Source organism: Carassius auratus, chromosome 19, assembly GCF_003368295.1.
Source record: "Carassius auratus strain Wakin chromosome 19, ASM336829v1, whole genome shotgun sequence".
NCBI lineage: Eukaryota > Metazoa > Chordata > Actinopteri > Cypriniformes > Cyprinidae > Carassius > Carassius auratus.
Window position 1 is genome coordinate 17,234,518 of NC_039261.1, and position 59,585 is coordinate 17,294,102.

At 37.8% G+C, this 59,585-nt stretch overlaps 2 protein-coding genes across 3 annotated transcripts; one reads left to right on the forward strand and one right to left on the reverse strand.

The window, feature by feature from the left end:
- Positions 1-21,241: 21,241 nt before the first annotated feature.
- LOC113119655 (CMP-N-acetylneuraminate-beta-galactosamide-alpha-2,3-sialyltransferase 1) lies at positions 21,242-34,685 on the forward strand. 2 transcript variants are annotated; one of them, XM_026289270.1, is made up of 7 exons: positions 21,242-21,367; positions 28,761-29,079; positions 29,668-29,855; positions 30,079-30,258; positions 32,467-32,512; positions 32,695-32,814; positions 33,633-34,657. In XM_026289270.1, exons 2-7 carry the CDS (start codon positions 28,807-28,809, stop codon positions 33,798-33,800), a joined length of 975 nt encoding a protein of 324 aa, XP_026145055.1. In that variant the 5' UTR covers positions 21,242-21,367; positions 28,761-28,806; the 3' UTR covers positions 33,801-34,657. The 2 variants fall into 2 exon arrangements, with proteins under 2 accessions (XP_026145055.1, XP_026145056.1); XM_026289271.1 differs by lacking the exon at positions 21,242-21,367 and adding an exon at positions 22,432-23,350 and having other exon boundaries at positions 33,633-34,685.
- A 4,115-nt stretch (positions 34,686-38,800) lies between these two features.
- Positions 38,801-55,479, reverse strand: LOC113119640 (F-box/LRR-repeat protein 20). Its single transcript, XM_026289251.1, has 15 exons — positions 55,116-55,479; positions 51,260-51,321; positions 50,983-51,037; positions 50,667-50,741; positions 50,139-50,233; positions 47,930-47,998; positions 47,762-47,857; positions 47,553-47,679; positions 45,277-45,351; positions 45,047-45,177; positions 44,906-44,966; positions 44,755-44,799; positions 40,904-40,960; positions 40,415-40,627; positions 38,801-39,478 (listed from the first exon to the last, which is right to left on the reverse strand). Exons 1-15 carry the CDS (start codon positions 55,155-55,157, stop codon positions 39,371-39,373), a joined length of 1,311 nt encoding a protein of 436 aa, XP_026145036.1. The 5' UTR covers positions 55,158-55,479; the 3' UTR covers positions 38,801-39,370.
- Between the last annotated feature and the right edge of the window lie 4,106 nt (positions 55,480-59,585).

Consider the following 59,585-nt stretch of genomic DNA (forward strand, 5'->3'; position numbering starts at 1 on the left):
TTTTGTGATTTACTGTTTTCGACATGAAATCAATCCTTCAGAATATTCTGTAAAAAATATAACCTTTATATATTTTATATTTTACTGCGTAAGGCCATGTCAAAGATTGAAATCATAGTGAAAAATGGTGATAATGGTGGAAATCAAACTTTGATGCTTGTTATCTCTTTTAGATTTTGAGACTTTAGCCCGGATTTCAGCCTTTCTGAGCATTCATTATTTGCACCTGAATAAATAAACTTAAAAGCTACTTGTTTTCTTTCTTTAGGCTACATAAAAGGAAACAAACTTCTGAGACACAAAAATTCATGCATATTTCATTCAAGATAAACTGAAACCTGAGATCCTGTACAAACTTCCTTGTTTTATAATGACTGGGTTCACAAAAGTTTTTGTGATTCTTTTGAAAAGAGTATAATTTATTTCTATTTTAAGACCAAAACAATGTTTTTATTGTTGTTGTTTTGGGTTTTGTCCTTTTGTATGTAAACCAGTCTCCTGTTCTGCCATTTTACAGCTTCCTTAAACAGGGATTGGACAAAATTATGTGAGGGAAATAGGTAACATTTCTTTATTAAGGTGTTTTACCACCATTTGCCTTTAATACAACTTCCAAGCTTCTTAGAATAGAGTCATACAACTTTGGAATCCAGTAGAATGTTTATTAAAAATATGTTTTAGTCATTTCTTTTTTGTTTGCTTTGTCATTTTTTGTGAGCTGTAAATTTAGGTCTATATCTATAAATTTATTTCAGTTTTAGCTTTAGGTATTTTAGAACATCAATATAAACACTTTAGATTAAGAATGTTTTTCATATAACATATTTTTATACAATTCATTTATTGTTTAACATGTATAATTAAAAGTCATTCATTTCTAGCTCAGCAGGTTAAATTTGACTGATAATGGAAGTAGTTCACCAGTTCTACTTTCAGACAGTTTGATTCAATAAACCGGTTGAAGAAAACGGTTCACTGGTTCTTTCTGGACATGGACAGTATACCATACACACAGTTTCAATGGATGGACTGACAGCTCTTGGACTAAATCTAAAATATCTTAAACTGTGCTCCGAAGATAAACGGAGGTCTCACAGGTTTGGAACAACATGAGAGTTATTAAAGACATAATTTTGATTTTTGAACTACAAAAGGGATAGGTGACTTCTCTTTTCATGTCATTTTACCCTGTGGTTGGTTGAGGCTGTCAACGAAAACACGGTTTCTCTGTCCCTGTTCCGGCGCGCTGTGAGAGGGAGGATCCACACCCCTCCAGAGAGAGATAGGGATCCCCACCCGTCCCACTCCAACCGTTTGGAGCCTGGTTGAGGAAGGTCACTCCTGTGTGGGTGGCGCCCTGATGACGGGGATCGCACTTGGGGTGGGGGGAGATGAGTCAGCTGCCTCCTCCCTGATTATCATTGGCACCCCCGCCCCAAATCGCCACTGTTTAAAAGCCCAACGCGCCTCTCCTCAGGAACTGGTGCTGCATGTCTGTCTTTCCTCCTGTTCGGCGTTTCATTCTTTGTGAGTCTATTCCGGTTACCGTGTTCACTGTGGATTCATTCGTCATCACCTGGACCTTTCATCATCCTTCACCAGCGCACTCAAACTCACCATTTCACCTGTCCTGTGCTGTCATTTAGGTCCCTGTACCACCCACCATCAGCTGAAGCCTTTCTCATTCATTTCTGTCCATGAACCATTACTTGCCTTTTGTCTTCCTGTCTTCAAATCGCAGACAATGAGGGTACCTGAGATTACACTGGCCTGTTACTTAGTTGTGTCACAGCGTCTGGTCTGTGTTTCCCTGGGTCTCCACTAGTGTCTCACTTCCCCCATATTCACCTCACCGCAGGCACTACAATTCCCACAAGGCCTTGTCCCTTCATCACAGTAATTGCACACCTGTTAATTGCACACTCAGGTGTCTTCACTTCATGGTCATTATCCTGCCTATTTATACCGGTCTGTTTTCTGTCTCGTGTTTATGGAGTCCTTACTTTCCTTCACCTAGTTTCCTCGTGTTCCCTTGTGGTTCTTGTTTCCTGTTGTTTTTGTTTTTGGATGGATGCTTCTGGTTATGCACATTTTGCCTGTTTTTGGATTTTGATTTTGGATTACCCAATAAATCTCACACTGCTCTTGGATCTCTTATCTCCTGTGTTCCCGATCCTTACAGAAGGACTCCATCTGCAAATACTGTGATGAAGGGACCAGGCTTTGTGGGATATTGTAGTGCCTGCGGTGAGGTGCCTATGGGGAAGTGAGAACACTAGTGGAGACCCAGGGAAACACAGACCAGATAATGTGACAAGTGCTGTGGCATTTTTCTTAAATGATTATGCAACTTTCTATGTTCCCATAGCTTTTGTCTGTTTGCTATCTTATTCTATTACAGAACAAACACAGTGTGCCATCTTCAGTCAAAGCAAATAAGGACAAGGTGAACAACACAAGCTTTCACATTAAATCAATCAGTCATACAACAAATGTTAGTTTGTTTTGATATGCATGGTTTACTAATATTACTTGATTGAAATCTTGATACTGTAGATTCAAACTGTATGGCATTGCCTTGCTGTCGTTATTAAGGGCGTGTCAGGTGTTACAGGGATCTGAATGTGCCAGAAGAGAAGTCCCAGTGTAGCGAGGCATCAACAGAGTGAGAAATCATGGTCCCAATGGTTCTCAATTCCAGTCCTCGGCCACCTGCTCTGCACATTTTGTTTGTTTCTTATCGCTTCAGATGTTTGTTGTATTCAAACCTAAATGCCCTGCAAAATGGACATCACAGGATATTCTGCCATGATTCCAGTTCAAAGCAAAAGTATGTTCCATTCGAAGTGTATTGAAGTGTGCGAGATGTGAATTAAAATTGTATTTATTTACAAATGTATATGATATCACACTTGTCCATGCGTGCAGACGCTATGCAGCACAAATACATGAATGAGCATTCCGAAGTGAAGTAAACTTCAACAGATTTCCCCAGCTCAGGAAGTAGGGAGCAATGAACACTGTGTAGGGACCATGTCAATGGGAACACAGTTCATGCACGGTGCTCACTTCTAATGAGCTGATTATCTGAATTAGGTGTGTTAACGAAGAGAGACATGCAAAATATGCAGAGCTGGGGGTGCGAGGACTGGAAATTGAATTTGTAAGGGACCCACATACCTGGAACTGATCTTCTTGCATGGAAGTCTGAGGCTTAGATCTGAAGTGGATAGCCAAACTCAATGACCTGGGGTATATTCTTGATTGGGGCATCGGTAAAGGTCAGCTTGCAACTTTTGCCTCCTGGATTAGCACTGAATTTATCAGGAAGATCCAGTCGACGGGTGCGGAGGCAACATGCGTAAATCCAGAAGCATCTGAATGATCTCCTCTGTTAGCGAGGTTAAATGCGCCAACTGGTGTTGAAGAATGGTGAGCTGGTTAGCTTGAGCAGATGACTCTGTGGACAGCTGAACCCAGGCTAATGGATTGTGTGGTGGTGAAGTCTTCTGTAATGCGGGGTCAGCAGAGTGAGGATCCATTTGCAGCTTTATTGAAAAACGTGGTCGCACAGGCAGGGCCAATCACCAGCAAACACAACAACAGAGAGAAAGCCAATTGTAATCCAAAAACAGGCATAAGGTCAGGGCAGGCAGCAAATGAAGAGTTTGGTTGCAAAACGCGATAAACGCCATTTTTTGACATTTGGATTTTATTATTGGAAATCACTGTTCAGATGTACCTTAATCGCTGACATTAATAAGATTTAAAAATTTACATTTTAAGCCTACTACAAAAAGTTAGGTTTTTTTTCACAAAACGCGATATCTGCCAGCCCAGTTTCTTTACAAAGTGCGATATAACGTTTAGGATCTAGAACATTCAGGATGCTGCGCGAGCTCAGGATGTCACGGGAGGAGAGAGTCACCGCCGGTGAAGTGCTCAGAGTTTGCTCAGTGATTTAATGATAATATCAAAACAAAAAAAAACATATATTTTTAAAAAGAGGATTCAATAGGCTAATTAAAAAAAAAACATTTTATTACCATTTTATTGTTTATACTGTAGGCGAGCTGTCAGTCACGTAGGCTACATCTCTGATCAACAGCTGTCTGTCAGTCAGAGAATCAAAGCTTCAGAGTCAATCAGAATCAGAATGAGCTTTATTGCCAGGTATGTTTACACATACGAGGAGTTTGTTTTCGTGACAGAAGCTCCACAGTACAACAGAATGACAGCGACAGAACATAAAACGCATAATAAAAGAATAAAAAATACAAATAAGTAGATAACGTGATGGATTTCGATGACTGATTGGAGCCGGTCATTTCAGCTGCTGTTGGGCGAAAGAGGAAGGCATCAATAGAAAATCATCAAAGGAAGAAGACCAAACAGGCAAGGCATTCAGGGGAGGAAAACATCCAAAGATTAATTGCGGTCATCGTGCGACTGCGAGTAATGTTGGTCTGTGTCATGCCGACAAACTGTCAGATGAAGATGTAGCCTTCAACTTCAAAAACATGTATAAAAACGCTACAAAAGTGGATCAGGATAAAATACTCCTGCGTCTGTCAACAATAAACAAATGCAGCAGGGAACGAGTCTCCACTGATGTCAAGAAGAAAGCCAGGGAGGTTACAGTGAAATACTGCCTTTTGTCCTGTGCTCCTCCCCATCACAAGATACCTGTCTGCAAGGCTACATTTCTAAGTGTCCTTGGTAAGTTTATTTTTTAAATAATTTCTTACATGTAGCTGAGTAGCCTATCTGAAGATTTATTTATGCGGTTGCACCTATTATTTATAGCCTAAAACCTCACGTTAATTCTTGTTGTTGTTGATTTATTATAAGAGATCATAGAGGGCACAGGTTGTTATGGAGAAAAATAAACGGTTCTGTTTTTTAACCACAACCAATAAACTCTATAAGCTATTATTATTATTATTATTATTACAGTGAAATAATTAATTCAATATGACGGGGCGAGGCGAGCTTGTGTCGCAGACTCGGTGCAACAGAGACAAGAACTGTGACACCGCGGCTCCGCCTGCTCTGATCATACAGGTTTGGTTTTCAGCAGCGGTGTGGAAGGAGCCTCCACTCTTTCTGTTACAAGGTACAAGTCGTTTATCTAACTAACTTAATCTTACTTATCTAAATTGTAACTAATCACAAATAGTCCGAAGCTGTTTAAGGATGGTTGAAATGATAAACATCCTGCAGTTTGTTTGCTCTGACAGCTCAGCTAGCCAGGCAGCGCAACAGTGCTTTTTTGTTTTTTTATGCCCACTGTCCCTATGTGAAGCACAAGCATACAAAAGTCTGTACGTTGTTATCCGACCTTTTCATTCAGGGACTGCCCTGGATTACTGGCACACGCCATAGTCACATTATGTTTATTATGGCATTATGTTTTTGAATATTATGAATATTTACGATTAATTGATTTATTATTATTAATTTTCCCACTGATGATCCAAAAGATTTCTTCAATTGCCCATCCTTAACCCAGGTGCTATAAACATAGTCTTAAGATGGCCTGTTCAATCTTGGGTAGAAGCCAGAGGTGTAGCCTTTTTCTAATTAATTTATGATTTTCAGGTTCCAGAAAAAAACACAGACAATCTTATTAATACCTTTTCTGTACTCCACAGGTGTTAGTAAAGACAGAGTGTCCAGAGTGGTGAAATACTTCAGTCAACATGGTGAAGCCAGATCAGAGTGCAGGGGTGGAACCAGAAATGTTGATGAGAAGATGGAGAACAGGCAGGCAGTAGTTCAGCATGTGTCCTCATTCATGTGCAAGGCCAACCACTACGCTCGTCGTGGTGCACCTGGACGGAAGTACCTCCCAAGTGACATGTCAGTAACCAAAATGCACCAGCTGTTCCAGGAGCAGAACCACAGGGACATCAGCTACTCCGTGTATTACAATGTTTTCTGCACCTCATTCAACTTGGGATTTGGGCATCCAGCAAAGGACTGCTGTGCCACCTGTATGAGCTTGAGGCTCCGTATGAAAGATCCTCACCTTACTGAGGAAGAGAGGAAGGCAGAGATCATGTCTGTCATGCTCCACCGATGCAGAGCCCCGGTGTTCTACACATTGCTAAATGCAGTGGAGGACACAGTTACTGTCTGCTTTGACATGATGCAGAACCTCTCTCTGCCCAAGTCTCCCACTGGCCAGACCTACTACAGCTTTACATGTATGTGTTTGGTGTTGTGGTCCACCATGGAGAGAGGAGTCTGCAGGCACTGAGTGACTGTCCTCTCTACATGTGGCTTGAAAATCAAAATAGAAAAGACAGCAACATGACCGCCTCTGCCCTGGACCACTGCCTGTGAACCAGTCTAGCCAAAGATGTCCAACAGGCTGGCCATTTTTGGCTCTTTAGTGATTCCTGCTTTGGACAGAACAAGAACAGTACAAAGGTGGGAATGCTGTCCAGCCTACAAAGCACTTTAAAGATGTGAAAATGGAGTGCTTCTTCCCTGTCCGTGGCCATAGTTTTCTCCTTGTTGACAGAGTTTTTGGAAGAATTGAGCAGGATATTCGTAAGCAGGACACCATCCTCCTGCCAGACAAATACACCAACATCCTGAAGAAGCATGGCTCTGTGTATGTGTACGGGAAGGACTGGGAGAGCTTTGACCACAAAGCTGCAGCCGAGGCTCTCATACAGTCCGTGCACGCGGTCTTACAAGATCAGTGAAGCCCGGGTGCTGGAGATCGATGGCAAAGGGTTGGGGGTGAGAGCCATCTTCAGCGGTCCCACCTACCAGCACACTCTCCTGAAGAGAGGCAACAACTGTGGCCAGTATAAAGCAGATCCCCTGCCCATGATGACCACAGTGAAGGCTGTGAAGAAGGACATCATCAGCCTGCTTAAAGCCATTGGGTCCCCTTGCAAATGTCGCGGCCTTCTACAATCATGCTTTGGCTGTGACCAGTTATGTCCACAGGGGGGAAGAGTAGACTAAAAGGCACACACTGGCATCTGAAGCCCATGTGACACTCAAGAAATTACACACACACACACACACACAAACAAAACATTGATTCACTAGCTTTTCTTAATGGTATTACAGTAGTAGAATATAGCTTAAGGTGGATATATAGTGTTTTGCAAAACAAAACAAAAAAATTTTATGTTGTGTATGTTCTGGCCAAAACTAACTCTTAATAATTATTAATCTTATTATTATTAATCAATCTTTGTATATACTATTCCATATTTATGATGTAATGTTTTTTTAACCAATTTAATGTACAAAAAATTGTGAATGAACTTGACTGTTGATGTCTTAAATAATAATGTCAAATAACCAACGTTTCTCAAAATGGATATATCTTATGTTGTAACGAAACTCTTCAAATATTCAATAAACTGTTCACGAGTACAGGGTCAGGCAGCAAAATCACAAGGAGAAAAGTCCAAAGATTGGGAGTGGGAGGAACCGTGGGAGTCTCGTTTGTGACACCTAGAATGACAGCAAATATTTGATTGTCTATCATGAATAAGATTCCAGACAAAAACAAAAGGCCTTCAGGAAAATGTAAAATATTATTATTAAAAACAAGGAACTGAACTCTAGCACAATGATGTACTTTATGTGCTCCCATGGATGGAGATGGTGTCATTTCCAATTCCTAGATAATTTATAATAACTGTTAAATATTTAAATTTGATGTCTAAAATTTATCAAGATTATTGTCATTTTAGAATTTCCATAAGAATTAGACTCAGTTATTAGTGTATGTTTACATGTTCATGCATTACAAATCATCTTGCACTGTTTCCCAGCCAGCTGCTTGACTTACGATGTTTCTCTTTGCACATACAGTATTATGTGAAGCATTCACATTTTTTTTATAGTTTATGTAAAGGCAAAACTTTATGTATTTATAGTCAATATCTGTCAGTTGGTCCTGTGAGGCTCGACATTTCATTCCACTGTATGTCTACACATGTAGTGGAATTACAATAAAGCTAACTATAAAGCTAACTATTTGCCCCGCAAATTTTGAGCTTCTTGCACAACCACATCCCGCTCTTGATACTTGAGGAAGTGAATGATAACGGGTCGGGCTTTGCCGCCAGGCCCCGGCTTCAGGGCTAGGGTGCAGTGGGCGCGGTCGAGTTCAGGGGTAGAGTTCAATATTTGATCGCCGAGAATCTCCACCAAAACTTGAGGAAAAAAAGCCGTAGGATGAGCACCTTCAATGTTCTCTGGAAGGCCGACTATCCTTGTTGTTTCTTCTAGAACAGCCTTCCAGGTCAACCAGCTTTAGTATGTAGCTTAGTATTTGTTTCAGATAATGCGGCCAGCTCTGCTTTCCATGGCCTTCTTGACTCGTGGAATTTGCAAATGTCTCCGAAGATGAGAGACGCTGTTGGTGGTCGAGTAAGGTGTCCTGGAATTTATCGACCCATTCTTCAAGTTTGGAGAACATGGTGTTGATTTCCACCTGGAACTTAGTCATAAGAGAAACCTCGTGTTTAGCTAACATTTGTGCTAGTGCAGGTAGCACGGTGTTCGGAGGGACGTTCTCTCCTTTCTGGTCCCCTTTTTTTTTGATCTACTGGTCACTCTTTCAAAGCAGCGATGCACTGTCAAATATATTTCAATGTTGGGAACTGGTTTTACACTTTAGTTGGACTGTAAAAAAAAGTTATACACGTAGAGCTTGGGAGCGAAGCAGAAACGCGACTCACTCTGTTATTTCCTTCTCCCCGCTTACAACTTTTTGAGAGAAATAGTGACTAAGGTAATTTACAGGAAAAAAAGTAATTCCATTCAAAAAGTGAAACTTGAATATTATATGAATTCATTACACACAGACTGATATACAGTATAAAGTGGCCTAGCAAATCCTCACAACAAATGCAAATAACGAAATGCGCTGCAAATCCTCACAACACATGCAAATTAAGAAACGCTATAAATCCCCACCAAACATGCAATTTAAGAAACTCTGCAAATCCTCACAACACATGCAAATTAAGAAACGCTGCAAATCCTCACAACACATGCAAATTAAGAAACGCTGCAAATCCTCACAACACATGCAAATTAAGAAACGCTGCAAATCCTCACAACACATGCAAATTAACAAATGTGCTGCAAATAGCACTGACCACAATGTAAATGTTTCAAGGATGATGTTTTAAGTTTTATGTTTTAATGTTTTAAGATGGCTAACTTTAATATCCTCAGCTAAATATAAATTCATGGTTAAAGAAAATAAATTTGCAATGCTTCATTAACTGTTTCTTAAAGGGGGGGTGAAATGCTCCCGCTCCCGTATAGCAGAGCACTGAGAGCACAACAGGCATTCACTGATCAGAGCGAGAGCGTCGCGAAATGTCACAAAAGGAGTGTGTTTTTGGTTGCCAGGGCAAGACAACCCTGCACAGATTACCAAAAGCATTAAGGGACCAGTGGATGGAGTTTATTTTTACAGAGCATCAACGGAGTTGTGCAAGTGTTTTTGTTTGTTCCCTGCATTTCGAAGATGCTTGTTTTACAAACAAGGCCAAGTTTGACGCCGGATTTGCACATTGTTTATTTCTTAAGGATGATGCAATCCCAACGAAAAAGGGTCATGATCGTGTGTTGGAACCGCAGGCGGTGAGTAAAACTGCTTAAAATATCTCTGCCTCCTTGTTAGTGCGTCCGCCTCCCATGCCGGAGACCCAGGTTCGAGCCCCGCTCGGAGCGAGTCGTTGCTGCTGCTGCTCTCGTTCAGTTTCAGCCTCGGGATCTGATTCTGGATCATAAATAAACGGCTGAATCTGACTGTAAGCCATGGTTTGTTTCGGTTGATGGTTTTTCCCTCACGGTAATGTCACAGTTTCCACACGCTCTCAACGCAAAAGCCTACCGGCGCTCGTGATTCTTTAGCTCCGCCCACACGTCCACGTCTCCAGCTGGTCGTGTTTTTCTGGGAAAAATCGGTACAGACTATCTTTCTCTTATGAATATAATAAAACTAAAGACTTTTTGGAGTTATGAAGGATGCAGTACTACTCTATAGGTACTCAAGATTAACAGGATATTGAGTGAAAACGAGCATTTCACCCCCATTTTAATTTGGATGTGTTGTGGGGATTTGCAACACTTGTGTTGTAAAACTGATGAAGATGTTTTCTTCATTTGCTGGTGTGTTTTTTTTTCACTTTGCATGTGTTTTCTTAAGTTGCAACGTGTTGAGCTCTCTTGGCCACAGTAGATATATTTCAAATGTTTATTTCTTTTAATTTTGATTATTATAACTGACAACTAAGGAAAATCCCAAATTCAGTATCTCAGAAAATTTTAATATTGTGAAAAGGTTCAACATTGAAAATACCTGGTGCCACACATTAATCAGCTTATTAACTCAAAACATCTGCAAAGCAATTTAATGGTCTCTCAGTATAGTTCTGTGGGCTACACATGGGAACACAAGGGAAGACTGCTGACTTGACAGTTGTCCTAAAGATGACCACTGACAACTTTCACAAGGAGGGCAAGACATAAAAAGGTCATTACAAAAGTGGCTGGCTGTTCACAGAGCTCTGTGTCCAAGCACATTAATAGAGAGGCAAAGAGAAGGAGAAGATGTGGTAGAAATAAAGTGTACAAGCAATAGGGAAAACCGCACCCTGGAGAGCATAGTGAAACAAAACCCATTCAAAAATGTGGGGGAGATTCACAAACAGTGGACTGCAGCTGGAGTCAGTGCTTAAAGAACCACTACGCATAGACGTATGCAAGACTTGGGTTTCAGCTGTTGCATTCCTTGTGTCAAGCCACTCTTGAACAACAGAAAACTTCAGAAGCATCTCACTTCAAAAATGACTGGACTGCTGCTAAGTGGTCCAAAGCTATGTACTCTGATGAAAGTAAATTTTGCATTTCCTCAGTGGTTCAGACATATCAGGGTTCCAGAGTCTGGAGGAAAAGAGGAGAGGCACACAATCCACGTTGCTTAAGGTCCCGTGTAAAGTTTCCACAGTGGTTTGCGGTGCCATGTCATCTGCTGGTGTTGGTCAACTGTGTTTTCTGAAGTCCAAGGTCAAAACAGCCATACACCAGAAAGTTTTAGAGCACTTCATGCTTCCTGCTGCTAACAAACTTCATGGAGATGCAGATTTCATTTTTCAACAGGACTTGGCACCTGCACACAGTGCCAAAATTTCCAGTACCTGGTTTAAGGACCATGGTATCCCTGTTCTTAATTGGCCAGCAAACTTGCCTGACCTTAACCACATAGAAAATCTATGGGGTATTGTAAAGAGGAAGATGCGATATGCCAGACCCAAGAATTCAGAAGAGCTGAAGGCCACTATCAGAGCAACCTGTGCTCTCATAACACCTGAGCAGTGCCACAGACTGATCTCCTCCAAGCCACACCGCATTGCTGCATTAAAGGGTTAGTTCACCCAGTTAGCAAAATTATGTAATCAATAACTTACCCTCATGTTGTTTCAAACCCGTAAAACCTCTGTTTATCTTTGGAACACAGTTTAAGATATTTTAGATTTAGTGAATGAGTCAATGTTTTGTTCGTTATCTGGCTCGACTCGGTGTTCATCTTCAGTTCTCTCTTCACAGCAGTTCAGTCAGTGTACTGTTGGAGTAAATGAATTACTCGGGGATATTGCTTTGTTTTAACTCAGAAGGAGTGTCAGCCACATTAAAAAAGTTGTGGATTAAAGCGTATTAGAGATGCGAACCGTTTAAAACGATTCAGTTCGATTTGGTGAACTGAATGATTCGTTCGCGAACCGGAGGTCTTACGGGTTTGAAACAACATGAGGGTAAGTTATTAATTACATAAATTTGCTATCTGGGTGAACTAACCCTTTAAAAGGAACCCAACTAAGTACTGAGTGCTGTACATGCTCATACTTTTCATGTTCATACTTTTTAGTTGGCCAAGATTTCTTGACATTAATTTCTTTGTATTTTCTGAGATACTGAATTTGGGAGTTTCCTTAGTTGTCAGTTATAATCATCAAAATTAAAAGAAATAAACATTTGAAATACATCAGTCTGTGTGTAATGAATGCATATAATATGCAAGTTTAACTTTTTTAATGGAATAAATGAAATAAATCAACTTTTTATAGTCTTTGGTTCAGCTCTTATTCTCCAAAATGGGTCTATGGTGATTCGGAGAGACACAGAGGAGACAAATTGTTGAATAAAGTAGTTATTTTTGTTTTCTTTTGTTTTGGAACGACTTGGAGGTGGGGGTAAGTGATTCGTGTCAAATTTTTCATTTTGGGGTGGAGAATCCTTTCAATCAACTCTGGGGATTTAGTGTTAAGAAAAAAGGATCAGATTATGTGATTATTTGATGACATGCATGTATAACATTCAGTTGTTTTATTTTTGTTTTTAGTCATATGTTGATTTAAGTGGGTATATTTTCCCAGGATTTTCTTTGTAAAGTATGTTAACAAGTTAGTATGCAGTTGAAAGAGAAAGATCTGAAGTCTTGTGATTATGTCTGTTGTTAATTCAGATGAAGTGGATGAGAACAAGTGATAAGTTCAATGCGTTATGCAGGTTGTTGTTTTTTTTCCTTGTTCCTGTTGATGGGTACTTCTTTAATTGTGGATGAGTGAACAGTGAGCCAACAGTGTCTAGTTGATGTTGCAATGCATCTTTCTCTGGAGCAAGTTTCACATCTTTAGTAGTTTTATTAAAAACTGCTGTCTCAAATCCTCCTTACGAACTTGCACATGAACTATACCGTCACACCATTGCTCCCATACATCCTGATCAGTTGAGTCAGAATCTCATTCTAGAGTGATGCAACGGGTTACACTGGTATTGCTAGTTCTTATTCAAAACAATGGAAAACACACTGAGCAATATTGCTAAAATATCATCAGAGAAATTTGTCCCAGGTCAGTATGCCGTAACATTCTAAGGAACTAACCAAAATGGCTGCAGAAGATTAAAAAAATTGAGTCACTTATTATTATTATTTAATTTTTTTATGATTTGGAGACTCTGTGTTTCCATTGTGTTAAAGAAGCTGATTGAACATTCTTAAGAAAAACAAGTATTTTTTGATTCACAGTCACAAGGTCATGTAGAACAGAATGTTTGTTTAGGGATGAACTATCTTTTTTTATAACAAGTACTCTGGTTGAGAAGAAAAAAATAGAAACATTTCAAGTATGCAGAAGTCCCAAGAGCAATTGAACTGTACATTCATACTGTAGGAAATGTTAAATGCTGACAGCTATAGGCCTTTTTTACATAAACAAGCTGCAATGCATTGAACTTTTCCTGTCTATGCTGAGCACCATTTTTATTATCCAGAGCAACACTTATGAAACTGAAAAAAAAAAAAAGTAGTTTATTAAGTGCTCTAAAACTTTACCATTTAACACAGACTCAGGCCAGACAATATCATGTTAAACTTCACAAAAAAATACTTTAAATAAGCAAGTAAGAAAACGTCTCAGTCACTGCCACTGATCACAGTCAGTCACTCTTGATGTCACGTCGGTGACCGATGAATTGCCATGGGCAATGGGCAATTCCATTCCAAAGTGCCATGGGTGCTGCCCCTTCCAGTGCCATGAGCAAGCTGCCTGCACACCTATTTGGTGCAAGCCGAGGATCAGAATAAGTAGTTCCACTCACCATTGTCAAAGCACTATGACACCGAGTGAGACTGGAGAACACTGGGAAAACGTACCCATTCCACTGGGAACAGGGATGCTGCAGAAGCCCCATCCTTCCTAAAAGCGTTTTCGGAACCAAATACACATATAGCATCTGTTTACATGTGTATGGAGAAATTGGAGGTGATTGTAACCCTCTTGGAAGGCCGAAGTCTGCTGGAGAAACACAGGCTCTAATGGTTTTACCGTGGACTACACACATATGAGTAGCACTTACTGTAGGTCGCAATATGGGACCCAGCCTTTAAAGGTTCTCAAGGATTCAGCGTGAAGGCATAGAGCAGGACGTTCCACTGCGTCCGACTGCCAAAGGTGATGGAGGATCTCAACTGGGTCTACAGTACAGACACTCTGGAGCAGTTTTAGCAAGCTGACACTAACCGGGTGCCACTACCTGATTGAGGTGAGAAAACAGGAGGATACCGGCTCTACAGGAAAGCTATAGAATCTAGCAAACGTGTTGGGGGTTGCCCAGCCCACAGCTCTACAAATATCTGTCAGCAAGGCGCCACAAGCCAGGAGTAATATAATATTACAGATAATATTATATACATCAGTAGTTGTCAGTGACAAACAATGTTGATCTGCCATGGTACAAGTCCTCGTGGAGATGGATAGAATGCCATCTTCACCTGTTCCATTGTTGTCTCCTATATTAAATAATAATTTGTTATTTATTTGCTACCTTTACAGCTATATTTCTCCTTCTTTGGCTTTTGTCGTTTTACTGCAGGATACACCAGCAACATGCCCGTGGAGACTGCAGACTATGGGTTTGCATTTGTACTGCACATCGACGTGGACAATGACATAGAAAGTATAAATGAAAACTGACGCATAGCCTACGGCGTAGGTCTGATGCAGAAGTATAAATCAGCCTTTATAAGGATGATTCATTGTCTTTACAAAGATGCACATGTTTTTCGCAGCACAACAGGGGGTAGTGCAACCTGAAGTGCGCAAACCACTCGACACAGTAACGACCACCGCTGAAGCGCCCATACCACCAACACCAAAAGCTTCCAAAAGTGTGTTGAACTCATAGCTCACTAAAAAAACACTTGGATGGAGCAAAACAGTGTTGTCGCTCAGCTCTAAAGCAAAAAGCTGGTATGCATTCCACCTGCTGCCTTAATATACTCATGCTGTGATCAGTGGGAGCTGGATGCAATGATTGCATGCCAATGGGGAAGTTGTGGCCTAATGGTTAGAGGGTTGGACTCCCAATCGAAGGGTTGTGGGTTCTAGTCTCGGGCCGGACGGAATCGTGGGTGGGGGGAGTGCATGTACAGTTCTCTCTCCACCTTCAATACCACAACTTAGGTGCCCTTGAGCAAGGCATCGAACCCCCAACTGCTCCCCGGGCGCCGCAGCATAAATGGCTGCCCACTGCTCCGGGTGTGTGCTCACAGTGTGTGTGTGTGTGCTCACTGCTCTGCGTGTGTGCATTTTGGATGGGTTAAATGCAGAGCACAAATTCTGAGTATGGGTCACCATACTTGGCTGAATGTCACTTCACTTTCACTTTCAATGTGCATTGGCGCATTTAGTTTACACTTGAAGTAGATTGGTCAATCGAAACGATGTCCCAATTCGTCGGCCACTGACGTGACATCGAGAGTGACCAACAAAATAGGGAACAGTGTACTCTGTCTGTATTTTCTTTTTTCAAAAGCATCGCATGGTTCTCTTGACCTATTTCTTCTGTGAAGGATCATATATACTGCATTAAATAAACATCTAAGCCCTTGTGTACATTAAAATAGAATGCATGTCATGTTCTTTTGTTATTGGTTGTAAAATTACTGGAAAGAATAGGTCATTGCTTGTTTTGTAAGGAGAACAATGTGCTCTTCAGGGCAAGTGGGATATTGTCCCATTTAATATCCCATGTAAATATGTGCATTTGTGGCTGAGCCACGTAAATGCATTGACATGCAGAACATGTGAATTGTATGTCAATGTCTTTCGAAAAAGATAGGTTTTTGTTCATTGCGTTCAGAATAAGTGTCAGTAAAGAGAGTCATATGACTTAAGCTTGACTACATTCTTTTGTAAAATTAATTTAACATTACAACCCATTTGATATTGTAAACTTCTGAGGCGTCACTGAAAATCACCGTAAACCTTTGGCAGTCCATAAATGCAACAGTAAGGTAAAATACAGTTCTGTTGTTAAATTTTTAAATGTTGTAGAAATAAGTCTCTAATTGTCATCAATGCTGTGTTTATTTAAATGTCTAAAATAATCTCAAAAAAATAAATGTATTCCTGTGATGCAAAGCATATTTTTCAGTATCATTACTCCAGTGTTCAGAGTCACGTGATCCTTCAGGAATCATTCTGATATGCTGATTTGCTGCTTTTATATTATTACTTAATTTTCTGTCCATTTGTTTTATTGCCTTTTTCAGGAGAAGCAAAGCACTACATGGATCATGCAAAGCTTTGCAAGCATTCAAACAATGCCTTTATCCATCATATTGTTTGTTCAGTGAACTTCTTAACTACAATAATTTATTTACTTAATCCTAAGAAAATAATTTTCCTAATTTCCCAAGAAAAGGAAATAAATTCTACATTATTACCAATGCTAGCCCTAAGTTGTTGCACAGTGGCCACCAGGGGGCCCCATGCCACAGGTTCAAGACAGTGATGCTTGGTAATGGCTTTCATGTTAATACAAATATTTACACTAAGTTAATATTAAGAAGTTAGTTTGAAATAGTTCAATACATTTAATATGTCTTTGCTGAATATTTCACAATATTACAAGTAACAAGCTCGACTGATTCATAATTTGAAAAAAAAGAAACAAAATTGTACTTTAAAGTGCTGTACACAAATGGCATTTTGTTTCCCAGCAATGCTAAATTGTATACACAGGATAGTATTATATCATAGACTGGATATCATGAGCCTTGTTAGAATACTTCAAAGAGCTAGAGCTGAAGACTGGTGACATGACCAGTCAGATTGAGTTATCTGTTGTGCCCTGGCCGAACGTAAGACGAAGAGCATGTGCATTGTATGCGAGACATTTAAGACATTTTATTGGAGTTTGTTGTTTGTTTCTCAGTTTCCTTTTAAGAAAGAGTTAAAAGACATTCTGGCTTTTGTAAGGAAAACATGCAAGATCCTTTTTTTTTTTTTTGCTATTTTCATTAAATGCACATGCATGTCAATGTCAATATATTTTATGGGCTAGCCAATATTCAAATCAAATGTGCAAACTTAAAAATGTGTCTGTATTAGTTACATTTCATTAAACATTGTATGTAAAAGACTTTGAATATCAAACTGTTGTTATGAGCCTTATATTTATAATTTTGCTCTCTCTCTAGTGAAATAGTCATCTCATCCTACTCAGGAGAGAAATGTGCAGAGGTCAAGCAAAAAGAGACAAGACTGTTTTAAACAAATACATGCTTTTGATATGAGAGGGCAACAGGGGACATACTTTTTCACTGGAGGAAGCTTTATTATTTATTATGAATGATTTAATAATGTAATGATTTAATTATTTGTTCTTACACAAACGCCTTTTGGCTTCACAAGACATTCATTGATGGACTGGTGTGGTGTGGAATATCGGGATGTTATTATCAGCTGTTTGGACTCTTATTCTGATGGCACCCATTCACTACAGAGGATTCACTGGTGAGCAATTTCTCAAAATCTGTTCTAATGAAGAAACAAAAGCTTATCTGCATCTTGGATGGCTTGAGGGTGAGTATATGTTTAGCAAATGTTTATTTTTGGGGTGAACTCCTTTAAAGAAGCCCTTTTTTTGAGGAGAACAAGAAATATACAAGAAAAAAATATGATGTACTTCAAGGATAGAAAAGGACACATACAAGGCAATATATTTTATGAGCTATAACCAATATTAAAAATGAATGTGTGATCTGCAAAACGTGCTTGCATTACGTCAAAGTCCTTGAATTATATCAAAGTCTCTTTAAGACAAGTCATGTCACTCTGTGGCCATCTTTGAAACGCCTCTCAGGCATCCAAGTACAGCTCCCATCTCTTTGAATGGGGAAACATAAAATTCTCCAAAACTGTTCTCTAATCTGACAATAACTGTGTCATAAATTGCACATACAGCATTATAAAAAGGTTTTTCTCAGGCTGGATCAGCCAGCGCGTATAGCAGTCCTGAGAGCATGTGTCAGAGCGCTGACTTTACCGATTAGTCATTGGCTATTTCATTCAGGAGGCAGGTTAGCGATTGAGCGGCCATATTGAGCCTTACATTTTTCCCCATTCAAAAGTGACGCATCTTGGGTATGTCTTAAACTATATTTAATTTGATTTGCTGCACTGGACATTGTATGAAGGGCTTTGCTATTTGAGAGATTTAAAGGTAAATACCGATCCCCACATTTCTTACCTTAATGATCGTCTGCCTCCCTAAAAATGCCATATGATGACACTGTTCAGCTCAATTTGATTGAGGCAATTTTTGATGATTGAAAAATCATTCCTTCATCACTCATCATGTCTTAACAATGAACTCCACCAAGAAACAGAATGTTTCACAATCAAGCAACAGCTAAGATAAGAACAATCCTGTTATTGTTTAAGGACTTCGTTTTCAGAGATATATTTCATCTATACTCACTCTCTCCGCCCTGTTACACGTAAACATCATTGGATATTTACTGAGTGTATCACAACCACACTTAGAGGGGTCAAATGATGTCAGAAATGACAGAATCATAATGTCACTCAGAGGTTGGCAGGTCTGTGAACTAAATCTGGTGATTTTAGCAGTCTTTGTTGCATTATATGCCAATGGTGATTATTCAAAAAACAGTAAAAGACCCTTTCCACATTTTATTCTTCTTCACCAAAGATGGTATATCTCTAATTCAAAAAGTATTAAAGATATCTTAATGAGATTTGAGATATTGGGTCTTCTCAAACTTAGCTTTTGGCATGTTAACTTTTAAGACACAGTTGTCAACTAAGCAAGGACTGTTAGACTAATAAATCTACCTCAAAACCATCCTGTTGAAGGTTTGGCATGGTGATATAACAAACCTTTATAGAAACTTAGACCAGCATAAAAAATAAAAAATTGTGTGGACAAGTTGTGTTCGAAAAATAACCTGTTTCATATACTTCAACAGTGTTGATTGACATGAAATAATAAACCGCTACAGAATGCTCCTTGAGACTATGATTGGGTTTAATCTTTCCATCTCTTCAACTGAATTTTTTCTGCCACTTGACTGGATCCTCTACATCTGGATAATTTTTTTTTTATTATTATTTTAGGAATGTTAAATTTCGACAGTAATTGTATCTGCCAAATCACCTTTAAATCTACTGATTATGTAAAAAAAATTACTAAAAGAGGAACAAATTTAGAGGAACTGGAACTTTCTGAACATGAATTATTTGAACATGAATAATAAATATTTGTTAAAGCTGTTCGTTGCCTTGCTTTTTTTAACATTAAGGAAACAATCACCACTGGGAAACAAAATGACAAGATTTCATTTAAGATAGACTGAAACCTGAGATAGTGGATTAACTTCCTTGTTTTATAATGACAGGCTTTTGCGAAGAGTGCTATAATTTACTTCTATTTTTAAAACAAAAACAATGTTGTTTTGTTGTTTTCATACAAAGATACATTTGCAATTCAAAACAACTTAAATATATATATTTTTTTTTAATGATCTCCATATTCCCCCATGAAATGCATGACTTTTCTCTAAGCCCGATTTTCACGGCTTGTGTCAACGGCGCGTTACGGCTCCGATGAGGTTTTGTTGCATCCTCCACGCGGTGCCAACTCACACCAGAAGCAGATCAGAAGCGCAGCGGTAGGATTCGCGAGACCACGTCATTTGCCTGTCCAACACTAGTGTATAGTCCAACATTGTTTTGCTTGATTTTTGTGTGTTCTAAAATGGTTGGCTGAATGTTAATAAGCTTTCCTGTTTAATTATGTTTATTCCACTCCTACAACTCCTGCAATTAAACTCCACATCATGTCCTTTTTGTAATTGTCCTTATAAAAAGGATCTGGTGCCATATAATATTGTGAGGTTTTCAACTTTGAGGATTAACCTCTCGTCATCTATTAATGTGAAGTATTGGGAGTCCGCACAGGGTGTTTTGAAATGTACATGATTTTTGGATTTCTATTTTGTATTTGTTTCGCGGTTTGGACGCGGCATGCGTCAAAAATAGACTAGACGCCAATCTTTAGCGAAGCGGCGCGGAGACGCGCTTCTGGGACGCTTTTGAAAAGTGCGGAGGCGCGTCCGGTGTAAACACGAGCATTGACTAGAGTGACCGCGATCAGCTCCGGTAGCCGCGTCGGAGCCGCCACGCGCCGTAGACGTGTGCAGTGGAAATGCTGGGGGTAATGCTGATCATTGTAGATGTGGAATATTGTCCCATTGTCAGCGTTAACCAAGTTCATCTCGCTGCTCAGCTCTCTAGGTGTTATGGTCATGACATCATCTTTGCATTTGAACAAGTCTGTGATTAAAGTTTTAGCAATTTCAGCTCTTTAGTGGATTTTGGCTTTGTGAGGTTCTTTGAGGTTGGTTTTTGTGGAAACAGCCTCATCAAGGGGAATATTGAGGTATGGAATGTTCATAATAGAATATTCATTATTATTATTATTAAAACACCAAACATTTGGTCTGTTAAATTTACTCTAACCACCACATCACAATGCAGAGCAAATTTCTAAATAGCTGAGGTAATACATATTTCCCCCTATTTATGCAGTACATTGTATTCTTATTTTATTTTTTTTCTTTTAGAATTTTCCATCAATGCAAATGATGCGTCCATTGCATCTGGAATGTTTTCACGCTGAAACACTCCAACTGGTGATTAGAGTTGCCAAGTCCGCGGTTTTCCAGCTGAATTTAGCCACTTCTACATCCAACTTCTGCACACACGGGCAAGTGTGAGATCATATACTTCGGTAAATAAATAGCCTACTTTTTTTTAAAATTCACGTCTCGCACACTTCGATGCACTTTGAAAGAAACACATACGTTCGCTTCGAACTGGAAACATGGCGGAAGCCTTGATGTTCATTTCGCAGGGCACTTGGCTACTGTCGAATAAAACATAAGAGAGACCTAAAACATGTGCGGTCAGAACAGGGGATAACGAGGACTGGAACTGAGAACCGCTTCACCGTGTGTGTGTGTGTGTGTGTGTGAGCGTGCGTATATGGTGAAGCGGTTCTCAATTCCAGTCATCGTTATTAGTGGGCTGAATTACGCAAATTGTCATTTATAATGCATTATGTGCCCTAATGAAACCACGAGATCTAGACTACCAGAATCGGCCACCTCCCATTAAAACAGATGGTCGCATAATTCGATAGCGAAAAGTGCTTCATAAACACCTATCCCAAACCTGAACTAAGAGTAGTAGGATACAGTGTTGCTAGCGTAAACTGATAGGCAGCATTGTGCGTCAGAACACCTGGCGTTATCAGAGGGAGGCAGTCACATACAAACCCCTCCTTACTGCTAAAGCATAAATAAAGGTCAGGTAACGGTAGTCATACACATATTCAGCAGTCTTCCGCATTGATCGGTCTAATAAACCAAGCTTCGACGCAGCGGCAATATGTCGAGGATTCTGTGAAATACATCTGACGTTACAAGGATCTTTCCAAAGTAAGTCAGTATGAGCTACAGAGGAATTTAATTAGGAAATTGTTTGTGCGTGTTGTTTCAAAGAGTCTCATTGGACTAGGGTGACAATATGAGCCATTTTTACGGGACGCGCCCTTTGGCAGCTGCAGGACTTTATTGCCTATATTTTATATATTGCCTAAAATATCCAGTTTTTGGCTGTTTGCAGTTTTGGAGATCGATCTTATGACATTCACGAGAGCTATAGAAGGAAGAAGGCTTTCGAATTGCTCTCGCGCTACTTTGGTAATGATCTGTAGCTCTCAACTTCTCACGCGTAACTTTGGTCGAATATTCTTCATATTATACATACAGTCGTATCTAGTCATAGCGGGGGGCGTGGCGAGGGCGGAGTCGGCGTGAGGGAAAACACTGCGAACATCGTGTGTATTTGAATGACAAAAATGCACATATTGAGCACTCATTCCCAGAGACACGTAGTACAATTGTAGTCTCTTTTAACTTTAATATTCATATACACTAGTCCATATCGATATTTGATTCATTTTACAGCCCTAAAATAGATGTATTCATTCAAAAATAGCCCAATTCCGTGACGTTCTGCTTTATACAGCAAGTTCTATTTTTGACTAGATTCCGCGATTCAATCGTTTTGCTAACACATACAGGGTGGATTTATAAATGAAAGTGTAAAAGTTCTGACACAAAACTAAGTTGTTACGTGTCCACACGCTTTTTTAAGTGGGTTTAAGTAAGTTTTGCTTCAGGTAGAATGATAAGCCTGTTTATGCATGCCACTTTCTGAAACAACACTACACATTTTTGATAACGTTAATAATGAACACGATGTTAATAGCCTGCCTGTGATGAAATGCCGACTGCACACATCTTTGGATTCCACAACTTCCCTTGATCATCCTCAAAACTTGCTTGTAGCCATTTTGTCATCCTTTCCGGCTCTGTATGTTTATTAGGAAGGATGTAGAACTTCAATTCATAATTTGTTAATTTATTGGCGGTAGGCTACAGAAAATGACACCGCAACTCTTCGGCATGATTGTCCCGTGTAATTGGCGCCAACGCAATGTTTTCCCCCACGGGCTAAATTCACATCACGTGACGGGGTGTTCCCAGACCAACCGTATCTATCGCTCTTTGTCAGACACGTGGTTTTGTTGTGTGTGACGTCACCGCGGCGCCATTTTTGAGGTATGGCTATTGACTGAAACAACCACGATTACAAGAATATAAGTAAATAATAGAATAAATAACTAAAATAAGTACAGATAACTATCTAGATAATAAGTAAATATAACTCGCAAACCTGTAGAAGCAAAGGAAGATTGAGAAAAGGCCGTACCGAGATAAATTCAATAAAGATGCCAGAGACCATTATATGGAGAAATTGTCATCCATTCATAACATCACAGGCGTAACTATCGGTAAGCAGGGTAAGCGGTTGCTTACGGGCCCGGACCAATCAGGGGCCCGCCCACGTTACTGGAAGATTTTGATTGACAGCCTGGTCCCCCTATCGCATTTGACTACTTTTAGTTTGATCGCATTTAAATTTTTTGCGAATTGATTTGAATAAATGATGACAAAAGCATATTTGACTGAAAATTAAATAAATTTTTGAAACGAACAATGATAAATTTGGTGTAATTTGTTTCTAATTGGAACTGGGGAATCCCCAGGTGAACATGGCATTGCGTGTAAAACAGTAAAAAAAACGTTGAACTTGAGACAGACATGGAGTCGTCAAATTATAAACACAAAAGTGGTTTGCACTGCTTTCATGATTTTTCTGACCATCCCAGTGACAGTGGCCTCTGCAGAGCGTTCTTTTCCAAAACTAAAACTGATAAAAAGCTATCTCAGGAGCTCAATGGGACAGAGTCGTCTCTCTGGACTTGCCATATAATACTGTCAACTGAGAATGCCCGTGCGCGCAATCTGGACCTTAAGGATATGATCGACAACTTCGCACAGAGGACAATTTAAGTGAGCATCTTTTTTATGTATTTGGACCTATGCCTATGTGTATATAGCAGTGACCGTAACGGTAACAATGTGTTATTATGGTGCGCCGACACCAGCTGTTTTTTTTTTTTTTTTTTTGGTGCGCGTAGCGTCATCATGTGTTGTAGTAGGGGGGCCCGCCTTGCTGCTTAAGGGCCCGGTGTTGGCTCGTTACGCCACTGCATAACATAGATCCATATGAGCTGACTGCATTATGTTGGAGTGCTGACCCCGCATTTCTACCTTCATCCTCATACTTAGACATTGTAAATTATCTTGTTTATGGTAATAGTGTTGTCAAAAGACCCGGTACTTCGGTACCAAGTCGGTACTAAAAAAATTTAAATGTGACTGTACCAGGTTTCTTTAAGTACCGGTAGTTCCGAGGTCCCGTTCAAACCCGGTTCAGCGCTATGATTTCCGCGAAGCAGAAAACGAGGACGGAATCTTAAAATCCAGTCATGAAAATGAAACTTACATTTTAATATGGAGTCATGGAATTTGTCAAAGTAAGCATAAATTAATCAAATCAAATCTCCATATGGACCAGTATCTGTAATATTAAGCCTCAAAAGTTGTTTGAAATATGAATCCGTGTTCTGCGCGTCTCTAGGTGAATGAATAGCAGAGACGTGCGGGTTTGTTTACTACATAGACTGAAGCGCATGACGCTTGCATTAATTTCAGCATCTGAGCTTCGTGACCCGTTCTGTCATGAGACTAGATATGCAGCCTATCACACAACAAGAACGTACCATTTTACCACATTTAAGACCAACACAATCCTCCCAATTGAACACACTAGCATTGATACCTTACAAATGGCGGCTATACCCATAATGCATTTCGTGTTCCACGAGTATGACATCACCTGACAAGGAGCGATTGGTCAAACTACTTTGGTTGTTTTAGGCAATATAAAAATCCTGGCCAGGAGGGGTCCCGTATGAACGGCACATATGGTTATATCTTTACAAACCCATTTGACTTACTTTCTTCTACACAAATGATGATTTTTTGAAGATTGCTGATAACAAAATAGTTTAAGGTCACGGTCCGTTTACGTTTTGATCATTTCATTTCCTATTTGGAATGGAATTACGAGGAACTAAAACATGGCTCGGGTATTAGTTTTTCCGTTTAGTTTCACATACACGAGATTTAGTTGTGAGGTTTAATTCGCACAAGTGGGTGGTGCTAAAACGCCCCTTTCATCTGATTGGTCAACTCACTCGGACTTCAGTACAAGCTTTTATTTTTGAAAAACAGAAGGAATGCATTCACTCTTGGTTCGATTCATTTGATCTTTTTTTTCATGGGAAATGTGCCCCGTTCCTCATTAAAAAGTGTCCTTTTCAAGTACCCTGAGATAATTGCTGGTTCATGGTTTGGTTTAAAAGGGTCTATGTATCAATTCTCGAAACCACGATCAGCAGTGCAGCGATTGGCTGGCGGCAAGACATCAATAGCACCAGGGTTGAGACTTAGGTCTCTGCAGAGCAAAAGTGGGCGTTTATCACTATTTGGGTGTTTTCAAACTGCTGGGTGTTTCTGAATCATGCAATCTAAACGATCGCCGTTACCCAACCCCACCCCTAAACCTAACGTCACTATTACATCAACAAATCAGGTATCATGGTGTAAAAACACCTTGATCTAGTAACTCCCATTGCTTTCCTGCGGAGACCTATACTTGCCAGGGTTCGTTTTAATCGTTAATGTGAAGCTCTAATGTTAGGCTTAATCCAGATACATTTGAAAACGGCTTTTTCATTTTAAAATGCTCTCCATCCACACTAGCATTAAAAGTGCCTTATCCACAAAAACGCCAGAAAATGTAAAATTCGGTTTCTGTGCATACGTAAATTCTCAAAAGTTAACCGCATATGATACACACAGAACAGAACAGACATGAGACAGCCTCATGGTTTTTTTCTGACAGGAAATTTGATTTACGAAAATAACTCCCCATTCACACACGCGTCTAGGGGCCAATACCATGAAGCTAGATTAGCTGGTTAGCCAGGTAAATTTCAGTTAGTTTGCATATATCCTGGGTTTTACTGTAGGTACCACGTAAGTGGTTTTTAGCATCATCCATTGCTATAATAACTCACACTCCACAGCTAACCTGCTCCAGGCAGGTTATGTTCTGGGTTAGAGATCTTAAACTGAAGGTGGATCAGTTGTGAGAGAAGTGACACATATCTGACAAAAAGTCACTCCAGTTTATCTTGCTCCAAATTAAAGGTCACTAATGCAAAAAAAAAAAAAAGCAAGTCTGGCATTTTATAATTTATATAATTGTTGTGATTAATATTATTATTTATCTTTTACACACAAGCAATTTTAGTTTAACAGTTATTATAAATCATTTATTTTAAATAAATATTAATGTATACAGCTGTAGTATCAAAAGACTGTACTATTTAAAAAAAAAAAAAACTGACCTTACATAATTGAGTCTCTATCACTATATATTTTCAAATGAATAACCTAACTTAAGTTTCACTTGACATTGCACTGATAGAGCAAGATAATTTTTATTTAAGACATTTAAATTTCTCATATTCTTCAATCTCTTGACCTTTTGACAAAACCTTTAACCTTTAGTTCTGAATCTCGTGAGAAGTGAATCAAACTTGCTTTGTGTGCAAGGCTCGTGATTGGCTGTTAACCAGTGATGTCACACATTCATGCCTTTCAAGCTTGCACACTCCACATACTCCGGATCAAGGCCTGAGTTGACAAAGTTGATGATCAGCATCATGGTACCAACAAAGTCGGATTGGTTTTGTCAACTCGAAACTAATCCTCTTACTCTGAATTTGTTCAGCTACCATCATGGTACAGGCTCCAGGTCACACACTCATGATTGTATGTCTGATCTATAATGCAATTGTCCTCATGTTTTGTCGCAAATAGCGAATGCGAGTAAATCTTTGCAGGACTGTGATACTTTATGAGGAGTGTATAAAAACACCTCTATAGCAATAGTGTGAAAGTGCATGGAACATAACTTGCACAATACCAGTATAAACATGGATATCTATTGGTAAAATATCTGTCACATGACTGAATTTGTGTCATCGTTTTCAAAAGCCTCCGTTTTCACAGTCGACACTACAACGCGAAGACAGCATTTTCAAACTTATCCGCTTTGGAGAGTGTTTTCCAAAAGCTATGTTTTCGATTAATTAAAACGATGTCTCAGTGTGGACGGAAGGCCAAAACGGAGAGAAAAATATACGTTTTCAAACTCCGCTCCTGAAGGGCCGATATCCCGCAAAGTTCAGCTTCCCTGATTAAACACACCTGAACCAGCTATCAGCAAGGTCTTCAGGATCCCTGTAAATGTCCAGGCAAATGTGTTGGAGCTGAACTCGGAACATGCACCTATAGGTTCAGGACTGGGTGTTAAATGTATAAACAGATTTGCACAGTTTGATGTTGCAGGTGTTGCATTGATGTGCATGTCAGTTTTACAATTTGATTCCGAATCTCAGATAACATTGAGAAGGCGATTACAAGTTACTGTACAAAATTGTAATATTACAATGAATCATGTTTTACTCTAGTAGGGCTTCTGCATCATTAATGTTAAAAATGGAAATCTGCAGTAAAAACAATGCTTGGCCCCAAACTCCCTGCTTGCATACAGACAACTGTTTTTTGCACTTGCCTAAAATATTCTGGACCAGCATGTTATTCCTGCTGATTTATACTGGATTTTTCAACAGTGTGGAAAGTTTGTCAACAAATTGAGATAGGCTTGCTTGAGAGAGCCCGAATAATGAGTTTTAAGTAGTTTTACAGCTTGAAATTGAATCTGGTCTATTCCTGTCAGTACAAATGAAATTAATTCATTTATTTGTCATTTAAACTGATGTAAACGGATAATAAAAGATTGAAATTATTTCTTATCCTGTTGCCCCCTCCAGTGGACAGCGTTAAGAATGACTGCCTTTAACGCCAAGTCAGTAGGATTTTTGGGGGAAACCAAAAAAGTCCCTCCCACCAGTTAAGATAACAAGAGTCAGATCATTCTGAAGGTCTGAGTCCATTACTCTCATGATAATAATTAATAGTAATGTTTCTTTGATGCTTCATTATTCTTTTTGTATAAAACATCAACCAATTTAGTATTTGCACTTTTATACAGAAAGACGGAACTTACACTGCTTTTATCAATAAGGCATACCATTCAATGATGTACAGTAGCCTAGAAATGTGTTCGACTTGAAGCGGCACTGCGCAGACCAATTGGTGAATGACATCAAAGTACCGCAAGCTTGAACACACCTGATCTGTAGACTTACTGTGTTGCTTACATTAAAGGGGCCGCTTGCAATTGTCAGCAGCAAAAAATATGTGCCCAGCAACATATTTCTGCTTCAAATCTTATGCACAGTTAACAGTGAGTGGGGGTTTCGGACGATAGCTCAAATGGCAAAGTTCAGCACAGCACTTGATCGTACCGACTCTTATTCTGACAGAATTAAAAGCTCGTACTGAAGGCAGGGCGATTCGATTTGACCAGTCAGATGCAAGGGATGTTCCAGGACCACAAAAATAATCATAAGGGTCTTTTCTTTTTTGGGCAAGGGGGGGGGGATTATACATCTTAAAGCTGACAACATTTGGCAAAGATATAATTATTTGAAAATCTGAGGGGGAGAATGTTTTGAAGTTCTTAGCCATGCATATTACTAAACAAAAAGACATTTACAAAATATCTTCATCTAACATGATCTTTATTTAATATAGCCTACTAATGATTTAAAAAAAGGAAAAATCAATTTTGACCCAAACAATGCCTTGTTGGCTAAATATATCAACTTATGGCTGGTTTTTGCTTCAGGGTCACATATCATCTTAAAACAAAATCCATTTTAAAACTCCATTTAGCTGTTGTGCCATTTTTCAGTTTCAAAATTGTATTCAGTTCAAATAAATGGATGGACTATACCTTTACACTTAATACTGTATGCTTAAGATTGTGTCTCTGCTCAAAAAACAAAAACAATAGAAACCATGACTTCCACTATGAATACAAATACAAACATTGAAAAACTATCAACCATTAACCACTGGTTTCCTGTAGTGTATTTTGGGACCTATTCTATTAGGATTTTAACAACACCAAAAAAAAGAAATTAAAACCAATAAGACTAGTAAAACTCCCATTATAACCAGTAAAACCATTACAAGTTCTGTGATGGTTTCTATTTGTATTTTTTTTTTTCAGCAGGGTATGCTGTATTGCGAAGTCACAATATTATAATATATTTGATAGTGCAGTGATGCACATTGCATTCATAGCGGTCACTATATGATGTCACTACAGCATCTCCATATAAACCACTCTCTCTCACTCTCTTTCCCTCTATAGATCCATTTATATTACAACAAAAACCTCCAACAACACTGAAGTAAAGATGGTGGTTTTACATCTGAGACATCAGCGCTACATTACTGCACTCCTGAGCTCCACTACCATCTTGTTACTTCTGTACTTTCAAAACTCTCTGTTGGTTTTCACCTACAGTTCTCACAGTTTCATCTCCAAGAAAGTTCAGTGTGATTGCAGTATTTGTGTGACAGACCGAGAAAATAGTAACTGGTTCAGTGAGCGATACGACCCCAACATTTCAGTTCTGCTCAACAGCACCAACAGTGTGTTACATGCAAACATCTCCAGGTGGTGGATGGTAAGAAAGAAAACTGCAAAATAATTATATTGCCCTTACTTACCTTATTTTACTTAGTTTTGTTGCTTTAATGTGCTCTCCAAGGCTGTATTTATTTGATCCAAAATATAGTACAAAAAATCTTCATCTTCGATAAACAGAAAATTCAGGAGACATTTATTATGCTACAAATGATTTCTATTTAAAATAAATGTTTTACTGTCACTTTTGATCAATTTAATGCTTCATCACTGAATTTTCTTTTTTTTAAATCCCACTGACCCCTAATTTTTATTTTTTTTATACTTGAATACCAATTGTACCTATTCACAGACATTTGAATATGTTACCATTTCTTATGTAAATATGACTGGTATTTATGGGTAGATGATAACCAAGAAACGATTCTAATTTGATGTTCAATCCCAACATAGAAAGATGTGGCTAGAGTAAACAAGCATGTGTTATTTGACTTTTCACTAAAAACCTCATTACGGAGATAAAAACATAATGACAACTTATCACTGTAAATGTCTTGAAATGGTACACTTCTATTAATATTATATTATACTTAATCCTGATGCTAACTGATTTAATAATGTCATACAGGAGCTACAATCAAATCCCGGCAACTACACAGAGGTGGTGGATCAGTTGTTTTCTCTCTTCCCTGATAAAGAGCACTACTCAGATACCGGTCCAGACCGCTGCAGAACCTGTGCTGTGGTGGGAAACTCTGGGAACCTGCTGGGATCAAAGTATGGGCCTCTCATAGATTTCCATGACTTTGTCATAAGGTAAGTTAATGAGGTAATATTTAACTTTTTTCGGTTGCTTTTAAGATTGCTGTTCACTCTTCAACTTCAAGTTAACGAGTTTAGAGAATAATGAAGCATTAGAATGCCTATGTTAGATCAGTTGATTCCATATTGTGGATAAGATATTAAACCATTTTTCAAAAGATGCCTTAAAGGCTTTTCATTGAAATTTCATGCATACCTCAAACTGTTTTTCTCTTAGGATGAATAAAGGCCCGACAGAAGGTTATGAGAAGGATGTAGGGTCAAAGACGACTCACCGGATTGTGTATCCCGAGAGTGCCATGGACTTAGACAACTCCACTCATCTAGTGCTTCTTCCCATTAAGATTCTGGACATTCAGTGGCTCATCAGTGCCTTCACCACTAGACACATCACACAGTGAGAATTAACCATGCATTTATAAATGCGAGACTGTAAACTAGCTGAGAGAATGATAAATTATTCGATTTATTTATTATTTATAGTAATGTTTCCTCAAAATATGCCAAAAGTACATATTTAATATGTAGGTTAATGCTAAAAATAGTTTAGTAGTTAAATAAAAACATGCAAAACACTAAGAATACAAAGAACTGAAGTAAAACAACAAGCGACAAGAAACTGAGAACTGGATGCTTTCGGGTCACTGATTGTTGAACCATTTGTTTCGATATCAGTGATTTGGAAAGTGTATCAAAGTGCCAAAGTCATGTGATTCCAGTAAATGAGGCTTTGTAACCTCATAGCTGTGTCAGTGATTTCAACGGCTTGCCACTTGGGGCCGAAAATCTCTGTAAACCCCATGGACTAATGTCTGTATGGGTTTACCTGATCGCTGATCAGTTTTATGATTTTTTTTTTTTTTTACATATTCAACTACAACTACCCATTGGTAAAGGGTGCGGAACTGCCAGAATGTCAATACTGAAGCACTCCCTTGACTCCATTGTTAAATGTTGTTTTATAAACATCAAATAAGGACAAACTAAGAAATAGTTGTTTTATAAGTGGTATGTGGTCCTGTTTGTTTGACTCACATATGCGTAAACACAACTTTGCCTTTAAGTAGGCAAATGAAAGTACAGAAGTTACATAAAATCAATAATGTGTAATTGCTCCTAATTGTTGTACGACGTCAAAGATTTTGATGAAGATTATTGCAGCACAGCAATGACAAAGGACACATGGTATCTTGGGGTTCAACGGAGTCAGAATCAATCTAGAACATAAGCTCAAAACTTTTATACGGTTACATTTACTTCCCTTAATGTAAATGAAGTTGCTCCTGTAATAACATCTGTGGTCTGTTTGTCAAAGGGTTAGTTCAACCAAATATGAAAATTAGGCTGTGTTTTACAAACCCCAGAGATGTATATGATTTTCTTCTTTCAGGCGAATCCAGTTAAGAGTTTTATATAATTTTATATATATATATATATATATATATAATTATAATAATAATAAATAAATGAATCTTTAAAGCTCTATCACTGCAGTCAGCAGGTGTTGCATTGCTTCAGTCCAGAAGACGTGAATTAAAAAGCGCTCTTCCATTAAAATCTCCGGGGTGTGATCAAAGACCTCCTGTAGCTAATTGATGTGTTTTTGAAAAAAAATTATATCCATATTCAAAACGTAATCGCTTGAATTTAGCTTGCGTTCACTGTAAACTAGGCAGTACCAGTTACACTGGTGAGTCTCGTAAAAAACAGCATTTGTAAATCAGATCAAAAGAAGAAAAGTTTCCTTACTTGGCAAAGGAAAACCTCCTCTTGGCTTATAATGAAATCCTCTGACATTCTTCTTTACAAATCTCCGTTTTATACTTCTATTTAGTGACCGCTGTTTTGTTTTGATCTCTCCGCAGTATTTCCGCGTGCATCAATTCTGAGCGGTTCATGCGCGATGCTGACCTCATATGAAATTTTCCTGGAACTGCTTCGTTTACAACTATGAGCGCAAACTAGATTAAATGATTATTACGTTTTCAATATGGATATTTTTTCTTTAAAAAAAAAAATGCATCGACTCACTAAAGGAGGCCTTTGTTCACCCTCCGGAGCTGTGTGAGATGGTCTAAAATTGTTATCTTTTTTATTTTATTTTTTTATATATAGATGGGCGATTTTTATTTCATGTCTTTTGGACTGATGCACTTCAACACCCACTGAGTGGCATTAAACAGCTTGAAAGGTCAAAGATTATTTTTAATGTATCTCCAACTGGATTCGTCTGAAAAAAGAAAGTCATATACATCTAGTATACTTCAGGGGTGAGTAAAGCAGAGCCCTTAATTAAATTTTTGGGTGACCTAACCCTTTAATGAAGTTCTGCCACCTCCCTGTTGGGAAATGAGCATGATCAAACATCTGAGTGGAATCTGGGTCGGGGACATGTGCCTAATTTGCAAATTATTCTGAATAAAAGTGTTTGGTATATGTACTTGGGTTAAATATTTAGCTTTGTGAGTCCTATATGGCACATAATAGTTATATTAAACAGAGAATTGTGTTGCTAGAAGAGCATTTTTTGCTCTAAAAACATACCACAATAAGAACTAAATGCACAACTTTTGTTTGTTGATAACTTTTACATATTATGTTACAGAACATACACAGACGTGCCAGCCACAATCAATGCAAATAAGGACAAGGTGAATAAACCATAACTTCCTCCTTATGAAATCAATCAAATAACAAATGTTGATTTTTGTTTTCATTTGCATGGTTTACGGTTTACTAATAATTATCTGATTGAAATCTTGATACTGAAGACTCAAGACATGATAATAGAAATGTGTTAATGTCCGGTTTTATTTCTGTCATTTGTCTTCAGGTGATGATCCTCCACCCAGAATTCATAAGATATGTTTATGATAACTGGACAAGAGGGCAGGGCCTATATCCATCCACTGGTTTCTTAACACTGATATTCGCTCTTCACATCTGTGACGAGGTAAAACTCTTGTACTGAGTCTCAAACTGTGTAGCCTCTGGTACTACTGTCACTGAGGCCGCAGCACATGTTCAGATCAGGGTTGCCAGTTTCCAGGATGTTCACTAATAAAAATTGTTTCCCCGGGTTAAAAAATAAGTTTATTGGCAGGGTTGCCTGGTAAAATTCGCATTTTAGGGGCAAAATATCAGGTTATTGATATTGTTGCTTCGACCCACAGACATGAAAAGTAACCACAGACTTGGCAACACTGGTTGGCCTTTACTACACAGAGCCGTAATTCACTGACAATCTACACAAAATAGATTTTAAAATCACAGGCGATTCTTTGTCGATTTTGAAAGCGATTTTGTGTTCGTTGTCGGTAGACTACGGTTTAGTAAATGTCACTCCACCTGAACCAGTTGTTGCCAAGTCTGCGGTTGTTTTTCATGTCCGTGGGTCGACGCAACAATACCAATAATGTGATATTTAGCCCCTAAATTGCTAATTTTACCAAGGCAACCCTTCCAAAAAAAAATTATTTTATCGGGGAACCTCCTGGAAACTCGCTTGGGCTAGTTTTGGACTAGTTTTGATAAGCAACTGTTTCAAAATTTGTTGTGAAAACCTGGCAACCCTGATCTGAACGCATGTGCTGGAGATGTACTTCTAATTACAGGAGCGCCTTTACTGATGAGATGCGCATGAAAATCATATTTGATGTTTTTGCCCAGCCCTAATTAGGCTTATATCATTATTCAGAGAAGGAGAGAAAAATAATCTTTTCTTTCCAATTTCACAAACTATTAATGCATTGATAACTCTATCTCTTACAGGTGAGTGTGTTTGGGTTTGGAGCTACGAGTGATGGAATCTGGCATCATTATTTTGAAGAAACATTGACTTCATACGAGAGCGGCGTTCATGCTGGAATATTTGAAAATGAAACAATCTATCGGCTCCAACAGGAAAACAAGATTTTGATGTACAAAGGTTGGACATGAAACGGAAAGGCAGAATCACCCCCTTAGTACAGCACAATACTGCACTGCAAAATGTAATATTGAATTTCGCAGATGTGTAGCAAAGCCTTTCAGCTGAGATTCCTACTGAGAGATCAACATTTCATTTCAGCTTCTCTCGAGGCACCAAATCAAAAGATGCCAGAGACTGCTTCATTATTTCTTTTGTTGAGCCAGTCAGGAAGTTCAAACACCATGGGAGTTAGTTTACATCTTTTCTGGGTTATCAATGCATGACACTTGAGAGTAAATGGTATTTAACCCAGATATTGGACTAATAATTAGTATTATAATTTTAAGTGTGTTTGTGTTTTAGCTATATGTTGTGTTTATGGTTATGATAACATGCTATTCACTTAATTATTACATAATAAATTATTTATTGATTCTCCACAATTCTTTTTTCTCTCTTTTATTAGCGTACGACTTATAGTATGGTAAGGTTGTTGTATTTTTCTGGTTTACTATCTTGCTTGCGATGGTTGTGATTACATCTGTACATATATTTCCTTCAAGGCAAAACTTGAAACGTAAAGATTCTGTGATTACGTAATCTACAGTTTCACCACAACATGCTTCAACTGATTTGAGTTCGAATCCCAGCACGTGACACTTTCCCGCTTATCTCTCTTAACTCTAAAAAGTAGGGGCGTTTCTAGCCCTTCATCAGAGGAGCATCTGTACTCTGCTGGGCTGCTTTATTGGGACTAATGATAGACATTGGTTTTGTTTAAGATCCACCTCGTTAGTGCTCCGTTTCACTAGGATAGGTCAGGACTTGTTTTAGAAAGCCAAAAATATACTCTTCAGGGTGGCTGGGTTGTGATCTAATCATTTAATATTGTGTGTAATCATTTGTAGCTCAGCTTAGGAAACACAATGACGTGCAGAAAGTGAATTGTATGACGGTGTCACTGGAAAAATATGCTTCTCGTTAATGTCAGTAAAGGAGTGTCAGTAAGGGGCTCATAATTAAACAAAAAACCTGAGTACATTTTTCTTAAGTCTTAACTAATTTGACGTCAGTTATTTGATTGCTAAACAGTAGTCCATAAATGCAACTGACAAAATACAGCAGGTTTTTTTTATATATATATATAAAGGTGTTAGTAATAAGTCTCTTCTGCTCAACGAAATAATGTAAAATCAATAATATTGCAAAACGTATTCTTGTACGGTTTATTTGTTTTCACGTTTATGTCTGTTATGAGGGCTTGTATTTTTCAGTATAACATCACATTTTAGTTTCCCTCATCAAACACACGTCATTTTACTCATGATCTCGGTTTATCATACCAACATAAAAATAGACTCCGATACACATCAGTTTTTTTACTTGCTGCTTTGATCCAGGTCAAACCAGTGCATTGTTTGTGTCATAAAAATCCCCAAGGTGTGGTTCATTCGCTTGCATGAGTCAGCACTTTATCATTGAGGTGTAAAGAGAGTTGGGCTTTTACTTCAGGAAGAGCGTTTACTGTCCTCTTTTGGAGAAGCAAAGCACTGGAGGTAAATCATACACTGCTTTAGATTGTTTGTAAGGTGGATTCATTTCCCCCTATAATTATTATTCTTAACAGAATAATATACTACTTGGTATGTATGCTCATAAATATGAAGATCACTTTAAAAACTATTTCATTGTCTCTGAACCTCCATGTCAACCTTGTGAAAAAGTGACAAGCATCCGGCCAAACAATAACAGAAGTTCACACAGCTCTTAACAATATATAGTTATATATTTATTCATACTGCCATATCCATTTATATTGGTTAATTTTATATATATATATATATATATATATATATATATATATATATATATATTTTTTTTTTTTTTTTTTATATATATAATACAGTCTTTGTGAAGGTTTCAATCCCCAAGGACCAACATCAATCAGAGTTCATGTCCACGTCGCCCTGATCACATATTTTATCCTCTCAAACTGTGACCCCCAGATTTGTACATTTGTCTGGGTGTCTTAAAATCAGACTTCAACACACTCATTGAAAATAAGTGCACCGGTAACTATGTTGATTGAGAGTGTGTGTGTGGTGTGTGTGTGTGTATGAGAATGTAAAATAGATGGAAAAGAAAAGGACAGAACTTATTGGGCATCAAAGATGAGGATAAATCCAATAAAACAGCCAAATGCAGGAACAAGGGCCAGGCCTTTTTTTAAACATAACGTGAAACAAACTGCATTGATGATTAAGATTTAGGGTATTGTTGACTATAAAGAAATGATGTCAATGTTTTGAGGCCTTGCCGGTATGGTGAACTCTGTAACACTATACAGTTTAAAATGACAATACTTGTATTATGGGGGGTACACAGGTCATATTTTGACTTTGTGCAACTGTTTGGGATTCACTTTCTCACTTAACTGCAATATTAATAAAAGACAAATGTGAGGAAGGGACACTGGAGCTGGTGAGGAAATCTAAAAGTGACTAAGCATTGCTGTTGGCTCTTATCTTATTGGCAGGAAGAAGAATAGAACATCTCGGCACGGTCCTAAACTTTGTTGAGATTTTGATAAGATCATGTTTTTAGTAACGAACTGAACGGTTTCATTAGTTTACAAACTTCCCAAGTGGCATTCCACAAAGCAAAGTGTGACAGCTAGTCATGTGTAAACGGCATGTACAGGATGTCAGCGATGTGCGAACGTGATAGTACACAGTCATCATTCACCCCTCTAACCGTTTTTCATCTCTTAATCTCCAAAGATGATCCCTTGAAGAATACTGGTAACTGAACAGCTGACGGTAGCCACCAAGTTCAAAATGAGTTCATTGGCTACCAGCCGCTTGGTTACCAACATTCTTCAAAGTCTCTTCTTTTTTGTTCAACAAGAAAGAAAGAAACTCAGATTTGAAACAAACTGAGGGCGAGTAAAAGATGACAATTTCCATTTTTGGGTGGACTATCACTTTCACCTTAACTTTTCAAAGCCACATTTCACCCTAAACTCTTTGTAAGGCCATTTTCATCAAGAATACCCAATTAATCCAAGTGTATAATTATAATTGAGTTTCCTTAACTGTATGGACAAACAATTCACAATGCAGAAATCATATTTCTCTTAAAATAAGCTTCATTTCTTTATGGACAACATAAAACCCCTACTTTTTGAAGAATGAAATATGACCTTGAAATGATATTGACAAATTCCATGGCTATTAGACCGGAACCGTTGGAATGGAGGAAGTGGCCTTATTTCTCCAAAATGACTCAGGTGTTGTTAATGTAAATACTTCCTGAAATTGAATGCATGCCTGGAGAAAGCAGAGAATTGGTTTTCGTGCACTTGGGCTGCAATTTGTCTCTGTGAAGTTTGTTTTATGTGAATCAGAATTCACCTTTGTTTAGCTCTAAAATCATTTTGTTGATCTCCGATTGTCTTAAACCTGTTAAAGTTGCTTGCAGCAGAACTAATAACTTACATATGCATACAATATGAAGAATCTCAGGTGCCACAAAAATGATTGAAAGGATAGTTCACCCAAAACTGTACTCATCCTTAAATTGTAGGAGTTTGTTTCTTCTCATGCACAAAAGAAGGTATTGCGCACAGTCCTGGTAAAGTAGTTGACGTTAACCATTGCCTTCCATAGTATGGACAAAAACTATGGAAGTCAATGGCTGCCGTCAACTTGAGGGACATCATTTTCATTTTTGGGTGTAATATCACTTTAAAAGTGGCAGTAAAATCACAGAAGTGTGTCACAAAACACACGCCTAAAAATGATCACGTCAAGGTCAAAGAGAACAGATCTCTGATTGCAAGTTAGGATGTGCCTTATGTGCTGCGGACAAAGTCGAGAGCAGAAACCACAAGGACAGAATGAATAGAAGGTGTAGAATAAACCTGACGGAACATCAGCAAAGAAAAAGACAAAGCACCTGATGACATCTACACGTCTCATACCATCACAACCTACTGAAAACCTACGTCAAAATACGGCTTTTATTGCATTTATAACTCCGATCTGCTGAAATACTTTCTACGAAAGTGTGTGACAGAAACCAGATGTGTTCAGTGTTAATCCCAGCCGCTGGGCTCTCGGTCTGAAGTGTACTAGTGGGAGTACTTTTTGAAGAAACTGAATGTGATTTAAAGTAAAAGTGGCTTAATGTAATTGCAGTTTTCATCAAGTATTATAATTATCTGAAAAATGTAAAGCTTTTAGGCCACCACATCACCTCCCATGAAGCCCTACTGAAATATTTGACGTAATTTGCAACTCATTTCAATGAGGAAATCTGTTTACAGAAACTGATGGGAAAAAACAGATGCGAACACCTCCGGCATCATTCATGAAACACAAGACCAAATTCATTTCTGTGTAACAACATTCCTTCAGACATTTCCATTTGCTTAAACCTGTCAGACTTCTATATCTCACTGGCATATTTAAAATGGTCTTTACAGCTTTAATATCTGGCCTTCACAGTTTGTTTTCATCTACTAATGTCTTTTATTTACATTTATAGATATTTTGATATTTAAAAACTATGAAAATCATTCATTAAATCATTATTACATATTGTATTCAATTACATTTAATGCATTTCAATTAATTCATGAACGTGAAAAAAAAAAAAAAAAAAAAAAAAAAAGTGTGTTTCAAGGGCATTTCTTTTCTTAAAGACCACAAGGCCAAAAGTGCTCATAGGTGAACTAATGGATTTATGAGAGAAATTCATTCTGCTTGTTTCGTGAATGAAGCCCACTGCCGTTCTCTCCATGATCATGAATGACAGATTTTCACTCACACACACACACACAAGATGCTGTAATCTCATGCGTGACACACACTCATCAGCTCAATACAGTTCCCGTTTTCCCTCTCACCTCATTTACTTTAACCTCACATCTTCCCCTGCTTCTCCACCCGGCCGGCTGAAACTCAGACCCCTTCCGAAAGAGATTTTCATGTAAAGACTTATTTGAAGAAAAGACTCGGAAGACAATCATGCTTTGAGAATATTCAGTCTCTGCTCTAAGTTTAACAAAGCCACTGAGAGCAACACAGACGATCTGTGTGTGTGTGTGTGTATGTGAGAGATGTGTCTGAATGTGTGTTCAAAGCTGGGCTCCTCAGGGGCTCACAGGTTAAAGACCACCGTTACTGTGTGTTACAGATGAGGCATGAATCCATGAGCTGGTTACTGTATGATCGTCTCCTGTCTACCATAATCTTGAATCAAACTGAGGTGGTCCATCCCAAAACAAGGAACATCAGCGACTGCGTAACCACAATGACATTTTGTAGTGGCCGTATATTTCTCATAAAAGCCCCACTGTTCTCTTCTCCTAATAGTTTGTGATGAGCAAAGTAGCACATTCCCCAAATCGTCCACTTTAATTACCATACAAGTCTTGTATAAAGCCACTGAATGGACTGTAGTGTTGATTAAAGCTCATGAGTGGGTGTGGGGTTTGTCTCTCCGTCACTCCCATCCGATCTGACCCGGGGACCCACCAGCATGTGCTCTAGGTAGATCGGGGGGTGAGAGGTCAAGATGCACAGTCCGTTTTACATCATAGAAGGATACAGCAGCGACAGAATCTCTGGCGGCTCCCGCCCACCGATGGAGGCGGAGTCACGGGTGCAAAGTAGGCGTGGACTTTAATGTTGGGCAAGTGAGTCTACAGAGGATGCAAGAAAAAAGGAAAATGATTGAAAAATTGTGGATGTACACCTGGCAGGAAGCTCACTAGCATGAGATAACTTCCCACCCTATAAGACTGCGTATTTATGAAAAATAGTGAAGGCTAAAATGTTAAAACTCAATGTTACCATAAATAAACGTCAACAGATACAGCAATTCTGCATGGTGGCAAAAACAACCAAAGTTTAATCTGATACATGTCAGATAGATCATATCTAGCCACTTTGAGGTCAATAACTGTTGTGTTAGCGCCCTCTAGTGTCACAATCTGTGCTGGTTTTCTTACAAGGAGTTTGAGCTGAAATCAAATCAACTATGAATATTAAAGGGAAAAACTGGCTAAATACAGAAAATATGCCAAGATGACTAAAACAGGGGAAAAAAAGATAATTAGAAATATGTTTATAAGCAATAAAAACAGGAAATGCACATAAATTACATTAAAAAATGTGAATAAAAGCCAACTCAAAATATTACTACTATAATAGTCAATGGATAGTAAACACTTTTTTTTTGTTCTGTTATTTTCTTGGTCAATTTTGAACAATTTTATATTGTATGATTTTTATATTATATTTGTTTTAGGTTATAAAAACGTGCAATAGTCCAAAAACAATCCTACAATTTAACTACAACAGTTAAAATAAAACAAATCACTAATCTCTCCCTCCAGTTACATTTATATTTGAACCATTTTTTTATTTATTATGAACTGAACCAAAATCACAGTGAATTGATCCCAATTTACATGATTTAGTCTAATGAAATATTGTGTGAAATATCTGCACTTGTAATATTTTCTTTACCCATTTAAACCCAATTCTTGGGACCATACTGAGCAGTGCAAATGAGTCCTCCATCTAGAACCTACAAGGTTTTACATTTAGGACCAATAATAGACTGCAGGGCTCACCCTCAAGCGCTTGATGCCGGCGCGGGTGATCTGTTGACAGTCGTACAGCTCGATGCGGTCCAGGCTGTGACAGGTCTTCAGATGCTCTAAAGACGCGTCTGTAATGAGCGGGCAGTTGTCGAGCTCGATCACCTCCAGTCGGTCGTGAGCGCAGGGTCCGCTGCCCAGCTGCCTGATGCCATCATCAGTGATGAGCTCACAGTGAGACAAACTCTGCAACACATAAACAAGAAATCCGTGGTCTTTTTCTCCTTTGATTTTTTTTTTTTAATAATTGATCACACTAAATCAAATTGACAGCTCTAAATAAAGTCATGATCAAACAGAAATAGTGACCGATTTTTTCTTCTGGATTGTGATTATATGAAATGACAAAAACATATGCATAAATTAACTGGTCATAGTAAGATCTATAACAGGCATTTAAAATGCTGACTTTAAAATATGCAGTGCCATTTTTTTGGTACACTTTTGTGTTTTAATCCTTACCAGAACCTGGAGTCGAGGGCAGTGTAGAGATAGCTGGATGAGCGTTCCATCTGTAATCTATAGAGAAAATAGAAAGCCATGTGATAATTACATTGTTGCATGTTTGCATTGATTTCTGTGCAAAAGAACATACAAAATCATTTGAATGATAATATTAAAAATAATGATATACAATATACAGTATACAGTATTGTTCAAAATAATAGCAGTACAATGTGACTAACCAGAATAATCAAGGTTTTTAGTATATTTTTTATTGTTACGTGGCAAACAAGTTACCAGTAGGTTCAGTAGATTGTCAGAAAACAAACGAGACCCAGCATTCATGATATGCACGCTCTTAAGGCTGTGCAATTGGGCAATTAGTTGAAAGGGGTGTGTTCAAAAAAATAGCAGTGTCTACCTTTGACTGTACAAACTCAAAACTATTTTGTACAAACATTTTTTTTTTCTGGGATTTAGCAATCCTGTGAATCACTAAACTAATATTTAGTTGTATGACCACAGTTTTTTAAAACTGCTTGACATCTGTGTGGCATGGAGTCAACCAACTTGTGGCACCTCTCAGCTGTTATTCCACTCCATGATTCTTTAACAACATTCCACAATTCATTCACATTTCTTGGTTTTGCTTCAGAAACAGCATTTTTGATATCACCCCACAAGTTCTCAATTGGATTAAGGTCTGGAGATTGGGCTGGCCACTCCATAACATTAATTTTGTTGGTTTGGAACCAAGACTTTGCCCGTTTACTAGTGTGTTTTGGGTCATTGTCTTGTTGAAACAACCATTTCAAGGGCATGTCCTCTTCAGCATAGGGCAACATGACCTCTTCAAGTATTTTAACATATGCAAACTGATCCATGATCCCTGGTATGCGATAAATAGGCCCAACACCATAGTAGGAGAAACATGCCCATATCATGATGCTTGCACCTCCATGCTTCACTGTCTTCACTGTGTACTGTGGCTTGAATTCAGAGTTTGGGGGTCGTCTCACAAACTGCCTGTGGCCCTTGGACCCAAAAAGAACAATTTTACTCTCATCAGTCCACAAAATGTTCCTCCATTTCTCTTTAGGCCAGTTGATGTGTTCTTTGGCAAATTGTAACCTCTTCTGCACATGCCTTTTTTTTAACAGAGGGACTTTGCGGGGGATTCTTGAAAATAGATTAGCTTCACACAGACGTCTTCTAACTGTCACAGTACTTACAGGTAACTCCAGACTGTCTTTGATCATCCTGGAGGTGATCATTGGCTGAGCCTTTGCCATTCTGGTTATTCTTCTATCCATTTTGATGGTTGTCTTCCGTTTTCTTCCACGTCTCTCTGGTTTTGCTCTCCATTTTAAGGCATTGGAGATCATTTTAGCTGAACAGCCTATCATTTTTTGCACCTCTTTATAGGTTTTCCCCTCTCTAATCAACTTTTTAATCAAAGTACGCTGTTCTTCTGAACAATGTCTTGAACGACCCATTTTCCTCAGCTTTCAAATGCATGTTCAACAAGTGTTGGCTTCATCCTTAAATAGGGGCCACCTGATTCACACCTGTTTCTTCACAAAATTGATGACCTCAGTGATTGAATGCCACACTGCTATTTTTTTGAACACACCCCTTTCAACTAATTCAACTAATTGCCCAATTGCACAGCCTTAAGAGCGTGCATATCATGAATGCTGGGTCTCATTTGTTTTCTGAGAATCTACTGAACCTACTGGTAACTTGTTTGCCACGTAGCAATAAAAAAATATACGAAAAACCTTGATTATTCTGGTTAGTCACATTGTACTGCTATTATTTTGAACAATACTGTATATCAAAATATATAGTCATTTATAAAATACAAAACTGGAAATAATATTAAGTTATTTTATCTTAAAATAAGATTACTAATGAAAGCATATTTTATAATCTAAGTGGTACTCAAAATATTTTCTGCAATTCTAAAAAAAGAACTGCAAGATGTAAACTCATGCTTGAGGCATGAATTGCAAGAATTCAGTTAGTGTATGTTCCCAAATTCTGATTTATAACTTGAAATTCTATTTTTATATATACAGTATCTCTCAATTCTTGAGTTTTCATCTTTTATCCCCCAGAATCAGTGTTGGGTGTAACGCGTTACAAAGTAACGCGTTACTGTAATAATATTACTTTTTTCAGTAACTAGTAGTGTAAGGCATTACTCGTCTGAAAATGGTAATATTATTACAGTTTTCCCAAGCTAGTTACTTGCGTTACATTTGCCAGTAGCACCTTCATCACACACAAGGCACACAACACAGAGAACAGAAGGGAAGGGAAGGAGGGCGTGAATGGAACAGTGATTGGTCTGGGTTTGGCACGAGGTATCATTTACCATCACTGATTGGTCGACAGCCGGCAGCAGAGCGGCACGCTCAGACAGATGGGGAAAATGGAAGCGTCAACAACGGCAAGCTCTTTTTCAGAGGAAGGTTCCCAGCAACAGAAAGCTAGTTTCGACGGGTGGAGATTCAGTAATTATTTTGTAGGGGTGCTCCGATCACGATCGGCCGCTCGTTAATGCGCATCTCAGTAAAGCCGGTTCTCTAATCAGCGGTTTATTCCATCAGGTGCGTGAACCATATGTTCATACAACCGTGCCAATAAACGCTGAAAATGAACGTGGATTTGCGCATCTTCTCAGTTAATAACGGCTCTGTGTAGTAACAGCTGCTCAATGTGAAATCACGCACCTGATGGAATTAACCGCTGATTAGAGAACAGGTGTACTGACGAGCAGTAATATAAGTGAGTTGTGTAAACAGTGATTTATGTGACTTCAATTATTTCTTATTAAACTGAAATCGAAAAGTAAAAAGTATTTTTTGGAAAAACCACATCCTGGTGTTAGTCTTCATATGCTGCTGAATAGTGTTAACACGGATATAGAAAAATAAGGAGTGCAAGAGATTGATTCCTAATGTCAGTTTATTTTTAATTAATACTACAGTAGTTCGGTTCCCTTTACATCTTTAACTACCCGTTAATTTATCAATTGAATGGGTGACCTATCCTCATTAATAGAGCAAACATTTGCCCCCCCCTGAGAGAATTGGCAGGAGCCGCCACTGATAAAGACCCTAAAGAACACTCCTCCTTTGTATGTTCTCCCTCCATCTGATGCATCTCAGGCAATCATAGAGTAATTAAGAAAAAAAGATGTAACTAGTAATATAACTAGTAATATAACTAGTTACTTTCTCCAGGGAGTAATAAAGTAAAGTAAGGCATTACTATTTTTGAGAGTAATATGTAATATGTAATATATTACTTTTTTGAGTAACTAGCCCCAACACTGCCCAGAATTGTGAGACAAAAAGTCACAATTTTTATGTTTTATTCCATGGTAGAAACAAGATTCCACATCTAGTAGTATTAGACAATAACACAATGATCATAAAAACTAAAGATTTTATTTAAAAAACGCATTCAGGCTTACGATTTAAAACCTTTTCAAACATTTATAAGGTTTTCACTTTTATAATTTGGAAAATATTGCTCAAAGAATGTTTTATGAATACGATTTTTATTTTATATTTCCTGCTCTTTAACTGATCACAAATATTTATTAAAAAAAATATCAAATTCCTTTTTATATAAAGAAAATAATCCATACTTTTCAAGTTCCTTCTCTTAAAGAGTCACCGTTCAAATTTCACCCATTTTAAAAGTGACTAATCACTTCAATGGGCAACAAAAAATATTTCAGAGGGTTTTATCAAATGCAGTGTTCCACGTTAAGAATTAAAAACATTTAATACTGCATGTAACAATATTTGAACATCATTATTCATTACTCTCAATGCCAAACCACAGTGACTTACCTGTACACACTCTTCTAAATCCATCTTTTCTAATTCATGACAATTCTGGAAACAAATGAAAGCGTGAGAGAACAGAAGATCAAACCACACGCTGGATTTGTGTTGTTAGAAGCTCTGGAGGGAGGTCTGAGCTGTGGGAAAGTTTACTCACCCGCGCTAGTGAGGTGAAGCCTACATCTGTAAGCTGAGAGCAGCGAGCCATCTCTAATATTCTACACAGACACAGAGATCAATGATGCATCGGTTAAAAGAGGAGAAAAACGGGCTTGCAGCTGATGTGTGGGTTACACACCTGAGGCGAGGGCAGTTTTGGCCCAAGGCATTGAGAATAGCGTCTGTGATGTTTGCGCAGCCGGACACACATAAAGACTGCAGCCGATGGCACCCGCGACAGATGGTTATGAGACCTTCATCTGTGATCTGCTGCTCGATTCACACACAGACAGAGCTGCATGAGGAACTCACCCGCAGGATATATTCACACCCGCCCGACCCCTGTACGACTGAATGTGTGCGACTTACTGAACACGTCTGCAAATTGAGTGTGACCAGCTCTGGACAGTGTGCTCCAATATGCTGAAGTGCTTCATCATCCAACTATGAAGAGAGAAAACATAAGAGACAGAGAGAGAGAGACAGATAATGAATGGATTTAAAGGGACAGTTCACACTAAAATAAAACTTGTCATTATTTACTCACCCTCGTGTCGTTTCATGCCTATTTATTTTTTTAAGCATTCATTTATTTTCTTGTCCCTGTCTGGTTGCCATTGTATGAAAAATCCCAGAAAACAGTTAACCCTGATATTAATCAAATTTTTTAGGTTATCTGACAATTTAGGCCCATTCAATTTGTGCTTCAATTTCTATATTTTCATTTTATTTATTTTAGTTTATGTTTCAGAAAATTTCTTATGTGCTTTTATTTATATTTCTTATATTTTAGTTTTGGTCATTTTAGCATCTACTTATTTCAATTAACTGAAAAAAAAATCTTATTTCATTATTTTTTTAACATTTATGTTTGTTTGTTTTTGCATCAATAATTTGAATATTTATTTTATTTCTGCTTAATTTAACCTTTTAATTTGTTTTAATCAATGCATGCATTTGAGTCAGGACTATATAATTTTATTACCATTCTGAATTACATTTTCATATTATGTTTTCTATTTCTATTTTAGTTTAAGTAATTCGGTTATGTGCTTTCTAGTTCTTATTAGTTTTTATATATGGCTTAAATTTTTATTTCAGTTTTAGCAATTACTAAATGTAGTAAGCCAATAAATTTCAGCTTAATTCAGTCAGCAGCCAAAAGCAACATTTCTAATTTTCGTTTTGTCTTCTAAATTTTTTATTTTCTTTTTTTAAGACTCATCAAAACTGAGTTTTTTACACTGTTAAAGAGTTGGATTCCCATGCTAAACATGGACAAAGTTTCAAAAATTAAGTTAAACATTTGAAGGAGTATTCTTGTTCCCAAAATACTCCTTCCGGTTTGTCACAAGTTTCGGAAAGTTTTTTTAGAGTATGGCTCTGTGTGGATCCTGAGGCACTTCTGCCGGAAGAGCGCGCGCTCCCGTATAGCAGAGCAGAGACATTCACTGATCAGAGCGAGAGCGTCGCGAAATGTCACAAAAGGAGTGTGTTTTTGGTTGCCAGGGCTAGACAACCTTGCACAGATTACCAAAAAAAAAAAAACAGCATTAAGGGACCAGTGGATGGAGTTTATTTTTACAGAGCATCAACGGAGTTGTGCAAGTGTTTTTGTTTGTTCCCTGCATTTCGAAGATGCTTGTTTTACAAACAAGACCCAGTTTGACGCCAGACTTGCATATCATTTATTTCTTAAGGATAATGCAGTCCCAACGAAAAAGGGCCACGATCGTGTGTTGGAACCGCAGGCGGTGAGTAAAACTGCTTCAAATATCTCTGCCTTCTTGTTAGTGCGTCCGCCTCCCATGCCAGAGACCCAGGTTCGAGCCCCGCTCGGAGCGAGTCGTTGCTGATGCTGCTCTCGTTCAGTTACAGCCTCGGGATCTGATTCTGGATCATAAATAAACAGCTGAATCTGACTGTGTTACATCCATAAATTCCTGTGAGTGCCTGCTCTCTCTCTCGCTTTTTCCCTCCCTGGCTGTCAATCTCTTGTCTGCTGATTGGCTCTGGAAGCTGTCCGTCTTCATTAATCAATGTGACACCGACCTATGCAGTGCCAGTAAAAGTTTCCACCATCAGATAAGCCATGGCTTGTCTGGGATGATGTTTTTTCCCTCACGGTAATGTCACAGCTTCCACATGCTCTCAACGCAAAAGCCTACCGGCGCTCGTGATTCTTTAGCTCCGCCCACACGTCACGCCTCCAGCCGGTCGTGTTTTTCCGGGAAAAATCGGTACAGACTATCTTTCTCTTATAAATATAATAAAAATAAAGACTTTTTGGAGTTATGAAGGATGCAGTACTACTCTATAGGTACTCAAGATTAACAGGATATTGAGTGAAAACAAGCATTTCACCCCCCCCCCCCCCTTTAAATGTTTCCTTTTTTACAGCATTATTTAAATGACCAAAAATAATGGTTTTAGCTTTTATTAACAGTTATATCATTGAGGAGAAGAGCTAGTAATTAATTTTATTTCTCTTTTTTCCAGATCTTTAATTTTTAGTTAACAGTACTGTGGGGGTGGACAGTGCTAGTGACACACATCTCACATTTAAAGATTTATTAAAAAGCTAGCTATAACTGTGTCTAAATAACACAGAAAGGGACAGTGAAGAAAGCTTGAACATGAGTTACCTGTGTGCAGCCCTTGAGGAACAGCCCTTTGAGTCCTGGACAGCATCTCACAAGCGCTTGTATGCCATCTTTGGTCACCTGATCACACCACGAGATGTTCAGCTGCTCTAGCAATGGACAGCCCTCGCTAAAATGACACAGACAGAGTCATTTAGCCCTAGAGAAGCATTCTGCATAACCAGCAAGTGTGTGCATCCATGAACGCTGACCTCAGAGCTTTGAGGGACAGGTTTGTGATCGAGGTGCAGGAGGCAAGATCCAGGTGCTTCAGTTTGGGACAAAATTTACTCAAGCTGTTACAGGTACTGCAAAAAGAAAGAAAGAAGTTTTAACAGAGATCAACAACCATTTCCACACACATCGCATCTTTCTCTCACCTGTCAGTGATCTTGGTGCAGCCGTTGAGGCTGAGCAGCTCTATATTTCTGCAGTTCTGGGCAAACGTTCTGTGAAAGACAAAAACTCATTTTATATGAAACATTAAACAATGCTTGAATTTCCTTTCAAGCTGCAATAATTGTCTTGAGTATAAATGTAACGTCTTTCAGAATGGAAAGCAGACAACATCAAGAACAAAGTGACAAAATAAACTGAAGTGTTCTTTGCTCTAAAACTATTAACGTAAGGTTTTTACGTTAAAACTTTAAATAGAGAGTAAAATTTACAAATAATGTACTCAGCCCCTTGTCATCCAAGATGTTCATGTCTTTCTTCAGTCGTAAAGAAATTATGTTTTTGGAGCAAAACATTTCAGGATTTCTCTCCATATAATGGACTTCTATGGTGTCCCGAGTTTGAACTTCCAAAATGCAGTTTAAATGCAGCTTTAAATGGCTCTAAAAGAACCCAGCCAAAGAAGAAGGTTCTTATCTAGTGAAACAATCTGTTATTTTCCAAAAAAAAATTACAATTCATTTATTTTTTAACCTTAAACGCTGTGTGAACTCAGTTTTTTCTGGTTGAAGACAGGGTAGGTCTAAAAACTCCCATCTCATTTTATCATTTTTTATAAAGGGTGTTTGATCTTTGCATGTTCACTTTGTAAACACTGGGTCGGTACTTCTGCAGCGATGTAGGATGATTTTCAAGTTGGAGGAGAAAATTAGATGGGAGTTTTTAACTGTCATGAACCGGAAAAAAGCTTGAGTTGACACAGAGCTTGACAAGACAAGCGTTTGAGGTTAAAAAGTATATACTGTATTTTTCGGACTATAAGTCGCACCTGAGTATAAGTCGCATTTGTTCAAAAATACATCATGACGAGGAAAAAAACATAAGTCACATTGGACTATAAGTCGCATTTATTTAGAACCAAGCACCAAGAGAAAACGTTACCATCTACAGCCGCGAGAGGGCGCTCTATGTTTATTAGTGGTAGACTACAGGAGCAGTGAGCAGCATAGAGCACCCCCTCGCGGCTGTAGAAGGTAATGTCTTCTCTAGGTTTATGTCAAATAAATTTTGATAAATAAGTCGCACCTGACTATAAGTCACAGGACCAGCCAATCTATGAAAAAAAAAGTACGACTCATAGTCCGGAAAATACAGTAAATTGTATATATATATATATTTTTTTTTTTTTTTTTTTTTTTTTTTAGAAAATAGCTGATTGTTTGATAAGACCTTTCTTCTTCGGCTGAGATTGTTTAGAGCCATTTAAAGCTGCATTTAAACTGCATTTTGGAAGTTCAAACTCAGGTGCACCATAGAAATCCATTATATGGAGAGAAATCCTGAAATGTTTTGCTCAAAAAACATAATTTCTTCATGAATGAAGAAAGAACATCTTGGAAGGCAAGGGGGTGAGTACATTATCAGTAAGTTTTTGTTCTGGAAGTGAATGCAAAGGTACAATAAGCAAATCCAGCTTTTTTTATGTTGCTAAACCAGAAATCAAAATTCTTTACGCAGAAAGTATTTACTAAATGATATCTCACAACACCTTATCACTGACAGCATTTTTAATGCAACACACAAGCCCAAATATTGAACCGATCAAATTTGCCATATTAAAAGTTTGGGGTGAGTAAGATTTTTTCTACTTTTCATTCAAAAAATATATTGCAGAAATAATATTGTGATATTGCTAAATATGACTGCTTTTTAAATAGCTGTCTTATATTTGAATATTGTAATTTATTCCTATGATGCAAAGCTGAATTTTCAGCATCATTACTCCAGTCTTCAGTCTCGCATGATCAACCAAAAACATTCAATATGCTGATGAAAAAAAAAACATTATTATTGTCAGTGCTGAAAATAGTTGAGCTGCTTTGCATTTTTGGGGAAAGTGTGATGCATTTTTCATAATGCTTTTAGATGAACACAAAGAACAAAAACATTATAAATGTCTTCACTTTGGTTCAAAAACGTACTGACTCCAAACTTCTGAACAGCAGTGTAAATTGCTTTGGATAAACCTTCTGTCAAATGCATACATGTAAATGTATTTAAAAAAAAAGTCTTGGAGTCTTGGTTTTTTTGTGCCCCCATCTTCAAAAGGGTCTTCAAGAATGAACAGTTTCTTCTTTTGGTTGTGAAAATGTGCTCTTCACAGATAAGCATTCATCTGTCCCTCTATCCCACCTGAGAGCGCTGTCTCCAACCCCCAGACATCCTCGAAGACTTAACTTCCTTAGGAAGCCTCCACACCGTTTTGAGATGTTCTCCACCACACGGCCCTGTAAATACAGAGATTTATTAGCCACTTTTGTATTAAATACTGCCTGAAATCCCTTGTATTTCAGTATTCAGAACAAAATGTGGACTGTCCAGATTAAAGGCCCCATTATTCTTCAAACGAAATCAAAGAACGAACAGATATGACATAATTTTGAACAAAATCAGGCCAAAACAAACTTAGTTTTTAGTTATTTTCAGCAGTGCGAAACAGCTGACCAAAGCAAACTTTCTGGGGGAATTCGTTCGAGTTCGCGAGCGTTGCGACATGTTTACATTAATCTACATCCCGCCTCCATCAGCGCAGGGGTGTGGAAAAGTTTGAAATCATCGCTCAGCCTTTTCGAACTTCTTTTTGCCCCAAAATGAAGAACGAAAATTAACTTTCATTTGCAGTAAATACGGGGGCCTTAAGAGCAACTACTGTCTACTCACCTCAATGTCTCTCTGGAAGTCAAAGAGGTCAATGCGCTGCCAGTTACTGCCATCCAGGGCTAACACGTTCCATGACTGAGAAAAGAGAGGGAAAATGAGAAACAGAAACTCAATCCACTTAGAATAAAATAGTCGCAAAAAAAAAAAAATCCCTCCATAGACAGCCATTCAAAAGTAGCTTTATATCCTGACGAAGTATCACTGCAAGCAACATTCAATCCACTAAATATTTCATGTTATAGTCTTAGAGGCTCTTAAAAGGGTGAAATGAGCAAATGTCAAAACAGACACTTATCGTGCCACAACACACACTTACTCGGGAGACTTGTGCGCAGCGGCAAAGTGTGACTACATCCAGAAATGAGAAAATTCTGCAGGAAGACATCAGAACTATTAGCAAAAATCATTAACAAAAAGCTGGGATAGAAGAGTCATCAAAGTCTTCGTCATTTCTGTTCGTTCGAAAACAAGTCTACGCTCTAAAAACAGCAAAGACAAGGAGAGATGAAGAAGACAGAGATGATTAAGATCGTTATTAAAATAAGGAAATGAAGCAGGAAGAGAGAGAAGTGCTGAATGGGTTTCACACCAACCGTAACAACAGTTCCTTCGGCAGCTTCTTGTTGATAACAGCCTCGTCATTATTGGAGAACATCTGAGGAGACAGAAAGGCATGCATTTAGAAAACTGTGTGGCTCATGAGTTCAAAGGTCAGCAACAGGATTTTACAGCAAAATGCACACTTTCAACAATACAACAACAAGCCAATACTTCTGTGACCACAAGAGTCTTTTATATTCTTATGTGAAAAAACTGAGCCTGTCGTTTTATAACAAGGTTCTTTGAAGCATTATGCATCAAATCGATTTTACTGAAATAACTGTCAAGTTACACAAATGGCAGTTACTGCTTCCTAAAATGTGCAGCAATGGATTAATAATGACTTATTAGCTTTTATTTTTATATTTTCCATTCATAATCAGTTCACCTGATCAGCAATGGATCCTCTGCAGTGAATGGGTGCCGTAGGAAGGAGAGTCCAAAAAGCTGATACAAATAACAATTCACATTCACTTGTGAAACAAAGAGCTGTGTTTGTAAGAAACAAATTCAGAATTTTCATCAGCTGTTCGGACTCTCATTCTGACGGCACCCATTCACTGCGGAGGATCCATTGCTGAGCAAGTGATGTAATGCTAAATTTCTCAAAATCTGTTCTGATGAATAAAAGAATAATTAATTTTTTCTAATTTTGGAGTAACTAATTTAAAGTAGACATAATGTTTCAAGCTAAGGATACTTTTTTTTGTCACTTTCTGTAAAGCGGCAGTAGTGCAGAATGCATTTTAACACAAACAATTACACAAATCAAATTTTTCTGGAAAAGAAAATTATAATTTCAATCACAAATTCTATTTTTTTTTTGTCCTACAGGATGGACTTTGTGCCAGATACTACACGAAATTTACCTTATCTTGCTCCCAACAAACCACAAAACCTTTTTTCCAAGTGGTAACAAGAGATACAGATTGTCCTGCTGAATAATTCAGACTGGACCGGATGTTCCCTTTTTTAAGAAGTGTCTACCTCACATCCAAGAATAGTGGAGCATGCATAAAAAGTTTATTATTAAAACACAAAATCACTGATATCTTTTTATGACCCCATCTCGATCTGAACAAGAATCTGATCGCAGCAGTCTGTTGATGCCTCTTTGTCAAAATTCACTAATTAACACAGAAAATGTATTACAGATAATGACAGGGTTGAACAAGATCGTTGGAATCACTTTCAGAATGAAGAACATATAAAACATTGACAGCCAATCAGAATCCACCTGACATTAAAGAGATCAAGCATCATGCAGTGTGTGCTTATAATAAACCGACCGTACATTAGTGTGGACGCTAATACAGTTACTGTCATCTTTATGGTTCGTTTTTGTTGTGAACAGGCCAATATTAAGTCATATTTTTACAGTTTCACCACTCCAGAGACTGTTCACTTTCATTGTCATGGAAAAACTGCTTAGACATTCTGTTAAAGCTCTTCTAGTGTTACACAGAAGAAAGAAAGCCACTACAGGTTTGAAATGACATGAGGGGGAGTAAATGATGAGTGAACTTTCATTTTTGGGTGAACCGTTCCTTTACAGCATTGACTCAGCTGAGAAAGACAAACAAACAATGTGTGAGATAGCTTACAGCTATTCTTTATTATCCAGGCTGTATGGAGCAACCTTCCATCTGTTTGTTTGTTTGAGGATGAGCCGTGTGATGTCTGACTGCAAACTGTTACAAACCAGGAATGATTGATCACTCGTTTCCAGCTCAGCTGAAACACTGTATGTCGCCAGATGACTTTTCTCATGACCAGATCCCTTTTATATCGAAATGTCTCCTCTAATTGTTTTTACATGGGTGAAAACCACACAAAGATGAGTGCAGGTCATACTTTACGATCAAAAAAAAATTAATTAAAATGAAAAAAAATATATATATTAGGTTTTTTTTCTCCATTTTAGTAGTTTTGGTTCTCAGCAGGCAAGTGTTTATGTCACCTGTTTGAATATTTTCTGATTATCATTGCACTCATTAATTATACAGTTGACTCCTACCGACTACAATTTTAATGAATGAAATTTCTGTTATATTAGTTAACTTTTAATGACCAGAAAAAGTGACTCACTTCCTTTTACATGGTATGCAACAGCTTCTAGAGCTCTGACTGGCTTAGATATCTTTGTCAGCTAAACCTTCTGTTGACCCATAAACAACCGTTTCCTCAGTAAAATTGTTGTATGCTATATTCATATTTTCAGGCAATATTGCTACAATCAAGCAACTGAGCATAATATGAACTGTCAGTCGCTTGTAAATATAACTCATGCTGCCGTCACCAGAACAATGTCCACACAATCACTCAGATCCTAAAAAAAGACACAGGCCTAAGCCGGTAACAATGCAGTGCTTCTTAAATACTAATTGCATTCATGTCTTTGCAATAGAAATACTGCAAATAGGCCTTGTATCTTAACAGAAATGAACCTAGTAATCATAATTTCCATTTAAATGGCCTAGTTATTATTGTAAAGTCATAATGAACTATTATGATTATGGGAGGTCCTTCAAAGGTTAACAAGAAAGTTTCAGAAGTTGCATGATTTTGTGGCATTTGTGTCTAGTATAAGTTTTCAGAAATGCACAAACTTTATCACAAATAAATGTGTTTTGATTGTAATTACTGAATGTTTATTTAATAAATCCCATTCTTTTATGCTTGGCACTGTCACTTTTCAACCACACTGAAATTGTTATCAGAAATAAACATTTAAATGTCATACAAAGAGGACAGCTAGTCTATGTAAAATGATTGGTGATTTGTCAGTGATGTCACACCCTGAATGGTTAAAATGGCTTTTCAAGTTGTGTATACTCTGTATAGAGAGTTAAACACCTGTGGTAATGTGGTGGAAACTGGACACCCATGGTAAATTTTGGTTAGGATAGGATTATATTCCAACGTATTACATGCAGGGTAGATCAACACTGGGGCATTACATAACAAAATAATCTTTAGTAACTGCCTAAAATGTATTCACTTAGACATTGCATGTCTACATCTGATCTTTAAGAGCAACTACCCACAACATTAAAGCATAGCATCAATGCCATGTGTGTCAATGGCCAATGGTTGTGTGTCAAACCTAGTAAGCCGCCTACCTAGACAGCATCACAGACGACCAAAACTGCAGCACGCACTCTAAGTAGTCAGCACACTAAGTTTTGAGACACACCCGATGTAAACACAGTTATAACTTGTTTAAACACGATTGATCTTGTGTCTTCGAGTGAAGCAACAAACTAAATGTTTGCGTAAAGTCCCAGCTTTCCTATGTAGTCAAGAGCTGTGATGCGCTTGTGTTTTTACCCGTAAAGGCCCGTGTATATATATCCAGCTTTTGTTTTGGCCGGCTGTTTTTTCTTCCCCACTTCAGCCTGTGGGCCTACCACCATTATCCGTCTCCTATAATCTCAGCTAACCAGTTTAATTTAGAAAAGCCTTCGAAGCGTAGCTCGCAACCTACTGTTGCTTCACGTAAACAACAGAGGATATATTAAAGCACCTTTTGTGACTCTATAAGCTAGGAACAATGGTTGTGTTTATACAAGCAGACACAAAGCAGACCTGACAAGAAACAAAATACAGCGACTTAAAAGAGACATAACGCTGGATTTGAGGTTGGCTTTGGTCAACATACATTACTGAAAGTGTTTTACAGACTGTCAAGTGATTAGAAGAGCTGAACTCATATGTATGATTGCGGAAGCTCGGCCTCTTCTACAGCAACAACACGTAGAATCCTCCGTTATTTAAGACGTTTAGGAGTAAAAACGCACGATTGTTTACATCGACATGTCAATCTGTAAATAAGCAGTGGCTACTTGCCTCGAAGCGACTCCGAGAGACGCCGTTCACCTCTTTGCCCATCCTGAACACGGTACAGTCGGTCGACCGGAGATGAAACGCGCGTCCGGTTATTAAAAGGAGGCAGATGCGTCGGTGCCGCTGGTTTCCGTCGAGCTCATGCCGTGTTTTCGCTTAATTTCCTCGCGATTGGTATACGGCGAAGATGCAGCAGAGCCCCAGTGGTTGAAGTATGAACGAATCAAGCTTATCTCGTGTTGTGTTGCGGATCACCCCCTCCCCTTTACCTTCACCATAACTAGATGTGACAGTTTTCACATTTGAAAACGACACCTTAGTCAATATTGATAATAAATATTGCAGTTTTATCTATCCATACGCATTTGTCAGACTGGATTCATTTGTAGTAACGTTACTTTAAAGCTAGTATGTGTGGTAAGTTAGTACCCGCAGTCAAAGTCTAAAGTTATTATTGTCTGTGGATAACTTTCAGCGTCTTAAAGGTTGAATTTGAGTCATTTTTGATCAAATATTACAAGTTTTGTAGATGACATATTACCAATCTTGGAATTTTATCCATTTATTAAAAAATATATGTGAGCGATGTCTTTTCAGATTAATTCAATGTATTATTTATAGTTTGACACTGAAAGTTTGTTTGTTTGGCGTGATGAGGATATCAAGACATTTCTGTGGGTCAGTGTGTACAGAGTACTTATAAAAAGTGAAATATGTGTCCTATTGTACAATGCAAAGTGTACAGACTGCAAACCATTTTTCTCTCGTTATTGTTATGCTCATTTCCGGTTTTGAGGCATTAGCCCCGCCTCCGACGCTAGTAGCCAATAGGAACCCAAAGATTGTCTATGTCATTTGACGTAATCGTGGTGGTAACACGAGGCAGCGTTTTCCCAAACAAACGACACTATTGAATGGTTCAGCAACACGGTTACACTTATCACATTAAAAAGTTAGATCAGAGAAAATAATTTAAGAACATCCAAAATATTTTTTTTACTAATATTATAATCACAATAACACATTTTAGCTGTTTACACTGTATTTATGTGGCCAAATGGAATGCTTTAGTAAACTGAAATCTTGCACATCTTCTAGATTTTATTTTCAGACACGAATGTTAGAGAACTACCTCCTGACTGTATACATCCTAAAGACACCGGTCTAAAATATGTATGAAGTTATAATTGTAAAATACTGCAAATGAAGATTTAAAAATAAAAAATAACAAAAAATATTCAGAGGAAAGTTGCTGCACTTCTGTTCTAGAAATGAAAAGGTTCATCTATCTATCTATCTATCTATCTATCTATCTATCTATCTATCTATCTATCTATCTATCTATCTATCTATCTCTCTGTGTTTGAGTGTGTGTGTGTAGAGAGAGGATTGATTACCAAATAATCCTCTAATCAATACAGAATAAATATTAAATCTTAAAGATCAGGTCCTTTCTTTCTGAACATGCTGCACAACTCCTTGTTCAATCTCTTGTTCTGTCCAGGCTGGACTATTCTAATGCCCTCTTGGCAGGTCTTCCAGCCAGTTCTATCAAACATTTACAATTAATCCAGAACGCGGCAGCAAGATTAATTTTTAATGAGCCGAAAAGAATGCAAGTCACACCTCTGTTTATCAATTTGCACTGGCTACCAATAGCTGCTCGCATAAAATTCAAGGCATTGATGTTTGCTTACAAAACCACCGCTGGCTCTGCACCCATTTAAATGTATTGCTTCAGACTTATGTGACCTCTAGAAGCTTGATTGTGCCATCCCAAAGAAGCAGTGTCACTTTTACAGACTTTTAAATGAAATATTCCCTCCTGGTGGAATGACCTCCTGAACTCAATCCGAGCAGCTGAGTCCTTAGTCATCTTCAAGAACTAGCTAAAAAGCCATCTCTTCCATCTTTATTTGATCCTCTAACTTTAGCACTCACTATTCTAATTCTATTCTTAAAAAAAAAATCTAACCTCCTTTCTAATATTTTGTATTCTATCTAGTTTCTTTTTACTTATTATCCAATTATACAAAAAGACCTCTAACACTAGCTTGCTCTATTCTATGTTTTCTTTTTCTTTTTGTATTTTTTAAAAACCCTTGCTACGTGTACTGCGTTAAGCTAACTGAGACTTGTTATTGCACTTGTATAAAATATACTTTATATATAAATGTTTAACATATGTGATTTAATGTGAAACTATTCAATTCATGATGGCCTTTTAATTTGAAACATATAAACTGAACAGAATGCTGGGCGAATAATAATAATTTTCTCCATAATTTCGCTTTACTGAATAAAAACACGATAACGTTCACATTTATCAACCGATTTCAGAGGTTTGTGATCAACGTGCAGTTAAAAAACTTTGCCTCCATTTATTTAGTTAAGTTTGGAAAATTATTAATTGAAAGCTCACATTTGTCTCACTTGTTGATTTCGTAGATTTTTTCGGTTTGCAAATCTGTTGATTTAGTATAACTGTAACATATTCATGTAATGTAATTTGAATGTACATTACATGATATGTAGTTGTTTTAATGCTTTCTCTGTGTTCAATAGCAACATTTTTCTTTATTTTTGTTTCTCTCTTTCTTGTGTCTCAGGTCAGAACACAACTCTAAATAATACATCTTTAAACACTAATAATTTACTATCGTTTAGAAAATTTAATAAAACAAGTAAATACAAATCAAAAAGTGACACACTTGTAGTCTGCTTTCATTTTGATTGCACTATAGATGAACTCCACAACAAATAATAACATGTAACTGATGAGCAGTGTTGTGGGTAACGCGTTACAAAGTAACGCGTTAGAGTACTCTAATTACTTTTTTCCTGAAATATGTAACTTAACGCGTTAGTTTCGTGCGGAAGTAATCAGTAACTTCGTTATTTTTTTAAAAAAGCAATCCGTTATTTTAAGGAAAGGAAAATCCCGACTGCAGCCTGCTTTTTGTCAGACAGTAGTCCTAGGTCTACTGTGCCACCTGCGGATGTATCAGCGGAGCCGAAGCTCTGTGATCGTTTTTTTTTTTTTTTTTTTTTTTTTTTTTTATTGACATTTATTGAACCTTAACAAAAAAAGGCATTCGAAGTTTCAGATTTACAATCAAACCTGAGCGTACATACAAATATTACAACACAATATACATCTTCACATCAGCAGGCAAGAAAAGTTGAAGCCTAGGTGAAAATAAAACTAAAAGAAAAAGAAAAAATTTAAATACAATACAAATAAAGTTAAATGAACAAATAAATATATAAAGTAGGGGAATAGGACAATATTCAATTTATAAAATCAAAGTCTTCCAATAAGGAGTACAAATATACTGCTTTAGGACTTTTCATCCTTCTCACGGTCTCCAAATATACTTTAAACTCCTCCTTAAAAACCACTAATTTTGGAGGGATTTTGAAAAATTTACATTTGTGTATATAAAATTTCAGCAAAAGCAACACATTATTAATAACATAGGATACCTTTTTATCCTTTATTAATAGCCCAAATTTAATAAATTCCCACGACAGTATCAACCTTACAGGTATTCTTTGTTGCATCCATCTCAATGCATCATTCCAAAATTTGTTTACCAAACTGCATTGAAAAAACAAGTGTTCAACCGTTTCTATCTCTACCTTACATATTTGACATAAATTTGAATCCCCAACATTAAATCTCGTTCTTAAAAATTCTTTTGTTGGATATATATGATTCAGAATTTTAAAGTGCACCTCTTTACATTTAGGATTAACAGGAAATGAAAGAAAATTGGTCCTAATTTTACACACTTCTTTCTTCTCAAAATGACGAAAAATGTAATTTCTTAATACCGGTCCTGGGAAACATTGATGTATTAAACAGTCTCTTAAGAATTTGTTTGAACATTTTCTGTCAACAAAGCTTACATTTTCTATAATAAGTTCTTGTACTTTAGGTATTATCCTTGAATGTTTCAGATGTTCACTTACTAATTTAATCATCTGTAATGGAATATTCTTGATAATTTTTTCATACATTTTAGAAGAGCAACTTATATTGTATTTACCACAAAAAGCTACATGGCTTAGTATATTTCCCACATTATCCACTAAATGTGTTAGTGACCATATGCCCTTCTGCCACCACTCATCAATAAACAAAGATTTTCTGTTCACAGTTATACATCTGTTGTTCCAGATTGACATATTATGAGGGCTAAAATTATGCTTGAAAATCAATTTCCAGTATAATAATACTTGTTGATGGAAAGCAGAAAGTTTTACAGGGAGTTTCGAAAGTTCAAAGTCACATTGCAGCAGAAAACTTATGCCACCACATTTATTAAATACGATAGTAGGAATCTCAAACCAGAAAGAGGACTTATCATTAATGAAAGCCTGCAACCATCTAAGTTTAATGACCCCATTCATAATATCAAAGTCAATCGTTTTAAGACCTCCTTCTTCATAATCTTTAATCATGTCACT

Coding starts and splice junctions, on each gene's coding strand:
- LOC113119655 (XM_026289270.1), top strand. CDS start 28,807: ATGGTGGTTTTACATCTGAGACATCAGCGCTACATTACTGCACTCCTG. Junction 29,080..29,667: donor ACATCTCCAGGTGGTGGATG/GTAAGAAAGAAA, acceptor AATGTCATACAG/GAGCTACAATCAAATCCCGG. Junction 30,259..32,466: donor ACCACTAGACACATCACACA/GTGAGAATTAAC, acceptor ATTATGTTACAG/AACATACACAGACGTGCCAG.
- LOC113119640 (XM_026289251.1), bottom strand. CDS start 55,157: ATGGGCAAAGAGGTGAACGGCGTCTCTCGGAGTCGCTTCGAG. Junction 50,234..50,666: donor ACTTCCAGAGAGACATTGAG/GTGAGTAGACAG, acceptor CTGTATTTACAG/GGCCGTGTGGTGGAGAACAT. Junction 40,961..44,754: donor ATTTAGAAGAGTGTGTACAG/GTAAGTCACTGT, acceptor TTTTCTCTATAG/ATTACAGATGGAACGCTCAT.